The sequence below is a fragment of the Dendropsophus ebraccatus genome, chromosome 9, assembly GCF_027789765.1.
Source record: "Dendropsophus ebraccatus isolate aDenEbr1 chromosome 9, aDenEbr1.pat, whole genome shotgun sequence".
Lineage (NCBI taxonomy): Eukaryota > Metazoa > Chordata > Amphibia > Anura > Hylidae > Dendropsophus > Dendropsophus ebraccatus.
Window position 1 is genome coordinate 6,539,504 of NC_091462.1, and position 72,089 is coordinate 6,611,592.

Below are 72,089 nucleotides of genomic sequence, written 5' to 3' on the forward strand. Positions count from 1 at the left end.
TGCCCCATCACACTGTATGATACCCTGCCCCATCACACTGTATGATATACCCCGCCCCATCACACTGTATGATACCCCATCCCATCACACTGTATGATACCCCATCCCATCACACTGTATGATACCCCGCCCCATCACACTGTATGATATACCCCGCCCCATCACACTGTATGATACCCTGCCCCATCACACTGTATGATACCCCGCCCCATCACACTGTATGATATACCCCGCCCCATCACACTGTATGATACCCTGCCCCATCACACTGTATGATATACCCCGCCCCATCACACTATGATACCCTGCCCCATCACACTGTATGATATACCCCGCCCCATCACACTGTATGATATACCCCGCCCCATCACACTGTATGATATATACCCCGCCCCATCACACTGTATGATATACCCCATCCCATCACACTGTATGATATATACCCCGCCCCATCACACTGTATGATATATACCCTGCCCCATCACACTGTATGATATATACCCCGCCCCATCACACTGTATGATACCCCGCCCCATCACACTGTATGATATACCCCGCCCCATCACACTGTATGATCTCTGGGGGTCAGGGAAAATAAAGTACAATGTGCTGGAAAGTAAATGGGAACCTCAAAATACAGAAAAATACAAATACTGTGATAGCGAATGCACCAGAAGAGGAGACAAGTGACCACGGACCAAGAGAGGGAAAGTACAAGGGTCTCTGAGCCCACTGGTACCTCGTACTGACAATACTATGATATCATTTACCGATTATATAGAATATAACAATAATAACATACAATGTAACAACAATCCGATATCATGTAATAATAACATACAATGTAACAACAATCAGATATCCTGTAATAATAACATACAATGTAACAATCAGATATCATGTAATAATAACTTACAATGTAACAACAATCAGATATAATGTAATAATAACATACAATGTAACAACAATCAGATATCCTGTAATAATAACATACAATGTAACAACAATCAGATATCATGTAATAATAACATACAATGTAATCAGATATCATGTAATAATAACATACAATGTAACAATCAGATATAATGTAACAAAAAGTGTAACAAATAAAGTGTAACAATAACATACAATGTAACAACAATCAGATATAATGTAATAATAACATACAATGTAACAACAATCAGCCGTAAATCATGATCTAAATCTACACCTGCTGCATCTGCCTCTGAATTCGGCCGAAAAAAGGGGCTGAGCATTAATTTATGTTACCATGGTATGGGCACTGTATAGTACTGGTATATGGGCACTGTATGGTGGTGGTATATAGGCACTGTATGGTACTGGTATATGGGCACTGTATGGTGGTGGTATATGGGCACTGTATGGTGGTGGTATATGGGCACTGTATAGTACTGGTATATGGGCACTGTATGGTACTGGTATATGGGCACTGTATAGTACTGGTATATGGGCACTGTATGGTACTGGTATATGGGCACTGTATAGTACTGGTATATGGGCACTGTATGGTACTGGTATATGGGCACTGTATAGTACTGGTATATGGGCACTGTATAGTACTGGTATATGGGCACTGTATAGTACTGGTATATGGGCACTGTATAGTACTGGTATATGGGCACTGTATGGTAGTGGTATATAGGCACTGTATGGTGGGGGTATATGGGCACTGTATGGTAGTGGTATATGGGCACTGTATGGTGGTGGTATATGGGCACTGTATGGTAGTGGTATATGGGCACTGTATGGTGGGGGTATATAGGCACTGTATGGTGGTGGTATATGGGCACTGTATGGTAGTGGTATATGGGCACTGTATGGTGGTGGCATATGGGCACTGTATGGTGGTGGTATATGGGCACTGTATGGTGGTGGTATATGGGCACTGTATGGTGGTGGTATATGGGCACTGTATGGTAGGGGTATATGGGCACTGTATGGTGGTGGTATATGGGCACTGTATGGTAGTGGTATATGGGCACTGTATGGTGGTGGTATATGGGCACTGTATGGTACTGGTATATAGGCACTGTATGGTACTGGTATATGGGCACTGTATGGTGGTGGTATATGGGCACTGTATGGTGGTGGTATATGGGCACTGTATGGTAGTGGTATATGGGCACTGTATGGTGGTGGTATATAGGCACTGTATGGTACTGGTATATGGGCACTGTATGGTACTGGTATATAGGCACTGTATGGTACTGGTATATGGGCACTGTATGGTACTGGTATATGGGCACTGTATAGTACTGGTATATGGGCACTGTATGGTGTTGGTATGTGGGCACTGTATGGTGGTGGTATGTGGGCACTGTATAGTAGTGGGATATGGGCACTGTATAGTAGTGGTATATGGGCACTGTATAGTGGTGGTATATGGGCACTGTATAGTACTGGTATATGGGCACTGTATAGTACTGGTATATAGGCACTGTATAGTAGTGGTATATGGGCACTGTATAGTGGTGGTATATGGGCACTGTATGGTGGTGGTATATGGGCACTGTATGGTGGTGGTACATGGGCACTGTATAGTAGTGGTATATAGGTACTGTATGGTGGTGGTATATGGGCACTGTATGGTACTGGTATATGGGCACTGTATGGTACTGGTATATAGGCACTGTATGGTACTGGTATATGGGCACTGTATGGTACTGGTATATGGGCACTGTATGGTACTGGTATATGGGCACTGTATGGTACTGGTAGATGGGCACTGTATGGTACTGGTAGATGGGCACTGTATGGTGTTGGTATGTGGGCACTGTATAGTAGTGGTATATGGGCACTGTATAGTAGTGGTATATGGGCACTGTATGGTACTGGTATATTGGCACTGTATGGTACTGGTATATTGGCACTGTATGGTACTGGTATATGGGCACTGTATGGTACTGGTATATGGGCACTGTATGGTGGTGGTATATGGGCACTGTATGGTACTGGCATATGGGCACTGTATGGTACTGGCATATGGGCACTGTATGGTACTGGTATATGGGCACTGTATAGTAGTGGTATATGGGCACTGTATAGTAGTGGTATATGGGCACTGTATGGTACTGGTATATTGGCACTGTATGGTACTGGTATATTGGCACTGTATGGTACTGGTATATGGGCACTGTATGGTACTGGTATATGGGCACTGTATGGTGGTGGTATATGGGCACTGTATGGTACTGGCATATGGGCACTGTATGGTGGGGGTATATAGGCACTGTATGGTACTGGTATATGGGCACTGTATAGTACTGGTATATAGGCACTGTATGGTACTGGTATATAGGCACTGTATGGTACTGGTATATGGGCACTGTATGGTACTGGTATATAGGCACTGTATGGTACTGGTATATGGGCACTGTATGGTACTGGTATATGGGCACTGTATGGTGGGGGTATATGGGCACTGTATGGTACTGGTATATGGGCACTGTATGGTACTGGTATATGGGCACTGTATAGTACTGGTATATGGGCACTGTATGGTGGGGGTATATAGGCACTGTATGGTACTGGTATATGGGCACTGTATAGTACTGGTATATAGGCACTGTATGGTACTGGTATATGGGCACTGTATGGTACTGGTATATGGGCACTGTATGGAACTGGTATATAGGCACTGTATGGTACTGGTATATGGGCACTGTATGGTGGGGGTATATGGGCACTGTATGGTACTGGTATATAGGCACTGTATGGTACTGGTATATGGGCACTGTATGGTACTGGTATATGGGCACTGTATGGTGGGGGTATATGGGCACTGTATGGTACTGGTATATGGGCACTGTATAGTACTGGTATATGGGCACTGTATAGTACTGGTATATGGGCACTGTATAGTACTGGTATATGGGCACTGTATAGTACTGGTATATGGGCACTGTATAGTACTGGTATATGGGCACTGTATGGTACTGGTATATGGGCACTGTATGGTGGTGGTATATGGGCACTGTATAGTACTGGTATATGGGCACTGTATGGTGGTGGTATATGGGCACTGTATGGTGGTGGTATATGGGCACTGTATAGTGGGGGTATATAGGCACTGTATGGTACTGGTATATGGGCACTGTATGGTACTGGTATATGGGCACTGTATGGTGGTGGTATATGGGCACTGTATGGTGGTGGTATATGGGCACTGTATGGTACTGGTATATGGGCACTGTATGGTACTGGTATATGGGCACTGTATGGTACTGGTATATGGGCACTGTATGGTGGTGGTATATGGGCACTGTATAGTGGGGGTATATAGGCACTGTATGGTACTGGTATATGGGCACTGTATGGTACTGGTATATGGGCACTGTATGGTGGTGGTATATGGGCACTGTATGGTACTGGTATATGGGCACTGTATGGTACTGGTATATGGGCACTGTATGGTGGTGGTATATGGGCACTGTATAGTGGGGGTATATAGGCACTGTATGGTACTGGTATATGGGCACTGTATGGTACTGGTATATGGGCACTGTATGGTGGTGGTATATGGGCATTGTATGGTGGGGGTATATGGGCACTGTATGGTGGTGGTATATGGGCACTGTATGGTACTGGTATATGGGCACTGTATGGTACTGGTATATGGGCACTGTATGGTACTGGTATATGGGCACTGTATGGTGGTGGTATATGGGCACTGTATGGTGGTGGTATATGGGCACTGTATGGTGGTGGTATATGGGCACTGTATAGTGGGGGTATATAGGCACTGTATGGTACTGGTATATGGGCACTGTATGGTGGTGGTATATGGGCACTGTATAGTACTGGTATATGGGCACTGTATAGTACTGGTATATGGGCACTGTATGGTACTGGTATATGGGCACTGTATGGTACTGGTATATGGGCACTGTATGGTACTGGTATATGGGCACTGTATGGTACTGGTATATGGGCACTGTATAGTGGGGGTATATAGGCACTGTATGGTACTGGTATATGGGCACTGTATGGTACTGGTATATTGGCACTGTATGGTGGTGGTATATGGGCACTGTATGGTACTGGTATATGGGCACTGTATGGTACTGGTATATGGGCACTGTATGGTGGGGTATGGTACTGGTATATGGGCATGGTACTGTGACATTATTGAGGATGTCGCACATATTGAGCAGATTTATCCGCTATAAACCATGACATGTTGCTGTAATCCTGGGGTCTCTGGGGGTCCGCGCACTGGTGATGCCCCGGGCCCTCTCTGCCATCAGGCGTCACCGCTTCTCCCATATTGTATATGTATTTTAACCTGCAGCAACCAGTCCCAATCACAGTGGTTACATGTAGTGATGACCGGTTCCTCCACATTACTGCACATCGGGTCTATTGTTGTCTGTTATGTAACATCCACAACCAGCGAGATCAAAGCCACAAATGTGGGAACTCCGATGAGAGGAGAGGGACATGGCGCCACCACTGACCGAGAGGTCTCATACATGTCCTATATGGAACAACCCTTTAAGGGCCCCCCGTCCTTTAACAAAACCTCTGACAAGTCACAGACGCCATCACTTGAGGCCAGTCTCCCACCAATTAGTAACATGAGCCGGGAGAAGCGCAGGGCCAGGTGCTTCACTCCACAGCTTGCTTCAATCTCTGTCCAGTTACAGCAGATGGGATAACGTGCACAGGCGTCCGCTTCAGTCTGATCATCCCAGAGGCCTCAGCACCAACCAGTCATCCAGGGACTTGTCAAAGGTTTCATCACATGACAGCCACATCTTAAAGGGGAAACGTAGGATTTCCACTTTTTAATTTATTTGGGGAGTGAAATTAAACTTCCCCAGTTTGGGGGGAGGGGGGGGGGGGGGCAAATGGGGGAGAGGGGGCGATGGGCGTCTGCTGTTCTAAATGAGGTGAGAATCGGACATGGGACACAGGACGGGCTCACCATTTATTTATCTTTTAAATCAGCTGGTCCCCGCAAGTGCCAGAGATGTCTGATTTACTTCTATTAAAAAATCTTCTGTCTTCCAGTACTTATCAGCTGCTGTATGTCCTGCAGGAAGTGGTGTATTCTTTCCAGTCTGACACAGTGCTCTCTGCTGCCACCTCTGTCCATGTCAGGAACTGTCCAGAGCAGCAGCAAATCCCCATAGAGAAGCTCTCCTGCTCTGGACAGTTCCTGACATGGACAGAGGTGGCAGCAGAGAGCACTGTGTCAGACTGGAGAGAATACACGACATACAGCAGCTGATACGTACTGGAAGACTGGAGATTTTTATATAGCAGTAAGGGTGGTGGATGGGACGCGAGGGCCGGGGGTGATGGGACGCGAGGGCCGGGGATGGGGAGAACCTTTGGACATCCAGCTGTTGCAAAACTACCTTTCCTGCTTTGGCCGTCCATGATGGGAGTTGTTGTTTTAAAACAGCTGAGAGGTTTCCCATCGCCCATAGGGGCTGTTCAGGGGCTACTTTTTTACTCACTCTACTACAATGGAGCTGAGCTGCAATACCAGACACAGCCAGGTGTGGCGCTGTTTATTAAAGATAGTAAACAGCAGAGAAGCTCCTGGATGACACCCCTGCGTCATTCATAAAACTGAAGAGCTCCTGGGCCCCCCTGTCTCCGAGGTCCCGGTATGGCGGTTATCACTGCCCCCCGTGGCTGCAGCTGGATAGCGAATTTCAAAAAAAAATGTTTAGTAATGATAAATGATAACATTACTGATGGTTTTCCATCACTACAACTCTCATCAGTGCAGGAAAAATCCGGAACACTGGGAACAGCGGCCATAATAAGTGCAGGAGGGACGGGGCCATTGGATGGTGCCCATAGAGGTGCCTAAGAGTCAGCGCACGTGTCCTGGGAATCCTGTGCGCTCACTATTCAGGGTGGGGGGGCGCTGCACTGAGCCCGGGGTGGGGGCCGCTGCACTGAGCCCGGGGTGGGGGCCGCTGCACTGAGCCCGGGGTGGGGGCCGCTGCACTGAGCCCGGGGTGGGGGGCGCTGCACTGAGCCCGGGGTGGGGGGCGCTGCACTGAGCCCGGGGTGGGGGCCGCTGCACTGAGCCCGGGGTGGGGGCCGCTGCACTGAGCCCGGGGTGGGGGGCGCTGCACTGAGCCCGGGGTGGGGGTGGGGGGGGCCGCTGCACTGAGCCCGGGGTGGGGGGCGCTGCACTGAGCCCGGGGTGGGGGCCGCTGCACTGAGCCCGGGGTGGGGGTGGGGGGGCGCTGCACTGAGCCCAGGGTGGGGGTGGGGGGGCGCTGCACTGAGCCCGGGGTGGGGGGCGCTGCACTGATCCCAGGGTGGGGGGGCGCTGCACTGAGCCCGGGGTGGGGGCGCTGCACTGAGCCCGGGGTGGGGGTGGGGGGCGCTGCACTGAGCCCGGGGTGGGGGTGGGGGGGCGCTGCACTGAGCCCGGGGTGGGGGGCGCTGCACTGAGCCCGGGGTGGGGGGGCGCTGCACTGAGCCCGGGGTGGGGGGGCGCTGCACTGAGCCCGGGGTGGGGGGGCGCTGCACTGAGCCCGGGGTGGGGGCGCTGCACTGAGCCCGGGGTGGGGGTGGGGGGGCGCTGCACTGAGCCCAGGGTGGGGGTGGGGGGGGCGCTGCACTGAGCCCGGGGTGGGGGGGCGCTGCACTGAGCCCGGGGTGGGGGGCGCTGCACTGAGCCCGGGGTGGGGGTGGGGGGGGGTGCTGCACTGAGCCCAGGGTGGGGGGCGCTGCACTGAGCCCGGGGTGGGGGGCGCTGCACTGAGCCCGGGGTGGGGGGGCGCTGCACTGAGCCCGGGGTGGGGGTGGGGGGGGGGTGCTGCACTGAGCCCAGGGTGGGGGGCGCTGCACTGAGCCCGGGGTGGGGGGCGCTGCACTGAGCCCGGGGTGGGGGGGCGCTGCACTGAGCCCGGGGTGGGGGTGGGGGGGCGCTGCACTGAGCCCGGGGTGGGGGGGTGCTGCACTGAGCCCAGGACCCCCTGTCTGCTGGCCCCCTACCCCCTTTTCAGTCATGCACTGGGAATCTGGCAATGCTTCTCCACCTTTTTTGCAGCTTTTCATGATGTCATCCTGGAGGTGACCTGTGTGACACTGTTTTCTGACAGGTCAGGCATGCCACAGGTGCTGCCCCAGGGGGAGGTGTTACTGTTACTGCCCCCTGCAGGCACCCCATGGTACCAGCACAGACAGATAACCAGCCCAGCACAAGGAGTGGTTTTCTTAAGGACGTCCATGTTCCCAGCCTCCCTTTCCTGCCCTCACATCCCCCAGACCCCACATCCCTCGTGTTCTCCCTTCATTCTCATTAATAATCGCCTCAGTGTCCCGGAATAGGATCTCCTTCCCTCAGAGAGTCTTCTATTCCTGCCCGAGTCCCGGACCACCTTAAGAGCAGCGTTCTGAGGGCACAGCTTGTGGAAGAGTCCATTGTGTCCAGAAGGGGGGGGGGGGAGAACTCTAGATTTTAATCTTTGAGTGTCTAAATCTATTGGACAAGTTTAAAAAAATCTTCATAATGAATTATAATGAAATGTAATATTATTTTATGCTAGAAGAGGGATAAATAATGGGGGGTATCGGGGCAGAGGGGGTCCCGGGGACAGCGCCTCCCCCCGGCACATGCTATTTTTAGCATCAGCTGTTGCAATATAAAGAATGGTTAGCCCGGGCTGTGAGCAGGAGGCAGCGGGGCAGGAGGCAGCCCGGAACCCGGGGCGGGCACAGCATGAAGTGAGGGCACCTGGTGAGTACCCCGGGGGAGGGGCGGGCACAGCAAGAACTGAGGGGCACCTGGTGAGTACCCCGGGGGAGGGGCGGGCACAGCAAGAACTGAGGGGCACCTGGTGAGTACCCCGGGGCAGGGGCGGGCACAGCATGAAGTGAGGGCACCTGGTGAGTACCCCGGGGGAGGGGCGGGCACAGCATGAAGTGAGGGGCACCTGGTGAGTACCCCAGGGGAGGGGCGGGCACAGCATGAAGTGAGGGGCACCTGGTGAGTACCCCCGGGGGAGGGGCGGGCACAGCATGAAGTGAGTGGCACCTGGTGAGTACCCCGGGGGAGGGGCGGGCACAGCATGAAGTGAGGGGCACCTGGTGAGTACCCCCGGGGGAGGGGCGGGCACACAGACCCCCTATCTATAATGATCTCCAGCAGCATTAACCCCATCAGCACAGGGGGGAAGGGGGGTATCTGGGGGTCTGCAGGGGAGTAGAAGGAGGAGAGGTGGCCAATGCTAAATAGTAAGAACTTCTCGGAGCTCAGGATGTGAGGGTTCCTCCTGTCCAGGCACGCAGGGGTTAACAGCATAGATCCCAAAGGGTTAAGAATTCTTGAATCTTGAAGTTTTTTCCTGTACATTTCACCTTCCAAAGGTGTCAGCAACTTGTATGAATGAACCGCAACGTGTCCTGCCGCCCGCACTACACCTCCCATCCTGCCGTCCGCACTACGCCTCCCATCCTGCCGTGCGCACTACACCTCCCAGCCTGCCGTCCGCACTACGCCTCCCAGCCTGCCGTCCGCACTACGCCTCCCATCCTGCCGCCCGCACTACGCCTCCCATCCTGCCGCCCGCACTACGCCTCCCATCCTGCCGCCCGCACTACGCCTCCCATCCTGCCGTCCGCACTACGCCTCCCATCCTGCCGTCCGCACTACGCCTCCCATCCTGCCGCCCGCACTACGCCTCCCATCCTGCCGCGCGCACTACGCCTCCCATCCTGCCGCGCGCACTACGCCTCCCATCCTGCCGCGCGCACTACGCCTCCCATCCTGCCGCGCGCACTACGCCTCCCATCCTGCCGCGAGCACTACGCCTCCCATCCTGCCGCGCGCACTACGCCTCCCATCCTGCCGCGCGCACTACGCCTCCCATCCTGCCGCTGCGCTCTACGCCTCCCATCCTGCCGCGCGCACTACGCCTCCCATCCTGCCGCGCGCACTACGCCTCCCATCCTGCCGCGCGCACTACGCCTCCCATCCTGCCGCGCGCACTACGCCTCCCATCCTGCCGCGCGCACTACGCCTCCCATCCTGCCGCGCGCACTACGCCTCCCATCCTGCCGCGCGCGCACTACGCCTCCCATCCTGCCGCGCGCACTACGCCTCCCATCCTGCCGCGCGCACTACGCCTCCCATCCTGCCGCGCGCACTACGCCTCCCATCCTGCCGCGCGCACTACGCCTCCCATCCTGCCGCGCGCACTACGCCTCCCATCCTGCCGCGCGCACTACGCCTCCCATCCTGCCGCGCGCACTACGCCTCCCATCCTGCCGCGCGCACTACGCCTCCCATCCTGCCGCGCGCACTACGCCTCCCATCCTGCCGCGCGCACTACGCCTCCCATCCTGCCGCGCGCACTACGCCTCCCATCCTGCCGCGCGCACTACGCCTCCCATCCTGCCGCGCGCACTACGCCTCCCATCCTGCCGGCGCGCACCTACGCCTCCCATCCTGCCGCGCGCACTACGCCTCCCATCCTGCCGCGCGCACTACGCCTCCCATCCTGCCGCGCGCACTACGCCTCCCATCCTGCCGCGCGCACTACGCCTCCCATCCTGCCTGCCTCGCGCACTACGCCTCCCATCCTGCCGCGCGCACTACGCCTCCCATCCTGCCGCGCGCACTACGCCTCCCATCCTGGCCGCGCGCACTACGCCTCCCATCCTGCCGCGCGCACTACGCCTCCCATCCTGCCGCGCGCACTACGCCTCCCATCCTGCCGCGCGCACTTACGCCTCCCATCCTGCCGCGCGCACTACGCCTCCCATCCTGCCGCGCGCACTACGCCTCCCATCCTGCCGCGCGCACTACTCCTCCCATCCTGCCGCGCGCCACTACGCCTCCCATCCTGCCGCGCGCACTACGCCTCCCATCCTGCCGCGCGCACTACGCCTCCCATCCTGCCGCGCGCACTACGCCTCCCATCCTGCCGCGCGCACTACGCCTCCCATCCTGCCGTCGCGCACTACGCCTCCCATCCTGCCGCGCGCACTACGCCTCCCATCCTGCCGCGCGCACTACGCCTCCCATCCTGCCGCGCGCACTACGCCTCCCATCCTGCCGCGCGCACTACGCCTCCCATCCTGCCGCGCGCACTACGCCTCCCATCCTGCCGCGCGCACTACGCCTCCCATCCTGCCGCGCGCACTACGCCTCCCATCCTGCCGCGCGCACTACGCCTCCCATCCTGCCGCGCGCACTACGCCTCCCATCCTGCCGCGCGCACTACGCCTCCCATCCTGCCGCGCGCACTACGCCTCCCATCCTGCCGCCCGCACTACGCCTCCCATCCTGCCGCGCGCACTACGCCTCCCATCCTGCCGCGCGCACTACGCCTCCCATCCTGCCGCGCGCACTACGCCTCCCATCCTGCGGCGCGCACTACGCCTCCCATCCTGCCGCGCGCACTACGCCTCCCATCCTGCCGCGCGCACTACGCCTCCCATCCTGCCGCGCGCACTACGCCTCCCATCCTGCCGCGCGCACTACGCCTCCCATCCTGCCGCGCGCACTACGCCTCCCATCCTGCCGCCCGCACTACGCCTCCCATCCTGCCGCCCGCACTACGCCTCCCATCCTGCCGGCCGCACTTACGCCTCCCATCCTGCGCGCGCACTACGCCTCCCATCCTGCCGCCGCACTACGCCTCCCATCCTGCCGCCCGCACTACGCCTCCCATCCTGCCGCCCGTCACTACGCCTCCCATCCTGCCCGCCGCACTACGCTCCCATCCTGCCGCCGCACTACGCCTCCCATCCTGCCGCCCGCACTACGCCTCCCATCCTGCCGCCCGCACTACGCCTCCCATCCTGCCGCCCGCACAACGCCTCCCATCCTGCCGCGCGCACTACGCCTCCCATCCTGCCGCGCGCACTACCGCCTCCCATCCTGCCGCCCGCACTACGCCTCCCATCCTGCCGCCCGCACTACGCCTCCCATCCTGCCGCCCGCACTACGCCTCCCATCCTGCCGCCCGCACTACGCCTCCCATCCTGCCGCCCGCACTACGCCTCCCATCCTGCCGCGCGCACTACGCCTCCCATCCTGCCGCGCGCACTACGCCTCCCATCCTGCCGCGCGCACTACGCCTCCCATCCTGCCGCGCGCACTACGCCTCCCATCCTGCCGCGCGCACTACGCCTCCCATCCTGCCGCGCGCACTACGCCTCCCATCCTGCCGCGCGCACTACGCCTCCCATCCTGCCGCGCGCACTACGCCTCCCATCCTGCCGCGCGCACTACGCCTCCCATCCTGCCCGCGCGCACTCCGCCTCCCATCCTGCCGCGCGCACTACGCCTCCCATCCTGCCGCGCGCACTACGCCTCCCATCCTGCCGCGCGCACTACGCCTCCCATCCTGCCGCGCGCACTACGCCTCCCATCCTGCCGCGCGCACTACGCCTCCCATCCTGCCGCGCGCACTACGCCTCCCATCCTGCCGCGCGCACTACGCCTCCCATCCTGCCGCGCGCACTACGCCTCCCATCCTGCCGCCCGCACTACGCCTCCCATCCTGCCGCCCGCACTACGCCTCCCATCCTGCCGCCCGCACTACGCCTCCCATCCTGCCGCCCGCACTACGCCTCCCATCCTGCCGCCCGCACTACGCCTCCCATCCTGCCGCCCGCACTACGCCTCCCATCCTGCCGCGCGCACTACGCCTCCCATCCTGCCGCCCGCACTACGCCTCCCATCCTGCCGCCCGCACTACGCCTCCCATCCTGCCGCGCCGCACTACGCCTCCCATCCTGCCGCCCGCACTACGCCTCCCATCCTGCCGCCCGCACTACGCCTCCCATCCTGCCGCCCGCACTACGCCTCCCATCCTGCCGCCCGCACTACGCCTCCCATCCTGCCGCCCGCACTACGCCTCCCATCCTGCCGCCCGCACTACGCCTCCCATCCTGCCGCCCGCACTACGCCTCCCATCCTGCCGCCCGCACTACGCCTCCCATCCTGCCGCCCGCACTACGCCTCCCATCCTGCCGCCCGCACTACGCCTCCCATCCTGCCGCCCGCACTACGCCTCCCATCCTGCCGCCCGCACTACGCCTCCCATCCTGCCGCCCGCACTACGCCTCCCATCCTGCGGCCGCACTACGCCTCCCATCCTGCGCCCCGCACTACGCTCCCCATCCTGCCGCCCGCACTAACGCCTCCCATCCTGCGTCCCGCACTACGCCTCCCATCCTGCCGCCCGCACTACGCCTCCCATCCTGCCGCCCGCACTACGCCTCCCATCCTGCCTTCCCGCACTAACGCCTCCCATCCTGCCGCCCGCACTACGCCTCCAATCCTGCCGCCCGCACTACGCCTCCCATCCTGCCGCCCGCACTACGCCTCCCATCCTGCCGCCCGCACTACGCCTCCCATCCTGCCGCCCGCACTACGCCTCCCATCCTGCCGCCTCCGCACTACGCCTCCCATCCTGCCGCCCGCACTACGCCTCCCATCCTGCCGCCCGCACTACGCCTCCCATCCTGCCGCCCGCACTACGCCTCCCATCCTGCCGCCCCAACAACGCCTCCCATCCTGCCGCCCCGCACTACGCCTCCCATCCTGCCGCCCGCACCACGCCTCCCATCCTGCCGCCCGCACTACGCCTCCCATCCTGCCGCCCGCACTACGCCTCCCATCCTGCCGCCCGCACTACGCCTCCCATCCTGCCGCCCGCACTACGCCTCCCATCCTGCCGCCCGCACTACGCCTCCCATCCTGCCGCCCGCACTACGCCTCCCATCCTGCCGCCCGCACTACGCCTCCCATCCTGCCGCCCGCACTACGCCTCCCATCCTGCCGCCCGCACTACGCCTCCCATCCTGCCGCCCGCACTACGCCTCCCATCCTGCCGCCCGCACTACGCCTCCCATCCTGCCGCCCGCACTACGCCTCCCATCCTGCCGCCCGCACTACGCCTCCCATCCTGCCGCCCGCACTACGCCTCCCATCCTGCCGCCCGCACTACGCCTCCCATCCTGCCGCCCGCACTACGCCTCCCATCCTGCCGCCCGCACTACGCCTCCCATCCTGCCGCCCGCACTACGCCTCCCATCCTGCCGCCCGCACTACGCCTCCCATCCTGCCGCCCGCACTACGCCTCCCATCCTGCCGCCCGCACTACGCCTCCCATCCTGCCGCCCGCACTACGCCTCCCATCCTGCCGCCCGCACTACGCCTCCCAGCCTGCCGCCCGCACTACGCCTCCCATCCTGCCGCCCGCACTACGCCTCCCATCCTGCCGCCCGCACTACGCCTCCCATCCTGCCGCCCGCACTACGCCTCCCATCCTGCCGCCCGCACTACGCCTCCCATCCTGCCGCCCGCACTACGCCTCCCATCCTGCCGCCCGCACTACGCCTCCCATCCTGCCGCCCGCACTACGCCTCCCATCCTGCCGCCCGCACTACGCCTCCCATCCTGCCGCCCGCACTACGCCTCCCATCCTGCCGCCCGCACTACGCCTCCCATCCTGCCGCCCGCACTACGCCTCCCATCCTGCCGCCCGCACTACGCCTCCCATCCTGCCGCCCGCACTACGCCTCCCATCCTGCCGCCCGCACTACGCCTCCCATCCTGCCGCCCGCACTACGCCTCCCATCCTGCCGCCCGCACTACGCCTCCCATCCTGCCGCCCGCACTACGCCTCCCATCCTGCCGCCCGCACTACGCCTCCCATCCTGCCGCCCGCACTACGCCTCCCATCCTGCCGCCCGCACTACGCCTCCCATCCTGCCGCCCGCACTACGCCTCCCATCCTGCCGCCCGCACTACGCCTCCCATCCTGCCGCCCGCACTACGCCTCCCATCCTGCCGCCCGCACTACGCCTCCCATCCTGCCGCCCGCACTACGCCTCCCATCCTGCCGCCCGCACTACGCCTCCCATCCTGCCGCCCGCACTACGCCTCCCATCCTGCCGCCCCGCACTACGCCTCCCATCCTGCCGCCCGCACTACGCCTCCCATCCTGCCGCCCGCACTACGCCTCCCATCCTGCCGCCCGCACTACGCCTCCCATCCTGCCGCCCGCACTACGCCTCCCATCCTGCCGCCCGCACTACGCCTCCCATCCTGCCGCCCGCACTACGCCTCCCATCCTGCCGCCCGCACTACGCCTCCCATCCTGCCGCCCGCACTACGCCTCCCATCCTGCCGCCCGCACTACGCCTCCCATCCTGCCGCCCGCACTACGCCTCCCATCCTGCCGCCCGCACTACGCCTCCCATCCTGCAGCCCGCACTACGCCTCCCATCCTGCCGCCCGCACTACGCCTCCCATCCTGCCGCCCGCACTACGCCTCCCATCCTGCCGCCCGCACTACGCCTCCCATCCTGCCGCCCGCACTACGCCTCCCATCCTGCCGCCCGCACTACGCCTCCCATCCTGCCGCCCGCACTACGCCTCCCATCCTGCCGCCCGCACTACGCCTCCCATCCTGCCGCCCGCACTACGCCTCCCATCCTGCCGCCCGCACTACGCCTCCCATCCTGCCGCCCGCACTACGCCTCCCATCCTGCCGCCCGCACTACGCCTCCCATCCTGCCGCCCGCACTACGCCTCCCATCCTGCCGCCCGCACTACGCCTCCCATCCTGCCGCCCGCACTACGCCTCCCATCCTGCCGCCCGCACTACGCCTCCCATCCTGCCGCCCGCACTACGCCCTCCCATCCTGCCGCCCGCACTACGCCTCCCATCCTGCCGCCCGCACTACGCCTCCCATCCTGCCGCCCGCACTACGCCTCCCATCCTGCCGCCCGCACTACGCCTCCCATCCTGCCGCCCGCACTACGCCTCCCATCCTGCCGCCCGCACTACGCCTCCCATCCTGCCGCCCGCACTACGCCTCCCATCCTGCCGCCCGCACTACGCCTCCCATCCTGCCGCCCGCACTACGCCTCCCATCCTGCCGCCCGCACTACGCCTCCCATCCTGCCGCCCGCACTACGCCTCCCATCCTGCCGCCCGCACTACGCCTCCCATCCTGCCGCCCGCACTACGCCTCCCATCCTGCCGCCCGCACTACGCCTCCCATCCTGCCGCCCGCACTACGCCTCCCATCCTGCCGCCCGCACTACGCCTCCCATCCTGCCGCCCGCACTACGCCTCCCATCCTGCCGCCCGCACTACGCCTCCCATCCTGCCGCCCGCACTACGCCTCCCATCCTGCCGCCCGCACTACGCCTCCCATCCTGCCGCCCGCACTACGCCTCCCATCCTGCCGCCCGCACTACGCCTCCCATCCTGCCGCCCGCACTACGCCTCCCATCCTGCCGCCCGCACTACGCCTCCCATCCTGCCGCCCGCACTACGCCTCCCATCCTGCCGCCCGCACTACGCCTCCCATCCTGCCGCCCGCACTACGCCTCCCATCCTGCCGCCCGCACTACGCCTCCCATCCTGCCGCCCGCACTACGCCTCCCATCCTGCCGCCCGCACTACGCCTCCCATCCTGCCGCCCGCACTACGCCTCCCATCCTGCCGCCCGCACTACGCCTCCCATCCTGCCGCCCGCACTACGCCTCCCATCCTGCCGCCCGCACTACGCCTCCCATCCTGCCGCCCGCACTACGCCTCCATCCTGCCGCCCGCACTACGCCTCCCATCCTGCCGCCCGCACTACGCCTCCCATCCTGCCGCCCGCACTACGCCTCCCATCCTGCCGCCCGCACTACGCCTCCCATCCTGCCGCCCGCACTACGCCTCCCATCCTGCCGCCCGCACTACGCCTCCCATCCTGCCGCCCGCACTACGCCTCCCATCCTGCCGCCCGCACTACGCCTCCCATCCTCGCGCCCGCACTACGCCTCCCATCCTGCCGCCCGCACTACGCCTCCCATCCTGCCGCCCGCACTACGCCTCCCATCCTGCCGCCCGCACTACGCCTCCCATCCTGCCGCCCGCACTACGCCTCCCATCCTGCCGCCCGCACTACGCCTCCCATCCTGCCGCCCGCACTACGCCTCCCATCCTGCCGCCCGCACTACGCCTCCCATCCTGCCGCCCGCACTACGCCCTCCCATCCTGCCGCCCGCACTACGCCTCCCATCCTGCCGCCCGCACTACGCCTCCCATCCTGCCGCCCGCACTACGCCTCCCATCCTGCCGCCCGCACTACGCCTCCCATCCTGCCGCCCGCACTACGCCTCCCATCCTGCCGCCCGCACTACGCCTCCCATCCTGCCGCCCGCACTACGCCTCCCATCCTGCCGCCCGCACTACGCCTCCCATCCTGCCGCCCGCACTACGCCTCCCATCCTGCCGCCCGCACTACGCCTCCCATCCTGCCGCCCGCACTACGCCTCCCATCCTGCCGCCCGCACTACGCCTCCCATCCTGCCGCCCGCACTACGCCTCCCATCCTGCCGCCCGCACTACGCCTCCCATCCTGCCGCCCGCACTACGCCTCCCATCCTGCCGCCCGCACTACGCCTCCCATCCTGCCGCCCGCACTACGCCTCCCATCCTGCCGCCCGCACTACGCCTCCCATCCTGCCGCCCGCACTACGCCTCCCATCCTGCCGCCCGCACTACGCCTCCCATCCTGCCGCCCGCACTACGCCTCCCATCCTGCCGCCCGCACTACGCCTCCCATCCTGCCGCCCGCACTACGCCTCCCATCCTGCCGCCCGCACTACGCCTCCCATCCTGCCGCCCGCACTACGCCTCCCATCCTGCCGCCCGCACTACGCCTCCCATCCTGCCGCCCGCACTACGCCTCCCATCCTGCCGCCCGCACTACGCCTCCCATCCTGCCGCCCGCACTACGCCTCCCATCCTGCCGCCCGCACTACGCCTCCCATCCTGCCGCACGCACTACGCCTCCCATCCTGCCGCCCGCACTACGCCTCCCATCCTGCCGCCCGCACTACGCCTCCCATCCTGCCGCCCGCACTACGCCTCCCATCCTGCCGCCCGCACTACGCCTCCCATCCTGCCGCCCGCACTACGCCTCCCATCCTGCCGCCCGCACTACGCCTCCCATCCTGCCGCCCGCACTACGCCTCCCATCCTGCCGCCCGCACTACGCACTACGCCTCCCATCCTGCCGCCCGCACTACGCCTCCCATCCTGCCGCCCGCACTACGCCTCCCATCCTGCCGCCCGCACTACGCCTCCCATCCTGCCGCCCGCACTACGCCTCCCATCCTGCCGCCCGCACTACGCCTCCCATCCTGCCGCCCGCACTACGCCTCCCATCCTGCCGCCCGCACTACGCCCTCCCATCCTGCCGCCCGCACTACGCCTCCCATCCTGCCGCCCGCACTACGCCTCCCATCCTGCCGCCCGCACTACGCCTCCCATCCTGCCGCCCGCACTACGCCTCCCATCCTGCCGCCCGCACTACGCCTCCCATCCTGCCGCCCGCACTACGCCTCCCATCCTGCCGCCCGCACTACGCCTCCCATCCTGCCGCCCGCACTACGCCTCCCATCCTGCCGCCCGCACTACGCCTCCCATCCTGCCGCCCGCACGACGCCTCCCATCCTGCCGCCCGCACTACGCCTCCCATCCTGCCGCCCGCACTACGCCTCCCATCCTGCCGCCCGCACTACGCCTCCCATCCTGCCGCCCGCACTACGCCTCCCATCCTGCCGCCCGCACTACGCCTCCCATCCTGCCGCCCGCACTACGCCTCCCATCCTGCCGCCCGCACTACGCCTCCCATCCTGCCGCCCGCACTACGCCTCCCATCCTGCCGCCCGCACTACGCCTCCCATCCTGCCGCCCGCACTACGCCTCCCATCCTGCCGCCCGCACTACGCCTCCCATCCTGCCGCCCGCACTACGCCTCCCATCCTGCCGCCCGCACTACGCCTCCCATCCTGCCGCCCGCACTACGCCTCCCATCCTGCCGCCCGCACTACGCCTCCCATCCTGCCGCCCGCACTACGCCTCCCATCCTGCCGCCCGCACTACGCCTCCCATCCTGCCGCCCGCACTACGCCTCCCATCCTGCCGCCCGCACTACGCCTCCCATCCTGCCGCCCGCACTACGCCTCCCATCCTGCCGCCCGCACTACGCCTCCCATCCTGCCGCCCGCACTACGCCTCCCATCCTGCCGCCCGCACTACGCCTCCCATCCTGCCGCCCGCACTACGCCTCCCATCCTGCCGCCCGCACTACGCCTCCCATCCTGCCGCCCGCACTACGCCTCCCATCCTGCCGCCCGCACTACGCCTCCCATCCTGCCGCCCGCACTACGCCTCCCATCCTGCCGCCCGCACTACGCCTCCCATCCTGCCGCCCGCACTACGCCTCCCATCCTGCCGCCCGCACTACGCCTCCCATCCTGCCGCCCGCACTACGCCTCCCATCCTGCCGCCCGCACTACGCCTCCCATCCTGCCGCCCGCACTACGCCTCCCATCCTGCCGCCCGCACTACGCCTCCCATCCTGCCGCCCGCACTACGCCTCCCATCCTGCCGCCCGCACTACGCCTCCCATCCTGCCGCCCGCACGACGCCTCCCATCCTGCCGCCCGCACTACGCCTCCCATCCTGCCGCCCGCACTACGCCTCCCATCCTGCCGCCCGCACTACGCCTCCCATCCTGCCGCCCGCACTACGCCTCCCATCCTGCCGCCCGCACTACGCCTCCCATCCTGCCGCCCGCACTACGCCTCCCATCCTGCCGCCCGCACTACGCCTCCCATCCTGCCGCCCGCACTACGCCTCCCATCCTGCCGCCCGCACTACGCCTCCCATCCTGCCGCCCGCACTACGCCTCCCATCCTGCCGCCCGCACTACGCCTCCCATCCTGCCGCCCGCACTACGCCTCCCATCCTGCCGCCCGCACTACGCCTCCCATCCTGCCGCCCGCACTACGCCTCCCATCCTGCCGCCCGCACTACGCCTCCCATCCTGCCGCCCGCACTACGCCTCCCATCCTGCCGCCCGCACTACGCCTCCCATCCTGCCGCCCGCACTACGCCTCCCATCCTGCCGCCCGCACTACGCCTCCCATCCTGCCGCCCGCACTACGCCTCCCATCCTGCCGCCCGCACTACGCCTCCCATCCTGCCGCCCGCACTACGCCTCCCATCCTGCCGCCCGCACTACGCCTCCCATCCTGCCGCCCGCACCACGCCTCCCATCCTGCCGCCCGCACCACGCCTCCCATCCTGCCGCCCGCACCACGCCTCCCATCCTGCCGCCCGCACCACGCCTCCCATCCTGCCGCCCGCACCACGCCTCCCATCCTGCCGCCCGCACCACGCCTCCCATCCTGCCGCCCGCACGACCCCTCCCATCCTGCCGCCCGCACCACGCCTCCCATCCTGCCGCCCGCACCACGCCTCCCATCCTGCCGCCCGCACCACGCCTCCCATCCTGCCGCCCGCACCACGCCTCCCATCCTGCCGCCCGCACCACGCCTCCCATCCTGCCGCCCGCACCACGCCTCCCATCCTGCCGCCCGCACCACGCCTCCCATCCTGCCGCCCGCACCACGCCTCCCATCCTGCCGCCCGCACCACGCCTCCCATCCTGCCGCCCGCACCACGCCTCCCATCCTGCCGCCCGCACCACGCCTCCCATCCTGCCGCCCGCACCACGCCTCCCATCCTGCCGCCCGCACCACGCCTCCCATCCTGCCGCCCGCACCACGCCTCCCCTCCTGCCGCCCGCACCACGCCTCCCATCCTGCCGCCCGCACCACGCCTCCCATCCTGCCGCCCGCACCACGCCTCCCATCCTGCCGCCCGCACAACGCCTCCCATCCTGCCGCCCGCACCACGCCTCCCATCCTGCCGCCCGCACCACGCCTCCCATCCTGCCGCCCGCACCACGCCTCCCATCCTGCCGCCCGCACCACGCCTCCCATCCTGCCGCCCGCACCACGCCTCCCATCCTGCCGCCCGCACCACGCCTCCCATCCTGCCGCCCGCACGACGCCTCCCATCCTGCCGCCCGCACGACGCCTCCCATCCTGCCGCCCGCACCACGCCTCCCATCCTGCCGCCCGCACCACGCCTCCCATCCTGCCGCCCGCACCACGCCTCCCATCCTGCCGCCCGCACCACGCCTCCCATCCTGCCGCCCGCACCACGCCTCCCATCCTGCCGCCCGCACCACGCCTCCCATCCTGCCGCCCGCACTACGCCTCCCATCCTGCCGCCCGCACCACGCCTCCCATCCTGCCGCCCGCACCACGCCTCCCATCCTGCCGCCCGCACCACGCCTCCCATCCTGCCGCCCGCACCACGCCTCCCATCCTGCCGCCCGCACCACGCCTCCCATCCTGCCGCCCGCACCACGCCTCCCATCCTGCCGCCCGCACCACGCCTCCCATCCTGCCGCCCGCACCACGCCTCCCATCCTGCCGCCCGCACCACGCCTCCCATCCTGCCGCCCGCACCACGCCTCCCATCCTGCCGCCCGCACCACGCCTCCCATCCTGCCGCCCGCACCACGCCTCCCATCCTGCCGCCCGCACCACGCCTCCCATCCTGCCGCCCGCACCACGCCTCCCATCCTGCCGCCCGCACCACGCCTCCCATCCTGCCGCCCGCACCACGCCTCCCATCCTGCCGCCCGCACCACGCCTCCCATCCTGCCGCCCGCACCACGCCTCCCATCCTGCCGCCCGCACCACGCCTCCCATCCTGCCGCCCGCACCACGCCTCCCATCCTGCCGCCCGCACCACGCCTCCCATCCTGCCGCCCGCACCACGCCTCCCATCCTGCCGCCCGCACCACGCCTCCCATCCTGCCGCCCGCACCACGCCTCCCATCCTGCCGCCCGCACCACGCCTCCCATCCTGCCGCCCGCACCACGCCTCCCATCCTGCCGCCCGCACCACGCCTCCCATCCTGCCGCCCGCACCACGCCTCCCATCCTGCCGCCCGCACCACGCCTCCCATCCTGCCGCCCGCACCACGCCTCCCATCCTGCCGCCCGCACCACGCCTCCCATCCTGCCGCCCGCACCACGCCTCCCATCCTGCCGCCCGCACCACGCCTCCCATCCTGCCGCCCGCACCACGCCTCCCATCCTGCCGCCCGCACCACGCCTCCCATCCTGCCGCCCGCACCACGCCTCCCATCCTGCCGCCCGCACCACGCCTCCCATCCTGCCGCCCGCACCACGCCTCCCATCCTGCCGCCCGCACCACGCCTCCCATCCTGCCGCCCGCACCACGCCTCCCATCCTGCCGCCCGCACCACGCCTCCCATCCTGCCGCCCGCACCACGCCTCCCATCCTGCCGCCCGCACCACGCCTCCCATCCTGCCGCCCGCACCACGCCTCCCATCCTGCCGCCCGCACCACGCCTCCCATCCTGCCGCCCGCACCACGCCTCCCATCCTGCCGCCCGCACCACGCCTCCCATCCTGCCGCCCGCACCACGCCTCCCATCCTGCCGCCCGCACCACGCCTCCCATCCTGCCGCCCGCACCACGCCTCCCATCCTGCCGCCCGCACCACGCCTCCCATCCTGCCGCCCGCACCACGCCTCCCATCCTGCCGCCCGCACCACGCCTCCCATCCTGCCGCCCGCACCACGCCCTCCCATCCTGCCGCCCGCACCACGCCTCCCATCCTGCCGCCCGCACCACGCCTCCCATCCTGCCGCCCGCACCACGCCTCCCATCCTGCCGCCCGCACCACGCCTCCCATCCTGCCGCCCGCACCACGCCTCCCATCCTGCCGCCCGCACCACGCCTCCCATCCTGCCGCCCGCACCACGCCTCCCATCCTGCCGCCCGCACCACGCCTCCCATCCTGCCGCCCGCACCACGCCTCCCATCCTGCCGCCCGCACCACGCCTCCCATCCTGCCGCCCGCACCACGCCTCCCATCCTGCCGCCCGCACCACGCCTCCCATCCTGCCGCCCGCACCACGCCTCCCATCCTGCCGCCCGCACCACGCCTCCCATCCTGCCGCCCGCACCACGCCTCCCATCCTGCCGCCCGCACCCACGCCTCCCATCCTGCCGCCCGCACCACGCCTCCCATCCTGCCGCCCGCACCACGCCTCCCATCCTGCCGCCCGCACCACGCCTCCCATCCTGCCGCCCGCACCACGCCTCCCATCCTGCCGCCCGCACCACGCCTCCCATCCTGCCGCCCGCACCACGCCTCCCATCCTGCCGCCCGCACCACGCCTCCCATCCTGCCGCCCGCACCACGCCTCCCATCCTGCCGCCCGCACCACGCCTCCCATCCTGCCGCCCGCACCACGCCTCCCATCCTGCCGCCCGCACCACGCCTCCCATCCTGCCGCCCGCACCACGCCTCCCATCCTGCCGCCCGCACCACGCCTCCCATCCTGCCGCCCGCACTACGCCTCCATCCTGCCGCCCGCACCACGCCTCCCATCCTGCCGCCCGCACCACGCCTCCCATCCTGCCGCCCGCACCACGCCTCCCTCCTGCCGCCCGCACCACGCCTCCCATCCTGCCGCCCGCACCACGGGCTCCCATCCTGCCGCCCGCACCACGCCTCCCATCCTGCCGCCCGCACCACGCCTCCCATCCTGCCGCCCAACAGCCACGCCTCCCATCCAGCGCCCGCACCACGCCTCCCATCCTGCCGCCCGCACCACGCCTCCCATCCTGCCGCCCGCACCACGCCTCCCATCCTGCCGCCCGCACCACGCCTCCCATCCTGCCGCCCGCACCACGCCTCCCATCCTGCCGCCCGCACCACGCCTCCCATCCTGCCGCCCGCACCACGCCTCCCATCCTGCCGCCCGCACCACGCCTCCCATCCTGCCGCCCGCACCACGCCTCCCATCCTGCCGCCCGCACCACGCCTCCCATCCTGCCGCCCGCACCACGCCTCCCATCCTGCCGCCCGCACCACGCCTCCCATCCTGCCGCCCGCACCACGCCTCCCATCCTGCCGCCCGCACCACGCCTCCCATCCTGCCGCCCGCACCACGCCTCCCATCCTGCCGCCCGCACCACGCCTCCCATCCTGCCGCCCGCACCACGCCTCCCATCCTGCCGCCCGCACCACGCCTCCCATCCTGCCGCCCGCACCACGCCTCCCATCCTGCCGCCCGCACCACGCCTCCCCATCCTGCCGCCCGCACCACGCCTCCCATCCTGCCGCCCGCACCACGCCTCCCATCCTGCCGCCCGCACCACGCCTCCCATCCTGCCGCCCGCACCACGCCTCCCATCCTGCCGCCCGCACCACGCCTCCCATCCTGCCGCCCGCACCACGCCTCCCATCCTGCCGCCCGCACCACGCCTCCCATCCTGCCGCCCGCACCACGCCTCCCATCCTGCCGCCCGCACCACGCCTCCCATCCTGCCGCCCGCACCACGCCTCCCATCCTGCCGCCCGCACCACGCCTCCCATCCTGCCGCCCGCACCACGCCTCCCATCCTGCCGCCCGCACCACGCCTCCCATCCTGCCGCCCGCACCACGCCTCCCATCCTGCCGCCCGCACCACGCCTCCCATCCTGCCGCCCGCACCACGCCTCCCATCCTGCCGCCCGCACCACGCCTCCCATCCTGCCGCCCGCACCACGCCTCCCATCCTGCCGCCCGCACCACGCCTCCCATCCTGCCGCCCGCACCACGCCTCCCATCCTGCCGCCCCGCACCACGCCTCCCATCCTGCCGCCCGCACCACGCCTCCCATCCTGCCGCCCGCACCACGCCTCCCATCCTGCCGCCCGCACCACGCCTCCCATCCTGCCGCCCGCACCACGCCTCCCATCCTGCCGCCCGCACCACGCCTCCCATCCTGCCGCCCGCACCACGCCTCCCATCCTGCCGCCCGCACCACGCCTCCCATCCTGCCGCCCGCACGACGCCTCCCATCCTGCCGCCCGCACCACGCCTCCCATCCTGCCGCCCGCACCACGCCTCCCATCCTGCCGCCCGCACAACGCCTCCCATCCTGCCGCCCGCACAACGCCTCCCATCCTGCCGCCCGCACCACGCCTCCCATCCTGCCGCCCGCACCACGCCTCCCATCCTGCCGCCCGCACCACGCCTCCCATCCTGCCGCCCGCACCACGCCTCCCATCCTGCCGCCCGCACCACGCCTCCCATCCTGCCGCCCGCACCACGCCTCCCATCCTGCCGCCCGCACCACGCCTCCCATCCTGCCGCCCGCACCACGCCTCCCATCCTGCCGCCCCGCACCACGCCTCCCATCCTGCCGCCCGCACCACGCCTCCCATCCTGCCGCCCGCACCACGCCTCCCATCCTGCCGCCCGCACTACGCCTCCCATCCTGCCGCCCGCACTACGCCTCCCATCCTGCCGCCCGCACTACGCCTCCCATCCTGCCGCCCGCACCACGCCTCCCATCCTGCCGCCCGCACCACGCCTCCCATCCTGCCGCCCGCACCACGCCTCCCATCCTGCCGCCCGCACCACGCCTCCCATCCTGCCGCCCGCCCCCCGCCTCCCATCCTGCCGCCCGCACCACGCCTCCCATCCTGCCGCCCGCACCACGCCTCCCATCCTGCCGCCCGCACCACGCCTCCCATCCTGCCGCCCGCACTACGCCTCCCATCCTGCCGCCCGCACCACGCCTCCCATCCTGCCGCCCGCACCACGCCTCCCATCCTGCCGCCCGCACCACGCCTCCCATCCTGCCGCCCGCACCACGCCTCCCATCCTGCCGCCCGCACCACGCCTCCCATCCTGCCGCCCGCACCACGCCTCCCATCCTGCCGCCCGCACTACGCCTCCCATCCTGCCGCCCGCACCACGCCTCCATCCTGCCGCCCGCACCACGCCTCCCATCCTGCCGCCCGCACCACGCCTCCCATCCTGCCGCCCGCACCACGCCTCCCATCCTGCCGCCCGCACCACGCCTCCCATCCTGCCGCCCGCACTACGCCTCCCATCCTGCCGCCCGCACCACGCCTCCCATCCTGCCGCCCGCACCACGCCTCCCATCCTGCCGCCCGCACCACGCCTCCCATCCTGCCGCCCGCACCACGCCTCCCATCCTGCCGCCCGCACCACGCCTCCCATCCTGCCGCCCGCACCACGCCTCCCATCCTGCCGCCCGCACTACGCCTCCCATCCTGCCGCCCGCACTACGCCTCCCATCCTGCCGCCCGCACTACGCCTCCCATCCTGCCGCCCGAACTACGCCTCCCATCCTGCCGCCCGCACCACGCCTCCCATCCTGCCGCCCGCACCACGCCTCCCATCCTGCGCCCGCACCTACGCCTCCCATCCTGCCGCCCGCACCTACGCCTCCCATCCTGCCGCCCGCACCTACGCCTCCCATCCTGCCGCCCGCACCTACGCCTCCCATCCTGCCGCCCGCACTACGCCTCCCATCCTGCCGCCCGCACTACGCCTCCCATCCTGCCGCCCGCACTACGCCTCCCATCCTGCCGCCCGCACTACGCCTCCCATCCTGCCGCCCGCACTACGCCTCCCATCCTGCCGCCCGCACTACGCCTCCCATCCTGCCGCCCGCACTACGCCTCCCATCCTGCCGCCCGCACTACGCCTCCCATCCTGCCGCCCGCACTACGCCTCCCATCCTGCCGCCCGCACTACGCCTCCCATCCTGCCGCCCGCACTACGCCTCCCATCCTGCCGCCCGCACTACGCCTCCCATCCTGCCGCCCGCACTACGCCTCCCATCCTGCCGCCCGCACTACGCCTCCCATCCTGCCGCCCGCACTACGCCTCCCATCCTGCCGCCCGCACTACGCCTCCCATCCTGCCGCCCGCACTACGCCTCCCATCCTGCCGCCCGCACTACGCCTCCCATCCTGCCGCCCGCACTACGCCTCCCATCCTGCCGCCCGCACTACGCCTCCCATCCTGCCGCCCGCACTACGCCTCCCATCCTGCCGCCCGCACTACGCCTCCCATCCTGCCGCCCGCACTACGCCTCCCATCCTGCCGCCCGCACTACGCCTCCCATCCTGCCGCCCGCACTACGCCTCCCATCCTGCCGCCCGCACTACGCCTCCCATCCTGCCGCCCGCACTACGCCTCCCATCCTGCCGCCCGCACTACGCCTCCCATCCTGCCGCCCGCACTACGCCTCCCATCCTGCCGCCCGCACTACGCCTCCCATCCTGCCGCCCGCACTACGCCTCCCATCCTGCCGCCCGCACTACGCCTCCCATCCTGCCGCCCGCACTACGCCTCCCATCCTGCCGCCCGCACTACGCCTCCCATCCTGCCGCCCGCACTACGCCTCCCATCCTGCCGCCCGCACTACGCCTCCCATCCTGCCGCCCGCACTACGCCTCCCATCCTGCCGCCCGCACTACGCCTCCCATCCTGCCGCCCGCACTACGCCTCCCATCCTGCCGCCCGCACTACGCCTCCCATCCTGCCGCCCGCACTACGCCTCCCATCCTGCCGCCCGCACTACGCCTCCCATCCTGCCGCCCGCACTACGCCTCCCATCCTGCCGCCCGCACTACGCCTCCCATCCTGCCGCCCGCACTACGCCTCCCATCCTGCCGCCCGCACTACGCCTCCCATCCTGCCGCCCGCACTACGCCTCCCATCCTGCCGCCCGCACTACGCCTCCCATCCTGCCGCCCGCACTACGCCTCCCATCCTGCCGCCCGCACTACGCCTCCCATCCTGCCGCCCGCACTACGCCTCCCATCCTGCCGCCCGCACTACGCCTCCCATCCTGCCGCCCGCACTACGCCTCCCATCCTGCCGCCCGCACTACGCCTCCCATCCTGCCGCCCGCACTACGCCTCCCATCCTGCCGCCCGCACTACGCCTCCCATCCTGCCGCCCGCACTACGCCTCCCATCCTGCCGCCCGCACTACGCCTCCCATCCTGCCGCCCGCACTACGCCTCCCATCCTGCCGCCCGCACTACGCCTCCCATCCTGCCGCCCGCACTACGCCTCCCATCCTGCCGCCCGCACTACGCCTCCCATCCTGCCGCCCGCACTACGCCTCCCATCCTGCCGCCCCGCACTACGCCTCCCATCCTGCCGCCCGCACTACGCCTCCCATCCTGCCGCCCGCACTACGCCTCCCATCCTGCCGCCCGCACTACGCCTCCCATCCTGCCGCCCGCACTACGCCTCCCATCCTGCCGCCCGCACTACGCCTCCCATCCTGCCGCCCGCACTACGCCTCCCATCCTGCCGCCCGCACTACGCCTCCCATCCTGCCGCCCGCACTACGCCTCCCATCCTGCCGCCCGCACTACGCCTCCCATCCTGCCGCCCGCACTACGCCTCCCATCCTGCCGCCCGCACTACGCCTCCCATCCTGCCGCCCGCACTACGCCTCCCATCCTGCCGCCCGCACTACGCCTCCCATCCTGCCGCCCGCACTACGCCTCCCATCCTGCCGCCCGCACTACGCCTCCCATCCTGCCGCCCGCACTACGCCTCCCCTCCTGCCGCCCCGCACTACGCCTCCCATCCTGCCGCCCGCACTACGCCTCCCATCCTGCCGCCCGCACTACGCCTCCCATCCTGCCGCCCGCACTACGCCTCCCATCCTGCCGCCCGCACTACGCCTCCCATCCTGCCGCCCGCACTACGCCTCCCATCCTGCCGCCCGCACTACGCCTCCCAACCTGCCGCCCGCACTACGCCTCCCATCCTGCCGCCCGCACTACGCCTCCCATCCTGCCGCCCGCACTACGCCTCCCATCCTGCCGCCCGCACTACGCCTCCCATCCTGCCGCCCGCACTACGCCTCCCATCCTGCGCCCCGCACTACGCCTCCCATCCTGCCGCCCGCACTACGCCTCCCATCCTGCCGCCCGCACTACGCCTCCCATCCTGCCGCCCGCACTACGCCTCCCATCCTGCCGCCCGCACTACGCCTCCCATCCTGCCGCCCGCACTACGCCTCCCATCCTGCCGCCCGCACTACGCCTCCCATCCTGCCGCCCGCACTACGCCTCCCATCCTGCCGCCCGCACTACGCCTCCCATCCTGCCGCCCGCACTACGCCTCCCATCCTGCCGCCCGCACTACGCCTCCCATCCTGCCGCCCGCACTACGCCTCCCATCCTGCCGCCCGCACTACGCCTCCCATCCTGCCGCCCGCACTACGCCTCCCATCCTGCCGCCCGCACTACGCCTCCCATCCTGCCGCCCGCACAACGCCTCCCATCCTGCCGCCCGCACAACGCCTCCCATCCTGCCGCCCGCACTACGCCTCCCATCCTGCCGCCCGCACTACGCCTCCCATCCTGCCGCCCGCACTACGCCTCCCATCCTGCCGCCCGCACTACGCCTCCCATCCTGCCGCCCGCACTACGCCTCCCATCCTGCCGCCCGCACTACGCCTCCCATCCTGCCGCCCGCACTACGCCTCCCATCCTGCCGCCCGCACTACGCCTCCCATCCTGCCGCCCGCACTACGCCTCCCATCCTGCCGCCCGCACTACGCCTCCCATCCTGCCGCCCGCACTACGCCTCCCATCCTGCCGCCCGCACTCCGCCTCCCATCCTGCCGCCCGCACTACGCCTCCCATCCTGCCGCCCGCACTACGCCTCCCATCCTGCCGCCCGCACTACGCCTCCCATCCTGCCGCCCGCACTACGCCTCCCATCCTGCCGCCCGCACTACGCCTCCCATCCTGCCGCCCGCACTACGCCTCCCATCCTGCCGCCCGCACTACGCCTCCCATCCTGCCGCCCGCACTACGCCTCCCATCCTGCCGCCCGCACTACGCCTCCCATCCTGCCGCCCGCACTACGCCTCCCATCCTGCCTGCCCGCACTAACGCCTCCATCCTGGCCGCCCAGCCACTACGCCTCCCAGCCTGCCGCCCGCACTAACGCCTCCCATCCTGCCGCCCGCACTACGCCTCCCATCCTGCGCCCGCACTACGCCTCCATCCTGCCGCCCGCATCTAGACCTCCCATCCTGCGCCCTGCACTACGCCTCCCATCCTGCCGCCCGCACTACGCCTCCCATCCTGCCGCCCGCACTACGCCTCCCATCCTGCCGCCCGCACTACGCCTCCCATCCTGCCGCCCGATCTACCTGCTCTCCCATCTGCCGCCCGCTACTACGCCTCCCAATCCATCCGCCCCGCACTACGCCTCCCATCCTGCCGCCCCACTACGCCTCCCATCCTGCCGCCCGCACTACGCCTCCCATCCTGCCGCCCGCACTAGCGCCTCCCATCCTGCCGCCCGCACTATACGCCTCCCATCCTGCCGCCCGCACTACGCCTCCCATCCTGCCGCCCGCACTACGCCTCCCATCCTGCCGCCCGCACTACGCCTCCCATCCTGCCGCCCGCACTACGCCTCCCATCCTGCCGCCCGCACTACGCCTCCCATCCTGCCGCCCGCACTACGCCTCCCATCCTGGCGGCCCGCGCGACTACGCCTCCCATCCTGCCGCCCGCACTACGCCTCCCATCCTGCCGCCCGCACTACGCCTCCCATCCTGCCGCCCGCACTACGCCTCCCATCCTGCCGCCCGCACTACGCCTCCCATCCTGCCGCCCGCACTACGCCTCCCATCCTGCCGCCCGCACTACGCCTCCCATCCTGCCGCCCGCACTCTCCGCCTACCATCCTGCCGCCCCGCCACTACGCCTCCCCATTCCTGCCGCCCTCGCACTACGCCCTCCCATCCTGCGCCCCGCACTACGCCTCCCATCCTGCCGCCCCGCACTACGCCTCCCCATCCTGCCCGCCCGCACTACGCCTCCCATCCTGCCGCCCGCACTACGCCTCCCATCCTGCCGCCCCGCACTACGCCTCCCATCCTGCCGCCCCGCACTACGCCCTCCCATCCTGCCGCCCGCACTACGCCTCCCATCCTGCCGCCCCGCACTACGCCTCCCATCCTGCCGCCCGCATTACGCCTCCCATCCTGCCGCCCGCACTACGCCTCCCATCCTGCGCCCGCACTACGCCTCCATCTGCCGCCCGCACTACGCCTCCCATCCTGCCGCCCGCACTACGCCTCCCATCCTGGCCGCCCCGCACTACGCCTCCCATCCTGCCGCCCGCACTACGCCTCCCATCCTGCCTGCCCGCACTACGCCCTCCCATCCTGCCGCCCGCACTACGCCTCCCATCCTGCCGCTCCGCACTACGCCTCCCATCCTGCCGCCCGCACTACGCCTCCCATCCTGCCGCCCGCACTACGCCTCCCATCCTGCCGCCCGCACTACGCCTCCCATCCTGCCGCCCGCACTACGCCTCCCATCCTGCCGCCCCGCACTACGCCTCCCCTCCTGCCGCCCGCACTACGCCTCCCATCCTGCCGCCCGCACTACGCCTCCCATCCTGCCGCCCGCACTACGCCTCCCATCCTGCCGCCCGCACTACGCCTCCCATCCTGCCGCCCGCACTACGCCTCCCATCCTGCCGCCCGCACTACGCCTCCCATCCTGCCGCCCGCACTACGCCTCCCATCCTGCCGCCCGCACTACGCCTCCCATCCTGCCGCCCGCACTACGCCTCCCATCCTGCCGCCCGCACTACGCCTCCCATCCTGCCGCCCGCACTACGCCTCCCATCCTGCCGCCCGCACTACGCCTCCCATCCTGCCGCCCGCACTACGCCTCCCATCCTGCCGCCCGCACTACGCCTCCCATCCTGCCGCCCGCACTACGCCTCCCATCCTGCCGCCCGCACTACGCCTCCCATCCTGCCGCCCGCACTACGCCTCCCATCCTGCCGCCCGCACTACGCCTCCCATCCTGCCGCCCGCACTACGCCTCCCATCCTGCCGCCCGCACTACGCCTCCCATCCTGCCGCCCGCACTACGCCTCCCATCCTGCCGCCCGCACTACGCCTCCCATCCTGCCGCCCGCACTACGCCTCCCATCCTGCCGCCCGCACTACGCCTCCCATCCTGCCGCCCGCACTACGCCTCCCATCCTGCCGCCCGCACTACGCCTCCCATCCTGCCGCCCGCACTACGCCTCCCATCCTGCCGCCCGCACTACGCCTCCCATCCTGCCGCCCGCACTACGCCTCCCATCCTGCCGCCCGCACTACGCCTCCCATCCTGCCGCGCCGCACTACGCCTCCCATCCTGCCGCCCGCACTACGCCTCCCATCCTGCCGCCCGCACTACGCCTCCCATCCTGCCGCCCGCACTACGCCTCCCATCCTGCCGCCCGCACTACGCCTCCCATCCTGCCGCCCGCACTACGCCTCCCATCCTGCCGCCCGCACTACGCCTCCCATCCTGCCGCCCGCACTACGCCTCCCATCCTGCCGCCCGCACTACGCCTCCCATCCTGCCGCCCGCACTACGCCTCCCATCCTGCCGCCCGCACTACGCCTCCCATCCTGCGCCCGCACTACGCCTCCCATCCTGCCGCCCGCACTACGCCTCCCATCCTGCCGCCCGCACTACGCCTCCCATCCTGCCGCCCGCACAACGCCTCCCATCTGCCGCCCGCACTACGCCTCCCATCCTGCCGCCCGCACTACGCCTCCCATCCTGCCGCCCGCACTACGCCTCCCATCCTGCCGCCCGCACTACGCCTCCCATCCTGCCGCCCGCACTACGCCTCCCATCCTGCCGCCCGCACTACGCCTCCCATCCTGCCGCCCGCACTACGCCTCCCATCCTGCCGCCCGCACTACGCCTCCCATCCTGCCGCCCGCACCACGCCTCCCATCCTGCCGCCCGCACTACGCCTCCCATCCTGCCGCCCGCACTACGCCTCCCATCCTGCCGCCCGCACTACGCCTCCCATCCTGCCGCCCGCACTACGCCTCCCATCCTGCCGCCCGCACTACGCCTCCCATCCTGCCGCCCGCACTACGCCTCCCATCCTGCCGCCCGCACTACGCCTCCCATCCTGCCGCCCGCACTACGCCTCTCCATCCTGCCGCCCGCACTACGCCTCCCATCCTGCCGCCCGCACTACGCCTCCCATCCTGCCGCCCGCACTACGCCTCCCATCCTGCCGCCCGCACTACGCCTCCCATCCTGCCGCCCGCACTACGCCTCCCATCCTGCCGCCCGCACTACGCCTCCCATCCTCGCCGCCCGCACTACGCCTCCCATCCTGCCGCCCGCACTACGCCTCCCATCCTGCCGCCCGCACTACGCCTCCCATCCTGCCGCCCGCACTACGCCTCCCATCCTGCCGCCGCACTACGCCTCCCATCATGCCGCCCGCACTACGCCTCCCATCCTGCCGCCCGCACTACGCCTCCCATCCTGCCGCCCGCACTACGCCTCCCCATCCTGCCGCCCGCACTACGCCTCCCATCCTGCCGCCCGCACTACGCCTCCCATCCTGCCGCCCGCACTACGCCTCCCATCCTGCCGCCCGCACTACGCCTCCCATCCTGCCGCCCGCACTACGCCTCCCATCCTGCCGCCCGCACTACGCCTCCCATCCTGCCGCCCGCACTACGCCTCCCATCCTGCCGCCCGCACTACGCCTCCCATCCTGCCGCCCGCACTACGCCTCCCATCCTGCCGCCCCGCACTACGCCTCCCATCCTGCCGCCCGCACTACGCCTCCCATCCTGCCGCCCGCACTACGCCTCCCATCCTGCCGCCCGCACTACGCCTCCCATCCTGCCGCCCGCACTACGCCTCCCATCCTGCCGCCCGCACTACGCCTCCCATCCTGCCGCCCTCCATACGCCTCCCATCCTGCCGCCCGCACTACGCCTCCCATCCTGCCGCCCGCACTACGCCTCCCATCCTGCCGCCCGCACTACGCCTCCCATCCTGCCGCCCGCACTACGCCTCCCATCCTGCCGCCCGCACTACGCCTCCCATCCTGCCGCCCGCACTACGCCTCCCATCCTGCCGCCCGCACTACGCCTCCCATCCTGCCGCCCGCACTACGCCTCCCATCCTGCCGCCCGCACTACGCCTCCCATCCTGCCGCCCGCACTACGCCTCCCATCCTGCCGCCCGCACTACGCCTCCCATCCTGCCGCCCGCACTACGCCTCCCATCCTGCCGCCCGCACTACGCCTCCCATCCTGCCGCCCGCACTACGCCTCCCATCCTGCCGCCCGCACTACGCCTCCCATCCTGCCGCCCGCACTACGCCTCCCATCCTGCCGCCCGCACTACGCCTCCCATCCTGCCGCCCGCACTACGCCTCCCATCCTGCCGCCCGCACTACGCCTCCCATCCTGCCGCCCGCACTACGCCTCCCATCCTGCCGCCCGCACTACGCCTCCCATCCTGCCGCCCGCACTAACGCCTCCCATCCTGCCGCCCGCACTACGCCTCCCATCCTGCCGCCCGCACTACGCCTCCCATCCTGCCGCCCGCACTACGCCTCCCATCCTGCCGCCCGCACTACGCCCCCACAGGCCGCCCGCACTACGCCTCCCATCCTGCCGCCCGCCACTACGCCTCCCATCCTGCCCGCCCGCACTACGCCTCCCATCCTGCCGCCCGCACTACGCCTCCCATCCTGCCGCCCGGTACTACGCCTCCCATCCTGCCGCCCGCACTACGCCTCCCATCCCGGCCGCCCGCACTACGCCTCCCATCCTGCCGCCCGCACTACGCCTCCCCATCCTGCCGCCCGCACTACGCCTCCCATCCTGCCGCCCGCACTACGCCTCCCATCCTGCCGCCCGCACTACGCCTCCCATCCTGCCGCCCGCACTACGCCTCCCATCCTGCCGCCCGCACTACGCCTCCCATCCTGCCGCCCGCACTACGCCTCCCCACCTGCCGCCCGCACTACGCCTCCCATCCTGCCGCCCGCACTCCGCCTCCCATCCTGCCGCCCGCACTACGCCTCCCATCCTGCCGCCCGCACTACGGCCTCCCATCCTGCCGCCCGCACTACGCCTCCCATCCTGCCGCCCGCACTACGCCTCCCATCCTGCCGCCCGCACGACGCCTCCCATCCTGCCGCCCGCACTACGCCTCCCATCCTGCCGCCCGCACTACGCCTCCCAGCCTGCCGCCCGCACTACGCCTCCCAGCCTGCCGCCCGCACTACGCCTCCCAGCCTGCCGGCCGCACTAGGCCTCCCAGCCCCCCTCCAGGGCAGAGTTATCCCATTTGTGGCTGTAACACTACAACTCCCAGCAGCACAGGGATCTAAAGCAATAGTCTACAAGCCATTGCTTTCCAGAAGGTTTAGAGCATGCTGGGAGTTGTAGTTGTATGACAGTTGCACGGCCACAGATGGGAGAACACTACTGTAATTTACATGGGACTGACAGTGCAGACGGGTTATAACATTATCCTGAATGCCTGATATCGCTCTCTGTGTGAGCAGGATGGGAGTTGTAGTGCCCCTGGTTGGTAGGATATAACACACCACTTATCCTGAATGCCTGATATCGCTCTGTGTGTGAGCAGGATGGGAGTTGTAGTGCCCCTGGTTGGTAGGATATAACACACCACTTATCCTGAATGCCTGATGTCGCTCTGTGTGTGAGCAGGATGGGAGTTGTAGTGCCCTCATTCAGCAGGTTACAGTGAGCGCTGGGCCCTTGATGTGAGGTTCAGTCACTGTGATGTTGTATCTCGGAGCAGCGCTCGCCCAAGCAGTTACTGACGGGACAATCCTCTCCGGGTCAGCTTTCAGTGCTACTACAAGCTCAATCGTCCACAACTATATATATATCACCAAAACTGTGTGTATATATCGCCCCCGGTCTCCGTCTGTGAAGGAATATTTGTTGATTCAGGGGAAGGTGCTGGTGTGTGTGGAGGGAGCAGTCGGTTCCTGCTTCACTTTCAGTCCGGCCGTGTTGACTGTTTCCCGTCTATTATATGAATATAATGTAAAAACCGCAACAACCAATCCACAACGGCAGTCTATGTCCAAACCCCCCTCCCGTCTTTATACCTGTCGCACTGCAGCTGTTGCAGAACTACAATCCCCATCATGTCTAGACAGCCAAAGCTTTAGCAGGAGGGCTGAAGGACCCCCATCCCCGGCTTAGAGGGCTCTCCAGGAATGTGGCTGACCTATCCTTATTATAGGCCATCAGTGGATGATCCTGGGGGGTCTCATGAGGAATAGGACCCCAAATATATATCAATGGATGATCCTGGGGGTCTCATGAGGGATAGGACCCCAAATATATATCAATGGATGAACCTGGGGGGTCTCATGAGGGATAGGACCCCAAATATATATCAATGGATGATCCTGGGGGGTCTCATGAGGGATAGGACCCCAAATATATATATCAATGGATGATTCTGGGGGGTCTCATGAGGGATAGGACCCAAAATATATATCAATGGATGATCCTGGGGGTCTCATGAGGGATAGGACCCCAAATATATATCAATGGATGATCCTGGGGGGTCTCATGAGGGATAGGACCCCAAATATATATATCAATGGATGATTCTGGGGGGTCTCATGAGGAATAGGACCCCAAATATATAGGGATAGGACCCCAACTATATATCAATGGATGATCCTGGGGGTTCGGTGAGTGATAAGACCCCTATAATATCACAGTGGGGGGAGCCATCCTGTGATGTCACATAGAAGTGGCTACAATGTTGCAGAGCATTTATATAACTCCCATCATGCCCTGAGCGGTGTCGGCCTTTGGTTCTGAGGCTCCTAAAGCTTTTGCAGTGACTATGTTGGGGGATGATGAGAGTTGTAATTTTGCACAGGTCGCAGGTTGGGAGAATCCTGACCCAGAGGCTGATTCCTGGAAGACCCTCATAGAGGAAACATGGAGACTGTAACTGCAATTATACAGAAATCCATCAGCACAATAACATCCGGCACACAACAGGTTAAGTTGCCATCAAGGGTTAATTGTAAAATCTTCTTTTTAATTTTGGCGCTTATCCCTTTAAGGCAATAATCCGCGAAAAATCTTTTCCGGAATCTAGAAATTCACTTGTGCTAAAATGTTGTATAAACAGAAATTATGTAACGAGAACTCGAGATTACAAAACACCTTGTGTAAAGAAAAGCTTAATCATGTGACCCTCAGGGGAGCGGAACGCGGGGCTGGAGGAGGGGCCATATAGCTGGAGGAGGGGCCATATGGCTGGAGGAGGAGCCACACTGCTAGAGGAGGGGCTGGAGGGGGGGCCACACCCTAAGACCCAGAGCTAATCCGGGAGAAGGGTCCATGATAGAGACTTATCTAATGTATTCTCCAACCAAACTACCAAAGCGTCTGAATCCTACTTCAGCACATTTTTCAACAGCAAAGAAATCAGCAACTGAGGTCCCAACCTTATAATTTATACATAAAGGGGGAGATGTATGAAAGGGTATTATATGCCCACAGCAGCCAATCACAGCTCCTCTTATATTCTACCAGAGCTGAAAGCTGAGCTGTGATTGGCTGCTGTGAGCACTTTACACCAGGTGTATATTTACACCCTTTCATAAATTTTCCCCATAATGCACCTGCATAAATTATAACACATTACCTGACCTGTATTAAACTCCAGAGCTGCACTCACTATTCTGCTGGTGGGGTCACTGTGTACATACATTACATTACTGATCCTGAGTTACATCCTGTATTATACCTCAGAGCTGTAATCACTATTCTGCTGGTGGGGTCACTGTGTACATACATTACATTACTGATCCTGAGTTACATCCTGTATTATACTCCAGAGCTGCACTCACTATTCTGCTGGTGAGGTCACTGTGTACACACATTACATTACTGATCCTGTACTGATCCTGAGTTACATCCTGTATTATACTCCAGAGCTGCACTCACTATTCTGCTGGTGGGGTCACTGTGTACATACATTACTGATCCTGAGATAAATCCTGTATTATACTCTAGAGCTGCACTCACTATTCTGCTGGTGGGGTCACTGTGTACATACATTACATTACTGATCCTGAGTTACATCCTGTATTATACCCCAGAGCAGCGATCACTATTCTGCTGGCAGTTGCAGTACTCTCCAGAAGATTACATTGGTGGATGTCTATGGGGTGGGATCTCAGTAATCGGCCATCTGTGAGAGATGTTTCTGATTGATCTGTGTATTAGTGGTGGCAGCAGGCGTGTTGTAATATATGATGTGTGATATAGTGTGATATATATGTGATATTGGAGCCTCCTGTAGCCGCTGTCACTTATGACTGCAGTTTTCACACAAAGAAAATGTTTGTTGCCATTGATTTTCTAAGGGATTTTACTGTATCTTTATATGCACCCTGCTTGCTGTCAGTGAATGGGCGCATACATGGTTGACCCTGTCCTGATCTAGAGCAGGGCTGATGGTTTGGCACAGTGAATCCGTTGCTGTATCTGTCTCTGTATCTGATGGTACAGTGTATCCGTCGCTGTATCTCGCGCTGTATCTAATGTTGTATCCATCGCTGTATCTCCCGCTCTCTGTATCTGTTGGTACAGTGTATCCGTCGCTGTATCTGTCTCTGTATCTGATGGTACAGTGTATCCGTCGCTGTATCTCACGGTGTATCTGTTGCTGTATCTGATGCGGTCTCTGTATCTGATGGTACAGTGTATCCGTCGCTGTATCTGTCGGTACAGTGTATCCATCGCTGTATCTCACGCTCTCTGTATCTGTTGGTACAGTGTATCCGTTGCTGTATCTGTCGGTACAGTGTATCCGTCGCTGTATCTTGCGCTGTATCTGTCGGTACAGTGTATCAGTGCAGGGCAGTCTCAGGCTCTGGTCACATTTCCTTTCCACTAGATTTCTCTACCAGATCCCCTAATGACCCCATTCATGTTCTGGGGGGCCCAGGTTTGGTTGTGTCATGTGTCCCTCACTATTATCTGTTCCCTCTGATGCTGTGAGGACCGGCGGGGGGTCGGCATCCTCTTCCCATCCCGCACCGGCTCCTCTACATCTCCGTGTAGCTGTTTGTCACAGTAAATGTTCAGTGAGATCCGGATGCAGGAGCGGCGATCAGCGTCTCCATGGTGACATCATCATCAGCGGCAGCACTAGAGGGGATTCCTGGTCTTTTCCCTCCTCCGAGATGATGAAGTGCGAGACTGAGGTGTCCACATCCCATATCCGAGCTATTCCCTGCATGATCAATATATTGTATAATACAAGAGTCCTCATCCTATAATAGTACTGGAGCGTTATAAGAGGAGCGGCTGACATCAGTCACATAGGATGTAATAGGAGGTTATATAAGTGCTGCAGCGTTATAAGGAGCGGCTGATATCAGTCACATATGATGTAATAGGAGGATATATCAGTACTGGAGCATTATAAGAGGAGCGGCTGATATCAGTCACATATAATGTAATAGGAGGTTATATCAGTACTGGAGCGTTATAAGAGGAGCGGCTGATATCAGTCACACAGGATGTATTGTCTGGAGGTTATATCAGTACTGGAGCGTTATAAGAGGAGCGGCTGATATCAGTCACATATGATGTAATAGGTTATATCAGTACTGGAGCGTTATAAGAGGAGCGGCTGATATCAGTCACATATGATGTAATAGGAGGTTATATCAGTACTGGAGCGTTATAAGAGGAGCGGCTGATATCAGTCACATATGATGTCATAGGAGGTTATATCAGTGCTGGAGCGTTATAAGGGGAGCGGCTGATATCAGTCACATAGGATGTAATAGGAGGTTATATCAGTGCTGGAGCGTTATAAGAGGAGCGGCTGATATCAGTCACATATAATGTAATAGGAGGTTATATCAGTGCTGGAGCGTTATAAGAGGAGGGGCTGATATCAGTCACATATGATGTAATAGGAGGTTATATCAGTGCTGGAGCGTTATAAGAGAAGCGGCTGATATCAGTCACATATGATGTAATAGGAGGTTATATCAGTACTGGAGCGTTATAAGAGGAGCGGCTGATATCAGTCACATATGATGTAATAGGAGGTTATATCAGTGCTGGAGCGTTATAAGAGGAGCGGCTGATATCAGTCACATATGATGTAATAGGAGGTTATATCAGTACTGGAGCGTTATAAGAGGAGCGGCTGATATCAGTCACATATGATGTAATAGGAGGTTATATCAGTACTGGAGCGTTATAAGAGGAGCGGCTGATATCAGTCACATATGATGTAATGTCTGGAGATTATATCAGTGCTGGAGCGTTATAAGAGGAGCGGCTGATATCAGTCACATGAGTCTCTAACATAAAATAGCCGGTAATATGGACAAATTGCAATTGACGTAAGGGTGCTTGTCCCTTTAAGACGACTCTCGTGTTACTCAATCATTGTATTTTCTTTTAGATTATGGAACACATTCTGTATGAGTCATATGACACCTGTGACATCACTGCTCTGATGACTAATGCTGCGTTTACATGAAGCGATAATTCGCCCAATCAACCGTTCAACGATTTTGAAGCAACAAATTTTTATAACGATCAATGTGTATACGAATACATCGTTAGAAAATTTGTAAGAAAAATTGTTATTGCGATCATTTTTAAGATCGCTTAAGCCCATCTTTCACATAGCGTGAATCTTTAAGACTGTTTACACGAAGCGATCTGCAAATTTTTAGCGAGCCTTCCCTCCTTACCACTGCGAACAACAAACGACGATTTGAGAACATGTTGAAAGATTAAATTAAACGACTTCTCGCTTGTTGCTTGATAGTTTGTTGTCTTCACACAGAACGATTATCGCTCAAATGCGATCAATGGTGCGAAAATTCGAACAATAATCGTGCCCCTAACCATGTAAACCGTGTAAACGCAGCATTAGGCTAAGCTATGATGTCATCACTGCACCCCGCAGACGTTATACGTTACATGGCAGTTCAGTTCGCCCTCACAGATGGCGCTGCCAGGCAGAGCCTCCCCATCCCTGTCACAGCAGCTTTACACCCGGACACAGTGAGGTAATGCTGGGGATAGCCTCCGAGTACGGGACCCATCACCCCTCCGCGTACAGGACATGCTTCCCCCCCCCCCCCCCCCCTCCTCATCACAGTGAGCTTCCCCCCCCCCCCCCCCCTCACCACCTGTGGCGCCATCTGAGCTGGCAGTACATATGTGGCAGCGCCCGCAGGTCTCAGTGAATCTGCAGGGTGAGTCGGTCGGGTGCAGACAGGGAGCAGATGGCTCTGGACATGTCCGTTCTGAGCAGAGATACCGCAGCACCGACACCGTCACACAGCAGATTTACTTAATTATCATCTGCGGTGACTGGCGCGGTACTGGCATGTGCCAATTATGGCGTCTGTATAGATGAGTGTATACGGCTGTACAGTCCTCCATATAGATGAGTGTATACGGCTATACAGTCCTCCACCATATAGATGAGTGTATACGGCTATACAGTCCTCCACCATATAGATGAGTGTATACGGCTGTACAGTCCTCCACCATATGGCTAGGTTCACACACAGTATATTTCATGCAGTATTTGGTCCTTATGTCAGGTCCTCATAGCAACCAAAACCAGGAGTGGATTAAACACACAGAAAGGCTCTGTTCACACAATGTTGAAATTGAGTGGATGGCCGCCATATAACAGTAAATAACGGCCATTATTTCAATACAACGGCCGTTGTTTTAAAATAACAGCAAATATTTGCCATTAAATGACGGCCATCCACTTAATTACAACATTATGTGGACATAGCCTTTCTGTGTTTTCAATCCACTCCTGGTTTTGGTTGCCATGAGGACCTGACATGAGGACCAAATACTGCATGAAATATACTGTGTGTGAACCCAGCCTATAGATGAGTGTATACGGCTGTACAGTCCACCATATAGATGAGCGTATACGGCTGTACAGTCCACCATATAGATGAGTGTATACGGCTGTACAGTCCTCCACCATATAGATGAGTGTATACGGCTGTACAGTCCTCCACCATATAGATGAGTGTATACGGTTGTACAGTCCTCCACCATATAGATGAGTGTATACGGCTGTACAGTCCTCCACCATATAGATGAGTGTATACGGCTATACAGTCCTCCACCATATAGATGAGTGTATACGGCTGTACAGTCCACCATATAGATGAGTGTATACGGCTGTACAATCCTCCATATAGATGAGTGTATACGGCTGTACAGTCCTCCACCATATAGATGAGTGTATACGGCTGTACAATCCTCCACCATATAGATGAGTGTATACGGCTGTACAGTCCTCCACCATATAGATGAGTGTATACGGCTGTACAGTCCTCCACCATATAGATGAGTGTATACGGCTGTACAGTCCACCATATAGATGAGTGTATACGGCTGTACAATCCTCCATATAGATGAGTGTATACGGCTGTACAGTCCACCATATAGATGAGTGTATACGGCTGTACAATCCTCCATATAGATGAGTGTATACGGCTGTACAGTCCTCCACCATATAGATGAGTGTATACGGCTGTACAATCCTCCACCATATAGATGAGTGTATACGGCTGTACAGTCCTCCACCATATAGATGAGTGTATACGGCTGTACAATCCTCCACCATATAGATGAGTGTATACGGCTGTACAGTCCACCATATAGATGAGTGTATACGGCTGTACAATCCTCCATATAGATGAGTGTATACGGCTGTACAGTCCTCCACCATATAGATGAGTGTATACGGCTGTACAATCCTCCACCATATAGATGAGTGTATACGGCTGTACAGTCCTCCACCATATAGATGAGTGTATACGGCTATACAGTCCTCCACCATATAGATGAGTGTATACGGCTGTACAGTCCTCCACCATATAGATGAGTGTATACGGCTGTACAATCCTCCACCATATAGATGAGTGTATACGGCTGTACAGTCCTCCACCATATAGATGAGTGTATACGGCTATACAGTCGCCCTCATGTTTCGCACGGTCCGCGTAACACGGGTCCATACAGTAACGTTCTTCGAGGTGATGGATTATCAGACATTATACGGGATTTGATAATCCGGCACAGACACTTATACTTTTCTATGGCCTTCTGATAATCCAGAATCCTCTGCGTTCCTGGGTGGATCGATCTGGGGTTTGATTTGTCGGGGGGATGAGTATACAGCATAATGTGACTGCCCTACAAGACATTATATCTTCTACTCTAGTCACCCCACAAGCTGCAGGAGGCTAATGTTCCTAGGAAGCATTGTGTCCAGACTGTGAAGCAGCAGGGGCTGCGTCTGCCCGTGAAGTCCTGCCGCCATACTGCTAATACTACACAGCAACTTTCTCTTGCAGCTCTGGATGTGACCGAAGTAAACACATGATATATAGAGGACGATGCGATTCTTTGTAGATTTCGTGTCTGATCATGTGATCCTCGCAGGAGGCTGTCATGTACAGTGACATCGGGGGAATGTGTGTCGCCAGCTGGCGGAGAGGCGGCAGGGCCATGTGGCCGCCTCTAAACCTCCGCACTCATTCTGTAGAGCGCAGGAGAGGGTTAACATTCTGCATCGCGGCAAACAGCAATTAGCGCCATTCTCCTCCATCATCCGTCAGAACATCCAGCGCTCCGCGATCTCATTAACATTCGTGCCGGTTGATTGTTGAAAGGATCTGAGGCGGCTTGGAAGAAATGCTCAGATTTTTGCCACGTTGCTGCGAAGCAGAATATCTGGATTCAGAGCGTATCGAGGCCGCGAGGAGCCAGGATTTATAGAGAGGGAGATAATGGATTACAAGGCGGAAATGAGAAGGAACAAAGGCTTAAAGGGGAACTCCACTCACTGGGGATATTCATAGAAAGATGCAGAAATCATAAGGATGGGTGACACTACACTAAACACATTTATGGTTACAATACTGTCTCTTATGTGCAAAAATATAACTACTATAATACTGCTCCTATATACAGGGATATAACTACTATAATACTCCTATATACAGGAATATAACTGCTATAATACTGCTCCTATATACAGGAATATAACTACTATAATACTGCTCCTATATACAGGGATATAACTACTATAATACTGCTCCTATAAACAAGAATATACTACTATAATACTGCTCCTATATACAGGAATATAACTACTATAATACTGCTCCTATATACAGGAATATAACTGCTATAATACTGCTCCTATATACAGGGATATAACTGCTATAATACTGCTCCGATATACAGGAATATAACTACTATAATACTGCTCCGATATACAGGAATATAACTACTATAATACTGCTCCTATATACAGGAATATAACTACTATAATACTGCTCCTATATACAGGAATATAACTGCTATAATACTGCTCCTATATACAGGAATATAACTGCTATAATACTGCTCCTATATACAGGAATATAACTACTATAATACTGTCTCCTATATACAGGAATATAACTACTATAATACTGCTCCTATATACAGGAATATAACTACTATATACAGGAATATAACTACTATAATATGCACAAGCCAAAAAGACAGAAATGGCTGCACATCGCACCCATGGCTGACACGAAAGCTTATTCAGCTACATTTAAAACCAACATCAGAAGTTAGTATATAATTTGGCCAAACCATATTGCCTCATGTACCACGTGCAGGTCTTCTGATACACATGAGTCCCTAACCAAAAAACATCACTGTGCCGGTCAGCAACCACAATCCCCGCAAAACATGCGCAAGCAGAGAAGGGGGGCCACGGAATGGCCCCCGTTCCCTGACTGTGCGTGCCTGCGGGGTTGGTGGCCACTGACTGGCACGGTGTGGACTTAGTGTAGGGACCCATGTGTATCAGATACCGGCACGATGATACATGGGGCAGTATGGCTTGATCAAATCATACACAAAATTCTGATGTGTTTTTTATTTAGCCAAGCGGCACTAGTATCAGCCATAGGTGTGAGGTGCAGCACTCTGTTTCTTCCCTGAACCGCATTTTGTTTCTCTCTTTTCTCCGTGTTTTGCACTCCACCTGGTGAGACCCACATGACCGCAATTAGCAGGAGACACCTGAGTGCACATGGTTTTAATCCCTCCTGTTTTTTCCCATTCTGTCTGCAGCAGCTATGGTGAGCGCAATACCTCATCCAGACTTGTGCTGTTTGGGGGCGACCTTCTCCGCCGGCGGTGCTGGCCGGGTTCTGGTGTGGTGTTTTTGGGTCTGGTCCTGTGGCATGGGGGTCGCAGGGCCGTCCCATGGCCCCCGTTCCCTGGCTGTGCACGCCTGCGGGGTTGGTGGCCACTGACTGGCACGGTGTGGACTTAGTGTAGGGACCCATGTGTATCAGATACCTGCACGAGGTACATGGGGCAGTATGGCTTGATCAATTCATACACAAAATTCTGATGTGTTTTTTATTTAGCCTAGCGGCACTAGTATCGGCCATAGGTGTGAGGTGCAGCACTCTGTTTCTTCCCTGAACCGCATATAACTACTATAATACTGCCCCTATATACAGGAATATAACTAATATAATACTGCTCCTATATACAGGGATATAACTACTATAATACTGCCCCTATATACAGGAATATAACTACTATAGTACTGCCCCTATATATAGGAATATAACTACTATAATACTGCTCCTATATACAAGAATATAACTACTATAATACTGCTCCTATATACAGGAATATACTACTATAATACTGCTCCCTATATACAGGAATATAACTACTATAATACTGCCCCCTATATACAGGAATATAACTACTATAATACTGCTCCTATATACAGGAATATAACTACTATAATACTGCTCCTATATACAGGAATATAACTACTATAATACTGCTCCTATATACAGGAATATAACTACTATAATACTGCTCCTATATACAGGAATATAATTACTACTATAATACTCCTATATACAGGAATATAATTACTACTATAATACTGCTCCTATATACAGGAATATAACTACTATAATACTGCTCCTATATACAGGACTATAACTACTATAATACTGCTCCTATATACAGGAATATAACTACTATAATACTGCTCCCTATATACAGGAATATAACTACTATAATACTGCCCCCTATATACAGGAATATAACTACTATAATACTGCTCCTATATACAGGGATATAACTACTATAATACTGCTCCTATATACAGGGATATAACTACTATAATACTGCTCCTATATAGAAGGTGATGGGGGGAGGGGTGTATATACAGTTTATTACCACTCCTCCGTTATATATATAGTCACACATACCCCCCCCCCCCCCCCCAGCTCTCACACTCTTGGACTTTCCGCTATTACTTAGAAGTGATTTGCACAATTTCACGCTGCAGCCGCTGAGCGGTATAATACTCCACTCTGGTGCAAAGAATAGAAGCTGGCACCATAGAAAGTGATAGAAAGGAGGAGGAATCTGTTATCGAAGAAACTGTAGGAATATTCTGAACAATTCCTGGGAGGGGGGGGGGGTCGTGTTTAACCCATTCACACCCTAAGCAGATCCTGTGGGCTCACCTGTAATAATATATATAATGTATATATGGGCCAGTATAATAGCGCCCCCTATGTATGGTGCAGAGGCTGCGACTGTTGTGCTGATATATAGGTGAGGTCAGGGGTCGTGGGTATACATGTGCAGTCACTGGTTAGGGTTGTGGCGGTTACGTTCCGGCTGACCCGCTGTGTCCACCTGTAGTATGGCTGGTATATGTAGTGTGCGGTCTTCTTTACCTGCACGGAGGTTGCGGTATTTGTTCTTCTCTCAGTGCTGGCAGCTTCTCGGGGAGACGCTCACATATCGGGGAAGGGGAGGGTTAAGGCTCGGCAGCTATAATTTGCCTTTTGTGGGGGGTGTAATGGGATTAGACAATTTAGACATCACACGTTGCCACAGATACCAGAACTGCTTCTCTGGAAATGTGAATCTGAAGGATTTCTGATGTCTCTGTGGAATCCGGTGCCGCATGCTCCGCCATGGCGCATTAACCCTTGTGCACCTGGTGGTGGTCGTCGGCCGATCCATACCTGACTGTAGATGGATGACCCTGCACCCCACTGTGTATGGAGGTGTCATCACATCCCACTATTATATATAAGGAGAGGGGGTATGGGGCACCTGTAGAGTCATCCTGTACCATCCCTATAATATACCACCTCCGTATCATCCCTATATCATACCATCCCCCATATCATCCTGTACCATCCCCATATTATACCACCTCTGTACCATCCCCATATTATACCATCCCCATATTATACCATCCCCATCTTGTTCCATCCCCATATTATACCATCCCCATCTTGTTCCATCCCTATATTATACCATCCCCCATATCATCCTGTACCATCCCCATATTATACCACCTCTGTACCATCCCCATATTATACCACCTCTGTATCATCCCCATATTATACCATCCCCCATATCATCTCGTACCCTCCCCATATTATACCACCTCCGTATCATCCCCATATTATACCATCCCCATCTTGTACCATCCCCATATTATACCATCCCCCATATCATCCTGTACCATCCCCATATTATACCACCTCTGTATCATCCCCATATTATACCATCCCCATCTTGTTCCATCCCCATATCATCCTGTACCATCCCCATATTGTACCATGCCCATATTATACCACCTCTGTATCATCCCTATATCATACCATCCCCATATTATACCATCCCTATATCATCCTGTACCATCCCCATATTATACCGTACTGATATTTGTCGGATTAGTTAAGGTTCTTATAATGGCGGGTAGCCTCCATCTCCCCCCTTAGCTTGTAATAGTTTTATCCCTGTGGTCTGTTCTCGCCATTAGAACCTTATCCAGATGATGGTGGATCCGCAGATCTGTGATCCCTCTGCTGATCCCCTGTCAGTCCCTCATAGTCATCGGTCACAGTGATGGCGGATTCACACATTGCGGTTTATACTTTTGATCTTTGTGGAAATTGATGAAAAAAAGTCACAATTGGACTGTGCAGTGTGACCGCGTCCTGCTTATCCCTGACGGGGGTGGGGGTGGGAGGGGGGGGTACCATCGGAGAGGTGGCCGGGGCTGGTGCCGCCTGGTTCTGGAGCATCAGATGCCGGATTAGAGGACTTCCTCAGTGTTGTAGGTTGTGTTGTCACCGCGGGATGGTTCCCTCTCGCCGATTCCTCGTTGCTGAGTTGTGTAACTTTCCTTTAACCCTTTCCGTCCTCTGCATCCGGCTTCTTACTCTGACTAATCTTCTCTATCTCTGCAGGAACTGTAGGACAAGATGGCCACCAGCGCCGTCCTGAGCGACAACCTGCCCACGTACAAGCTGGTGGTGGTGGGCGACGGGGGCGTGGGGAAGAGCGCGCTCACCATCCAGTTCTTCCAGAAGATATTTGTGCCGGATTATGACCCCACCATCGAGGACTCCTACCTGAAGCACACAGAGATCGACGGCCAGTGGGCCATCCTGGACGGTGAGAGAACAATGCCGCATTGTCTGCTCTGTCACCTAGCTTTCTCACAGCCCTGAATAGATGGGAGAGTCTTTGCCTGTTATAGGGGGGACGTGGCCCACGCTGCCAGGTTCTCATCCCTCTCATCCCCAGAATGGCTTACATGGCAGAAGCGCAGTATGTCATTCACAGCCAAAGCTTCAGGCCCAGTGTGATCGGACACCAGCCGCCCGCACCATCACTCCTATACACCCCGCATTACTGATCATTTACTTTACAGATTTTGTGCTGATTTCCTCCAGAGCTGCACTCACTATTCTGTTCCATCATGTCTTATCCTCCAGAGCTGCCCTAACTATTCTGCTATTACATCATGTCGTCTTCTCCAGAGCTGCACTCACTATTCTGCCGTTACATCAGGTCTTATCCTCCAGAGCTGCCCTAACTATTCTGCTATTACATCATGTCGTCTTCTCCAGAGCTGCACTCACTATTCTGCCGTTACATCAGGTCTTCTATTCCAGAGTTGCACTCACTATTCTGCCGTTACATCATGTCTTCTTCAGAGCTGCACTCACTATTCTGCCGTTACATCAGGTCTTCTATCCCAGAGCTGCACTCACTATTCTGCCATTACATCATGTCTTCTCCTTCGGAGCTGCACTCACTATTCTGCAGTTACATCAGGTCTTTCAGTCACCTCCAGAGCTGCCCTCCCTATGGGTAAGATCCTGGATAAGACCTTTAACCACAAGTCATGCCAGAAGCACAGGATCTCACGTGAGATGAGAAGGCGGTGAGCAGCAGCTGCCCTGCGGGGTTCCCAGCTCGGGTGTGCAGCCCTGAAGGGGTTAATCCATTATAAGCCGACCCTGCCAAGATCCCGTCAGTCTCACATTTGCAGTTTCTCTTTTTTTATCGCGGCCGCTCCTTAATACGTCATGGCGAGTCCAGCCACACCCACCCAGCAGCAATGACCTGTGCAGGCAAGTAAGAGCTGCCACTGCTGCCCGTTGCTGCTGCTGCTGCCACTGATGTGCAATATCCTGATCCATCTGCAGCGTACGGGACAGTGCAGGGTCCCAGATCACTGGCTCCCCCTGGTGGTTATATTAGAGCACTGACTGTCTCCTCCCAGACACTGAGTGCTCTTGTAGTAGCTCCTCCTCCTTGTCAAGGCTCCACCACATATGCAGCAATTTTTTCTGGTTATATCCCTTAAAGGGGTTCTCCTGCACTACAAAAACATGGCTGCTCTTGTCTCTAGTTTGGGTGCAAGTTTTGTAACTCAATTCTATTAAAGTGAATGGAGCTTAATTACAAACAGCACCTGATCAGGAGACAAAAGTTGTACTGTCTTTACAAGAAAGCGGCCATGTTTTTGTAGCACTAGATAACCCCTTTTATTTAGTTCCTTACCGTAATAAAAATCATCTCCTTGTGCAGTGAAATGTGCTTGGGCGTATACACAGCAGCCAATCTGAACAAGCCGAGCTGCAGTGTAAAGCATGGAGGAGGAGGTATAGAGCTGCAGTGTAAAGCATGGAGGAGGAGGAGTAGAGCTGCAGTGTAAAGCATGGAGGAGGAGGTGCAGAGTTGCAGTGTAAAGCATGGAGGAGGAGGTATAGAGCTGCAGTGTAAAGCAGGGAGGAGGAGGTATAGAGCTGCAGTGTAAAGCATGGAGGAGGAGCAGAGCTGCAGTGTAAAGCATGGAGGAGGAGGTGCAGAGTTGCAGTGTAAAGCATGGAGGAGGAGGTGCAGAGCTGCAGTGTAAAGCATGGAGGGGGAGCAGAGCTGCAGTGTAAAGCATGGAGGGGGAGCAGAGCTGCAGTGTAAAGCATGGAGGGGGAGCAGAGCTGCAGTGTAAAGCATGGAGGAGGTGGCAGAGTTGCAGGGTAAAGCATGGAGGAGGTGGCAGAGTTGCAGAGTAAAGCATGGAGGAGGTGGCAGAGTTGCAGGGTAAAGCATAGAGGAGGTACAGAGCTGCAGTGTAAAGCATGGAGGAGGGGGCAGAGCTGCAGTGTAAAGCATGGAGAAGGAGCATAGCTGCAGTGTAAAGCATGGAGGAGGGGGCAGAGCTGCAGTGTAAAGCATGGAGGAGGAGCAGAGTTGCAGGGAAAAGCATGGAGGAGGAGCAGAGCTTCAGGGTTAAGCATGGAGGAGGGGGCAGAGCTGCAGGGTAAAGCATGGAGGAGGAGCAGAGCTTCAGGGTAAAGCATGGAGGAGGAGGCAGAGCTGCAGGGTAAAGCATGGAGGAGGAGCAGAGCTTCAGGGTAAAGCATGGAGGAGGGGGCAGAGCTGCAGGGTAAAGCATGGAGAAGGAGCATAGCTGCAGTGTAAAGCATGGAGGAGGGGGCAGAGCTGCAGTGTAAAGCATGGAGGAGGAGCAGAGTTGCAGGGTAAAGCATGGAGGAGGAGCAGAGCTTCAGGGTTAAGCATGGAGGAGGGGGCAGAGCTGCAGGGTAAAGCATGGAGGAGGAGCAGAGCTTCAGGGTAAAGCATGGAGGAGGGGGCAGAGCTGCAGGGTAAAGCATGGAGGAGGAGCAGAGCTGCAGGGTAAAGCATGGAGGAGGAGCAGAGCTGCAGGGTAAAGCATGGAGGAGGGGTGCACTATATTCTTTTATGGACGCCGCATTGTCCGCCAAACTCCATTGTCTTTTCTGCCTCTATAATAATCATAATATTTGGGGAAATATAATAAACAGAAAAGCTTTGTGTCAGAGATGTGACGGAGGATGATGTGATGGCGGATGATGATGTAACGGTGGACGATGATGATGTGACGGTGGATGATGATGTGATAACGGATGATGATGTAACTGTGGACGATGATGATGATGATGTAACGGTGGATGACGATGATGATGATGTGATAACGGATGATGATGATGTAACGGTGGATGATGATGATGATGTAACTGTGGATGATGTGCTTCCTCCTCCAGTGCTGGACACGGCGGGGCAGGAGGAGTTCAGCGCTATGCGGGAGCAGTACATGCGCACCGGTGATGGATTCCTCATCGTCTACTCCGTCACAGACAAGGCGAGCTTCGAACACGTCGATCGATTTCATCAACTCATCCTCAGGGTCAAAGACCGGTGAGAGCAGGGGCCACGGGGGCCTCACACTGGGGGGGCAGTGATATATACATCCTTATCACATATATTATCTGTATCCATAAGCTGCAGCTCTCACATTAAAGGAATAGCACTGCCCTTAGGGGGCGCGCCTGCTTAAAGGGGTAGTTCACCCCAAGAAGTTTTCTTTCAGATCAACTGGTCCCAGCAAGTGGCAGAGATTTGTAATTTACTTTTATAAAAAAAAATCTCCAGGCTTCCAGTACTTATCAGCTGCTGTATATCCTGCAGAAAGCGGTGTATTCTCTCCAATCTGACACAGTGCTCTCTGCTGCCACCTCTGTCCATGTCAGGAACTGTCCAGAGCAGCAGCAATTCACCATTGAAAACCTCTGCTGCTCTGGACAGTTCCTGACATGGACAGAGGTGGCAGCAGAGAGCACTGTGTCAGACTTGAGAGAATACGCCACTTCCTGCAGGACATGCAGCAGCTGATGAGTACTGGAGATTTTTTCAATAGAAGTAAATTACAAATCTCTGCCACTTGCTGGGAACAGTTGATTTGAAAGAAAAAAAAGTTTTTGTGACCTACCCTTTTAAAGGAATAGCACTGCCCCTAGGGGGCGCTCCAGCTTCAGGGAGAATACATAGATACATATACATAGATACATATACATATATATATACATAGACCCTGGACGTGATCTGTTTTTCCCGTTTTAGAGACTCCTTCCCGATGATTTTGGTCGCGAACAAAGTTGATCTGATGCACTTAAGAAAAATATCAAGTGAACAGGGGAAAGAGATGGCGGTAAAACACAACGTAAGTGCAGGGGCAGATGGGAAGGGACTCAATGCTCCTCGCGGTCTGGTGGACAGAAGGGAGGAGGGGGAGACAGCAGAAAGCAGAAGCTGAGAACTGGGGGAAGGAGACTGAATAGATAATAACAAGTATGGAAGGAATTGTTACTGTCATCATGGGTAGCAACATATCAAAAGTTATGTTTATATGGAATTCCCCTTTAAAGGAGAAGTCCGGTGAAAATTGTTATTAGAGTATTGTATTGCCCCCCAAAAGTTATACAAATCCCCAGTATACACTTATTACGGGAAATGCTTATAAAGTGCTTTTTTTCCCTGCACTTACTACTGCATCAAGGCTTCACTTCCTGGGTAACGTGGTGATGTCACTTCCTGGGTAACGTGGTGATGTCACTTCCTGGGTAACGTGGTGATGTCACTTCCTGGGTAACGTGGTGATGTCACTTTCTGGGTAACGTGGTGACGTCACTCCGACTCCCGGAGCTGTGTGGGCTGTGGCTGCTGGAGAGGATGATGGCAGAGGGACAATGAGGGACACTGAGCATCCCTCTGCCATCATCCTCTCCAGCAGCCACAGCCCGCACAGCTCTGGGAGTCAGGGCGTGACATCACCAGGTTATTCAGGAAGTGACATCGCCAGGTTATCCAGGAAGTGACATCACCAGGTTATCCAGGAAGTGACATCACCAGGTTATCCAGGAAGTGAAGCCTTGATGCAGTAGTAAGTGCAGGGAAAAAAGCCCTTTATAAGCATTTCCCATAATAAGTCTATATTGGGGATTTGTATAACTTTTGGGGGGCAACACAATACTTAAAGGAGAAGCCTGGCAATCATTTTTTTTAAGTCTTGTACTGTTACTGTTGTTTGACTACTTCAATAGTCTGTTGTTGGACTCTGCCTGTAGAAACAGACAGAACAGGACAAAACCGTAGGGTGTGGGGGTGCAGGATAAGGCGAGAGAGCCTGCACTTATAATCTGAAAGGTAAATCAAGGCTTTCCTCTCATATCAGCAGAAGCTTCAGTACTCAGTGTAACCCTGTCCTTGCTGCGCTGCTGTTATTTCTGTCACTTCTGGTCACATAGCACTTTGGTAAGCCAGTGCATCAGTAACCCCTTCTGCCCCCACACACCACAGCACAGTGCCATAGCAGAGAGGAGTGTGTGCTGTGCCAGGTCCAGGTGGTAGTGCAACCTGCGAATATCTGTGCACCATGGAAGGGGGTCTCAGGAGGGTCAGCACTATCCTCACCTGTTACCACTCTAAAGGGTTAATCTAAAATGACACATAAGCTTTAAAGGGATATTTCACCCCAAAAAAATATTTCAAATCAACTGGTGCTAGAAAGTACCAGAGATCTGTAATCTATTTCCATTAAAAAAAAAAATCTCCAGCCTTCCAGTACTTATCAGCTGCTGTATGTCCTGCAGGAAGTGGTGTATTCTCTCCAGTCTGACACAGTGCTCTCTGCTGCCACCTCTGTCCATGCCAGGAACTGTCCAGAGCAGCAGCAAATCCCCATAGAAAACCTCTCCTGCTCTGGACAGTTCCTGACATGGACAGAGGTGGCAGCAGAGAGCACTGTGTCTGGAGAGAATACAATACTGAGGCTCTGCAGCTGTTCCCCGTCACTGGGCATGCTGGTAGTTGTAGTTTCACAGTCTTATAACCTTATGACTATGTTCCTGACTAAGAAACTTCTCTTTGGATTTCAGATTCCCTACATAGAAACAAGCGCCAAGGATCCCCCCCAGAACGTGGACAAAGCCTTCCACGACCTCGTACGGGTGATCAGGTGAGACGGCCGTTGTATACACCGGACAGTGCCTGCTCCATGCAGTATACAGCCACACAGTAGCATCTCCTGTATAACATCTCTGCTTTGTTACATTGTGTCACCGCAGGCAGCAGGTTCCAGAGAAGAATCAGAAGCGGAAGAGGAACACCAAGTGGCGCGGTGACCGCGGGACGGGGATCCACAGGCCGTTCTGCGCCGTTTTGTGACATTGGGGCATTGACTGAACTGCTGAGCACGACCACTGCCTGTCCTGTACCCGGGGCTGCCTCCTCCGATACTTGACGCTGGGCCGGACCCGCCACGTCAGTGCAGGTTTACCACGTTCAGCCATACGGTGGGCATCGTTGCCAGGGCCCACCCACAAGATGGCGGAGATGACTGGCCCCTCCCCCTGTGGGCGGGCGGATGTATTTTTTCCTGTATAATGTGGTACTTTTTTCTATTCCGTTTTTGTGGCAGGAATGAAATGTTTCAGGTTTTGGAAGAAGGAAGAGATCGGACCCTCGGCTGGTCGGTGTTAACCACTTAGGAGCCAGGGAGCGCGGCTGCTCTTAAAGGGCCAGAACGCAGACACCTGGATTGATGTTGCACTTTTGTATTTGGTACTCCGCATCACTAACATGGAGGCCCCCACAACTCAGACTTCAGTATTACAGGGTGGGGGGGGGAACGACCCCCACACTGCGGATCCCCCTGCCGGTGCTACGATACAGGATTACTGGACTCTTCTCTTCAGAGGGTCCGGACCCCTGACCCATTAGTTTTGTATGTTTTTTTAGCTGTATCTTGCTTCCCGGTGCCCCCCTCTGGTGCTGCCCCTATCCCCTGCGAACCACAGGCCGGCGCCTCGAGGGTTAACCAGCCCATCTGAAATGAATAAGAGTTTGGGGAAGGAGAATACATTCCAGTTGGCGGGGACCCCAGACAATGTGTCAAACCCTGGACGGGGGCCAAGCAGGGGGCCGCAGCCATGAGAAAGGCCCTTTTCTTCCCCGACTATTTTGCTTTGTGTGACGACTTGTCAAGTAGCGTTTTAGTGAGACAAGAAACCCGTCGGGACTTACCAGACGGTGGGAAAAGCCGCCGCCGCTCTAATCCCACCCTGTTGTGGTTTTTTTGTTTTTTTTTTCCTTGTGAATGTATTAACTTATTTTTAGGGGAATAAAACAGTAGGAACGTCAGCTCCGGAGGAAGTGTCTGCTGCTTATTCCGTATTTAGTAGGAACGTCAGCTCAGGAAGTGTCTGCTGCTTATTCCGTATTTAGTAGGAACGTCAGCTCAGGAAGTGTCTGCTACTTATTCCGTATCCAGGAGGTCAAATGGGATCTTATATTTATAGGATGAATGTGCTGATCAATCCAGGAGGAATCCGGAGCGAGGGGAAGAATCTGCAACATTCGGCATCTCCAATACTGAGGACAACTCTATATACTGATATATACATGTCTATAGGGGGCAGTATTATAGTAGTTATATTCCTGTATATAGGAGCAGTATTATAGTAGTTATATCCCTGTATATAGGAGCAGTATTATAGTAGTTATATTCCTGTATATAGGAGCAGTATTATAGTAGTTATATTCCTGTATATAGGGGGCAGTATTATAGTAGTATATTCCTGTATATAGGAGCAGTATTATAGTAGTTATATCCCTGTATATAGGAGCAGTATTATAGTAGTTATATTCCTGTATATAGGGAGCAGTATTATAGTAGTTATATTCCTGTATATAGGGAGCAGTATTATAGTAGTTATATTCCTGTATATAGGAGCAGTATTATAGTAGTTATATTCCTGTATATAGGAGCAGTATTAAAGTAGGTATATTCCTGTATATAGGAGCAGTATTATAGTAGGTATATTCCTGTATATAGGAGCAGTATTATAGTAGTTATATTCCTGTATATAGGAGCAGTATTATAGTAGGTATATTCCTGTATATAGGAGCAGTATTATAGTAGTTATATTCTTGTATATAGGAGCAGTATTATAGTAGTTATATTCCTGTATATAGGAGCAGTATTATAGTAGTATATTCCTGTATATAGGAGCAGTATTATAGTAGTTATATTCCTGTATATAGGAGCAGTATTATAGTAGTTATATTCCTGTATATAGGAGCAGTATTATAGTAGTATATTCCTGTATATAGGAGCAGTATTATAGTAGTTATATTCCTGTATATAGGAGCAGTATTATAGTAGTTATATCCCTGTATATAGGAGCAGTATTATAGTAGTTATATTCCTGTATATAGGAGCAGTATTATAGTAGTTATATCCCTGTATATAGGAGCAGTATTATAGTAGTATATATTCCTGTATATAGGGGGCAGTATTATAGTAGTTATATTCTTGTATATAGGAGCAGTATTATAGTAGTTATATTCCTATATATAGGAGCAGTATTATAGTAGTTATATTCCTATATATAGGAGCAGTATTATAGTAGTATATATTCCTGTATATAGGGGGCAGTATTATAGTAGTTATATCCCTGTATATAGGGGGCAGTATTATAGTAGTTATATCCCTGTATATAGGAGCAGTATTATAGTAGTTATATTCCTATATATAGGGGGCAGTATTATAGTAGTTATATTCCTATATATAGGAGCAGTATTATAGTAGTTATATTCCTATATATAGGAGCAGTATTATAGTAGTTATATTTCTGTATATAGGAGCAGTATTATAGTAGTTATATCCCTGTATATAGGAGCAGTATTATAGTAGTATATCCCTGTATATAGGAGCAGTATTATAGTAGTTATATTCCTGTATATAGGAGCAGTAGTATATTCCTGTATATAGGAGCAGTATTATAGTAGTTATATCCCTGTATATAGGAGCAGTATTATAGTAGTTATATCCCTGTATATAGGAGCAGTATTATAGTAGTTATATTCCTGTATATAGGAGCAGTATTATAGTAGTTATATCCTTGTATATAGGAGCAGTATTATAGTAGTTATATCCCTGTATATAGGAGAAGTATTATAGTAGTTATATTCCTGTATATAGGAGCAGTATTATAGTAGTTATATTCCTGTATATAGGGGCAGTATTATAGTTGTATATATTCCTGTATATAGGAGCAGTATTATAGTTGTATATATTCCTGTATATAGGAGCAGTATTATAGTAGTATATTCCTGTATATAGGAGTAGTATTATAGTAGTTATATTCCTGTATATAGGAGCAGTATTATAGTAGTTATATTCCTGTATATAGGGGGCAGTATTATAGTAGTTACTAGTAAGTATAGTAGAAGGAAATCCTAGTATATAAAGTTGCTGTACCTCCTCAGGGTTTTTCAGCTTCTTCCTCACACTCTGTGGTCTCGGTTACACTATGACTGCTCTGTAGTCCCTGTTACGCTGCGGTTATATACGTTACATGTGTCTGGGTGGGGTTGATGTACAGGAAGTTTGGGGTATTTGAGGCTTTTGGGTTGTATTGAGTTTTCTATCAGTCTCTGAGGTGATAAATAATAATGCAGAGGATGCAGGACGATCACTGGCATCCATTGGTAATGTTATTCCGAGCCCTCAGGGGAGCGGTTCTGTCGGCCGAGCTCCACATGGAGGATTCTCACTGTCTCTGTCAACCTGATCCTGTTACAAATCAATGCGGTGACTGCTGCTTAACCTGATGTCCTGAAACACAGGAGCCCCAGAGGCAGCATCACATGGGAGGGTTAGATACACAGCTCAGCAAACGGTATCACACATGAGAGGTTAGATACATAGCTCAGCTAATGTATCACATATGGAAGGGTTAGATACACAGCTCAGCTAATGTATCACACATGGGAGCGTTAGATACACAGCTCAGTTAATGTATCACACGGGAGGGTTAGATACACAGCTCAACTAATGTATCACACATAGGAGTGTTAGATACCCGGCTCAGCAAATGGTATCACACATGAAATGATTAGATACACAGCTCAGTAAATGGTATCACACATGGGAGGGTTAGATACACAGCTCAGCAAATGGTATCACACATGAAATGATTAGATACACAGCTCAGTAAATGGTATCACACATGGGAGGGTTAGATACACAGCTCAGCAAATGGTATCACACATGGGAGGGTTAGATACACAGCTCAGTAAATGGTATCACACATGGGAGGGTTAGATACACAGCTCAGCAAATGGTAACACATGGGAGGGTTAGATACACAGCTCAGTAAATGGTATCACACATGGGAGGGTTAGATACACAGCTCAGCAAATGGTAACACATGGGAGGGTTAGATACACAGCTCAGTAAATGGTATCACACATGGGAGGGTTAGATACACAGCTCAGCAAATGGTAACACATGGGAGGGTTAGATACACAGCTCAGTAAATGGTATCACACATGGGAGGGTTAGATACACAGCTCTGCTAATGGTGAGAGATGAGCGACCCTGGAGCAGCTGGAGTCCATCCGAACCCGAACTTTCAGCATTTGATTAGCGGTGGCTGCTGAAGTTGGATAAAGCCCTAAGGCTATGTGGAAAGCATGGATATAGTCATCGGCTGTATCCATGTTTTCCAGACAACCTTAGAGCTTTATCCAAGTTCAGCAGCCACCGCTAATCACATGCCGAACGCTCGGGTTCGCTTATCTCTACTAATGGTATGACATGGTAGGATTAGATAGACAGGATAGCCAATCACATGAGATACACAGTTTAGCAGACAGCATCACACTGTAGGATTAGATACAAAGCTCAGCAAACAGTATGACATGGTAGGATTGGATACGGCAGATACGTAGACAGTATCACATGTACTAGGATTAGATACAATGGCTTAGCACACAATATTACACAGAGGGTAATTAGGTACAATGGCTTAGCACACAGTATCACACATTACAGGCTTAGATACTAGCAGCCCTAAAGCTCAGCTCACTCTTGTTGTGTATGAAGAATAAAAGCTGGTGCAATGTCAGTGCGATCCATTCGTGGTTATGGGACCAGGTGGTCGGTGGGATCCAATCTCCAGCAGGCCCATCAGGATCGATCATTGTCAGGATCAGTCATTGCCGGGATCTGTTGAGATCGATCATCCCGGGATCAGTTATCAGAGGATTGGCTGATGATGGGGCTGGTCCTTCATTTCAGATAGACATAACTAGTACAGAATAGTACACACAGCACAGTACAATGCACACAGTATAGTACACAGCACAGTACAATGCACACAGTATAGTACACAGCACAGTACAGTGCACACAGTATAGTACACAGCACAGTACAATGCACACAGTATAGTACACAGCACAGTACAATGCACACAGTATAGTACACAGCACAGTACAGTGCACGCAGTATAGTACACAGCACAGTACAGTGCACGCAGTATAGTACACAGCACAGTACAATGCACACAGTATAGTACACAGCACAGTACAGTGCACGCAGTATAGTACACAGCACAGTACAGTGCACACAGTATAGTACACAGCACAGTACAGTGCACGCAGTATAGTACACAGCACAGTACAGTGCACACAGTATAGTACACAGCACAGTACAGTGCACGCAGTATAGTACACAGCACAGTACAGTGCACGCAGTATAGTACACAGCACAGTACAGTGCACACAGTATAGTACACAGCACAGTACAGTGCACGCAGTATAGTACACAGCACAGTACAGTGCACACAGTATAGTACACAGCACAGTACAATGCACACAGTATAGTACACAGCACAGTACAGTGCACGCAGTATAGTACACAGCACAGTACAATGCACACAGTATAGTACACAGCACAGTACAGTGCACGCAGTATAGTACACAGCACAGTACAGTGCACACAGTATAGTACACAGCACAGTACAGTGCACGCAGTATAGTACACAGCACAGTACAGTGCACGCAGTATAGTACACAGCACAGTACAGTGCACGCAGTATAGTACACAGCACAGTACAGTGCACGCAGTATAGTACACAGCACAGTACAGTGCACGCAGTATTGTACACAGCACAGTACAGTGCACGCAGTATAGTACACAGCACAGTACAGTGCACACAGTATAGTACACAGTACAGTGCACACAGTATAGTACACAGCACAGTACAGTGCACGCAGTATAGTACACAGCACAGTACAGTGCACGCAGTATAGTGCACAGTACAGTGCACACAGTATAGTACACAGTACAGTGCACACAGTATAGTACACAGCACAGTACAGTGCACGCAGTATAGTACACAGCACAGTACAGTGCACACAGTATAGTGCACAGTACAGTGCACACAGTATAGTACACAGTACAGTGCACGCAGTATAGTACACAGCACAGTACAGTGCACGCAGTATAGTACACAGCACAGTACAGTGCACGCATCATAGTACACAGCACAGTACAGTGCACACAGTATAGTACACAGCACAGTACAGTGCACACAGTATAGTACACAGCACAGTACAGTGCACGCAGTATAGTACACAGCACAGTACAGTGCACACAGTATAGTACACAGCACAGTACAGTGCACACAGTATAGTACACAGTACAGTGCACACAGTATAGTACACAGCACAGTACAGTGCACGCAGTATAGTACACAGCACAGTACAGTGCACACAGTATAGTACACAGCACAGTACAGTGCACACAATATAGTACACAGCACAGTACAGTGCACACAGTATAGTACACAGCACAGTACAGTGCACACAGTATAGTACACAGTACAGTGCACACAGTATAGTACACAGCACAGTACAGTGCACGCAGTATAGTACACAGCACAGTACAGTGCACGCAGTATAGTACACAGCACAGTACAGTGTACACAGTACAGTGCACGCAGTATAGTACACAGCACAGTACAGTGCACGCAGTATAGTACACAGCACAGTACAGTGTACACAGTACAGTGCACGCAGTATAGTACACAGCACAGTACAGTGCACGCAGTATAGTACACAGCACAGTACAGTGCACACAGTATAGTACACAGCACAGTACAGTGCACGCAGTATAGTGCACAGTACAGTGCACACAGTATAGTACACAGTACAGTGCACACAGTATAGTACACAGCACAGTACAGTGCACGCAGTATAGTACACAGCACAGTACAGTGCACGCAGTATAGTACACAGCACAGTACAGTGCACGCAGTATAGTACACAGCACAGTACAGTGCACACAGTATAGTACACAGCACAGTACAGTGCACACAGTATAGTACACAGCACAGTACAGTGCACGCAGTATAGTACACAGCACAGTACAGTGCACGCAGTATTGTACACAGCACAGTACAGTGCACGCAGTATAGTACACAGCACAGTACAGTGCACACAGTATAGTACACAGTACAGTGCACACAGTATAGTACACAGCACAGTACAGTGCACGCAGTATAGTACACAGCACAGTACAGTGCACGCAGTATAGTACACAGCACAGTACAGTGCACGCAGTATAGTGCACAGCACAGTACAGTGCACACAGTATAGTACACAGTACAGTGCACACAGTATAGTACACAGCACAGTACAGTGCACGCAGTATAGTACACAGCACAGTACAGTGCACACAGTATAGTACACAGCACAGTACAGTGCACACAATATAGTACACAGCACAGTACAGTGCACACAGTATAGTACACAGCACAGTACAGTGCACGCAGTATAGTACACAGCACAGTACAGTGCACACAGTATAGTACACAGTACAGTGCACACAGTATAGTACACAGCACAGTACAGTGCACGCAGTATAGTACACAGCACAGTACAGTGCACGCAGTATAGTACACAGCACAGTACAGTGCACACAGTATAGTACACAGTACAGTGCACACAGTATAGTACACAGCACAGTACAGTGCACGCAGTATAGTACACAGCACAGTACAGTGCACGCAGTATAGTACACAGCACAGTACAGTGCACACAGTATAGTACACAGTACAGTGCACACAGTATAGTACACAGCACAGTACAGTGCACGCAGTATAGTACACAGCACAGTACAGTGCACGCAGTATAGTACACAGCACAGTACAGTGTACACAGTACAGTGCACGCAGTATAGTACACAGCACAGTACAGTGCACGCAGTACAGTGCACGCAGTATAGTACACAGCACAGTACAGTGCACGCAGTATAGTACACAGCACAGTACAGTGTACACAGTACAGTGCACGCAGTATAGTACACAGCACAGTACAGTGCACGCAGTATAGTACACAGCACAGTACAGTGCACGCAGTATAGTACACAGCACAGTACAGTGCACGCAGTATAGTACACAGCACAGTACCGTGCACGCAGTACAGTGCACACAGTATAGTACACAGCACAGTACAGTGCACGCAGTATAGTACACAGCACAGTACAGTGCACACAGAATAGTACACAGCACAGTACAGTGCACGCAGTATAGTACACAGAGCACATAACAGTGCACGCAGTATAGAACACAGACACTATTGTGCACAGAACACAGTACAGTACACACTGCACAGTACACAGTATAGTACGTACAGTATAGTGCACACAGTATAGTACACACACACTATAGTGCACAGAACACAGTACAGTACACACTGCACAGTACACAGAGCACAGTATAGTACACACACACTATAGTGCACAGAACACAGTACAGTACACAGAGCACAGTACAATGCACACAGTATAGTACACCCAGCACAGTACAGTGCACGCAGTATAGTACACACAGTACAGTGCACGCAGTATAGTACACTCAGCACAGTACAGACACACTATATTGCACAGAACACAGTACAGTACACACTGCACAGTACACAGTATAGTACGTACAGTATAGTGCACACAGTATAGTACACACACACTATAGTGCACAGAACACAGTACAGTACACACTGCACAGTACACAGAGCACAGTATAGTACACACACACTATAGTGCACAGAACACAGTACAGTACACAGAGCACAGTACAATGCACACAGTATAGTACACCCAGCACAGTACAGTGCACGCAGTATAGTACACACAGTACAGTGCACGCAGTATAGTACACTCAGCACAGTACAGACACACTATATTGCACAGAACACAGTACAGTAAACAGAGCACAGTACAGTCTAGTACACAGAACACATTACATTACACACAGCACAATATAGTACGTACAGTACACACAGTATAGTACACAGCACAGTAAAGACACACTATAGTGCACAGAACACAGTACAGTACACACAGCACAGTATAGTACACAGTACAGCACAATACAGTGCACACAGCACAGTATAGTAGGTACAGTATAGTACACAGCACAGACACTATAGTGCACAATACACAGTACAGTACACACAACACAGTATAGTACATAGAGTACACACAACACAGTATAGTAGGTACAGCACAGTACAGTCTAGTGCACAATACACAGTACACACAGCACAGTACACATAATATAGTACAGAACACAGTACAGTGCACACAGTATAGTACACACAGCACATTACACACAATAGTACACACAACACAGTATAGTACACACAGCACTGTACACAGTATAGTACATAGAATACACACAGCACTGTACACAGTATAGTGCATAGAGTACACACAACACAGTATAGTACACACAGCACTGTACACAGTATAGTACATAGAATACACACAGCACTGTACACAGTATAGTGCATAGAGTACACACAACACAGTATAGTACACACAGCACTGTACACAGTATAGTGCATAGAGTACACACAACACAGTATAGTGCATAGAGTACACATAACACAGTATAGTGCATAGAGTACACACAACACAGTATAGTGCATAGAGTACACATAACACAGTATAGTGCATAGAGTACACACAACACAGTACACAGTATAGTACATAGAGTACACACAACACAGTAAAGTACACACAGCACTGTACACAGTATAGTGCATAGAGTACACATAACACAGTATAGTACAAACAGCACTGTACACAGTATAGTGCATAGAGTACACATAACACAGTATAGTACAAACAGCACTGTACACAGTATAGTGCATAGAGTACACATAACACAGTATAGTACACACAGCACAGAAGATGGGATGATAGTGATTGACTCCTATATCTGTATTCAACATAAGGCAATGATCGCCCTCTGCTGGTCATACAGAGGTAATACACCATCTGATGTACAATAATCAGAATGCAGCTGATACGGCTTAGATACAATTGGATTTTCCTACCTCTATAATGAAGGCGGCAGCCATAAACTGCAGAAAACTGCATAGGACAAGGCTCACTGGAAGCTGATGGATCCCAAGAGACCCCATTGACTTTAAAGGGGTTATTATCCAGCGAAAATCTTTTTCTTTCAAATCAACTGGTTTCAAAACAGTTATATAGATTTGTAATTTACTTCTATTTAAAAATATGCTAGTACTTATCAGCTGCTGTATGCCCTGCAGGAAGCGGTGTATTCTCTCCAGTCTGACACAGTGCTCTCTGCTGCCAACTTTGTCCATGTCAGGAACTGTCCAGAGCTGGAGAGGTTTTCTATGGGGATTTGCTGCTGCTCTGGACAGTTCCTGACATGGACAGAGGTGGCAGCAGAGAGCACTGTGTCAGACTGGAGAGAATACACCACTGCCTGCAGGACATACAGCAGCTGATAAGTACTGGAAGACTGGAGATTTTTAAATAGAAGTAAATTACAGATCTATATAACTTTCTGAAACCAGTTGATTTGAACAATTTTCGCTGGAGTTCCCCTTTAATGGGCGTCTGTCAGATTTCCGTCCGGTGTCCGTTTTTCAGCAGTTTATTGTCCATCCGGATTCTACAAAATAAATATAATCTGTGACAGAATAAACACACGGAGAATCAGAACAAGTGTGAACAGGGGTGTGCAGCCTTTCACATAAATGTATATTTATCTCCATATTACAGCCATGAGTCCTGATCTGACTGCGGATCCGGTGGCCTGAAAGAATCATAGGCATAACAGGGATCTATTATAGGGAACGATTATAGGGATCTATTATAGAGATCTATTATAAGAATCATAGGGGTCTATCATCGGGATAACAGGGATCTATTATAGGGAACGATTATAGGGATCTATTATAGAGATCTATTATAAGAATCATAGGCATCAATCATAGGGGTCTATCATAGGGATAATAGGGATCAATCATAGGGGTCTATCATAGGGATAATAGGGATCAATCATAGGGGGTCTATTACTGAGATCTATCATAGGGATAACGGGGATCTATTATAGGGAACGATTATAGAGATCTATTATAGAGATCTATTATAAGAATCATAGGCATCAATCATAGGGGTCTATCATAGGGATAATAGGGATCAATAATAGGGGGTCTATTACTGAGATGTATCATAGGGATAATAGGGATCTATTGTAGAGATCTAACATAGGGATCTATCTTAAAGATCATAGGGATCGGTTATAGGGATCTATCATGGGGATCCTAACAGATCTATGGGGCTTTATAATGCTGTTGGTTGATGTCTGTACACAAGCGGTGAGGGCAAGGACTTGCGGCCATATTACATGTGTGTAATAGAGACTGAACTGCTTCACTATGAAAGGATGAGACTGACCCTGATACCCCGGGGGTGTCAGTCATGTGATCACGGCCGGCAAAGTTAGACCCTATAGATCTCACAGCTAACGGGATCAATACTGTGGTCCCAATAAGCTAGGGTCCGGGTGTGTATGACAGATATGGGGATATGATGGATATGAGACATATGATGGATATTGTGTATGACACATATGGGGATATAACAGTAGTAACAAATTCCTCCAATTCCAACAAACCCCGGGAAAAAACGGCCGCAGGTCCAAGTAGGCAGAAGATAAAATGTAGAATATGTTTATTAAAAAAAAACACAACACGTTTCAAAGTCGAGCCAACTTCTTTATCAAGTATCTAATACCTAGACGTTTGTATTTATGGTGATATAACAGATATGGATATGATGGATGTGGTGGATATGATATATAGGGAGGATATGACGGATGTGGTGGATATGACGGATGTGGTGGATATGACGGATATGGTGGATATGACGGATATGGTGATATGATATATAGGGAGGATATGACGGATATGGTGGATATGACGGATATGGTGATATGACGGATATGGTGATATGATATGTAGGAGGGTTATGACGGATGTGGTGTATATAATGTGGTGATATGACGGATATGGTGATATGACGGATGTGGTGGATATGACGGATGTGGTGGATATGACGGATGTGGTGTATATAATGTGGTGATATGACGGATATGGTGATATGACGGATGTGGTGTATATGACGGATGTGGTGGATATGACGGATGTGGTGTATATAATGTGGTGATATGACGGATATGGAGATATGACGGATGTGGTGGATATGACGGATGTGGTGGATATGACGGATTTGGTGGATATGACAGATTTGGTGGATATGACAGATGTGGTGGATATGACGGATATGGTGATATGACGAATGTGGTAATATGACGAATATGGTGATATGACGGATATGGTGATATGATATATAGGAGGGTTATGACGGGTGTGGTGTATATGACGGATGTGGTGTATATAATGTGGTGATATGACGGATATGGTGGATATGATGGATGTGGTGGATTTGGTGGATATGACGGATATGGTGATATAACAAATGTGGTGATATGACGAATATGGTGATATGATATATAGGAGGGTTATGACGGATGTGGTGATATGACAGATGTCATGTATATGACGGATGTGGTGGATATGACGGATGTGGTGTATATAATGTGGTGATGTGACGGATATGGTGATATGATGGATGTGGTGGATATGACGGATGTGGTGGATATGACGGATATTGTGATATGACGAATGTGGTGGATATGACGGATGTGGTGGATATGACGGATGTGGTGTATATAATGTGGTGATGTGACGGATATGGTGATATGACGGATGTGGTGGATATGACGGATATTGTGATATGACGAATGTGGTGTATATGACGGATGTGGTGGATATGACGGATATGGTGATATGACGGATATGGTGATATGATATATAGGAGGGTTATTACGGATGTGGTGTATATGACGGATGTGGTGTATATAATGTGGTGATATGACGGATGTAGTGGATATGACGGATGTGGTGTATATAATGTGGTGATATGACGGATATGGTGGATATGACGGATATGGTGACATGATGGATGTGGTGATATGACGGATGTGGTGGATATGACGGATGTGACGTATATGACGGATTTGGTGGATATGACGGATGTAGTGGATATGACGGATATGGTGATATGACGGATATGGTGATATGATGGATATGGTGACATGATGGATGTGGTGATATGACGGATGTATTGAATATGACGGATATGGTGATATGACGGATATGGTGATATGATGGATATGGTGACATGATGGATGTGGTGATATGACGGATGTATTGAATATGACGGATATGGTGATATGACGGATATGGTGACATGATGGATGTGGTGATATGACGGATGTGGTGTATATGGCAGATGTGGTGATATCACGGATTTGGTGGATATGATGGATGTGGTGGATATGACGAACATGGGGGGGGAGATTTATCAAACATGGTGTAAAGTGGCACTGGCCCAGTCGCCCCTAGCAACCAATCAGATTCCACCTTTCATTTTCCAAAGAGTCTGTGAGGAATGTAAGGTGGAATCTGATTGGTTGCTAGGGGCGACTGGGCCAGTGTCACTTTACACCCTGTTTGATAAATCTCCCCCATAGTGTGTAGGGTCTGACAGCTTTCTTTATGGGTTTCTGTTGTTTTTGGTTTAATTAAAAATAAAATTAAAAAAAGAATAAGCAGACGCCCCATGTGAGCAGCGCAGGTTATTACCGCTCCGGTATCGCACAGCACGGATAAGGAAGCTGTACATGTTAGAAGGTGATGTCACTTCATTCCAGATCCCTCTGATATCATATTCCCTGAATATGACGTCACGTGACATGAACCCGAACTGCAGCCGCCGATACAATGATTCCACCGCGTGACGTCACCGGCGTGCTGCGTCACTGGAACGCAACGTTCTCTTAACGACTTCTCCCGGCGGCACTTTACGGCTGCAGTGACAGCACACGCGTTGGAGGTCAGTGCCGGTCAGGGGAAGCTGCTGTGGCGGCGGGGGGTATATATGGTGCTAGAGACTTATAGAGATGTAATAACGTGTATATATATTTATATATAGACAGGACTGTGAGGGGAGGCATCGGGCATACCTCCTAACCTGCAGAACTAGAACCCCCAGCATGCACTGACCACGTGTGAGGCTGTCCGGGAATGCTGGGAGTTGTTGTTTTGCTGCAGATTGTATGGAGATCTGCATTCTGTGTCACTGTTCACACAGCGCAGATATACAAACTGGTGGGGATCAGTGTCCGGTCTGCGACACGTAACAAAGTATCAGAGTGCAGATCTGCCGCCATGACTGTGGGGGTCTCCAGACATCTCCGCTGTCACTAGGTGAGACCCCCGCCCAGCTCCGTCCCTGTAATGTGGGGGTCCCCAGAGTCATAGACATCTCCGCTGTCACTAGGTGAGACCCCCGCCCAGCTCCGTCCCTGTAATGTGGGGGTCCCCAGAGTCATAGACATCTCCGCTGTCACTAGGTGAGACCCCTGCCCAGCTCCGAATTATCCCCCCCCCATACCTGTCTGAGTATTATCCCCCCCTATACCCATCTATAAGGATTATCCCCCCCCTATACCCATCTATAAGGATTACCCCCCCTCTATACCCATCTATAAGGATTATCCCCCCTGTACCCATCTATAAGGATTATCTCCCCCCCCCATACCCATCTATAAGGATTACCCCCCCTCTATACCCATCTATAAGGATTACCCCCCCCCCTATACCCATCGATAAGGATTATCCCCCCCCTATACCCATCTATAAGGATTATCCCCCCCCCCTATACCCATCTATAAGGATTACCCCCCCCTATACCCATCTATAAGGATTACCCCCCCCCATACCCATCTATAAGGATTACCCCCCCCTATACCCATCTATAAGGATTATCCCCCCCCTATACCCATCTATAAGGATTATCCCCCCCCTATACCCATCTATAAGGATTATCCCCCCCCCTATACCCATCTATAAGGATTATCCCCCCCTATACCCATCTATAAGGATTATCCCCCCCCTATACCCATCTATAAGGATTATCCCCCCCCTATACCCATCTATAAGGATTATCCCCCCCTATACCCATCTATAAGGATTATCCCCCCCTATACCCATCTATAAGGATCATCCCCCCCTATACCCATCTATAAGGATTATCCCCCCCTATACCCATCTATAAGGATTATCCCCCCCTATACCCATCTATAAGGATTACCCCCCCCTATACCCATCTATAAGGATTACCCCCCCCTATACCCATCTATAAGGATTATCCCCCCCCCCTATACCCATCTATAAGCATTATCCCCCCCCTATACCCATCTATAAGGATTATCCCCCCCCCCTATACCCATCTATAAGGATTATCCCCCCCCTATACCCATCTATAAGGATTATCCCCCCCCTATACCCATCTATAAGGATTATCCCCCCCTATACCCATCTATAAGGATTATCCCCCCCTATACCCATCTATAAGGATTATCCCCCCCCCTATACCCATCTATAAGGATTATCCCCCCCCCTATACCTGTCTATAAGGATTATCCCCCCCCTATACCCATCTATAAGGATTATCCCCCCCTATACCCATCTATAAGGATTATCCCCCCTATACCCATCTATAAGGATTATCCCCCCCCCTATACCCATCTATAAGGATTATCCCCCCCTATACCCATCTATAAGGACTACCCCCCCTATACCCATCTATAAGGATTATCCCCCCTATACCCATCTATAAGGATTATCCCCCCTATACCCATCTATAAGGACTACCCCCCCCCCATACCCATCTATAAGGACTACCCCCCCCCTATACCCATCTATAAGGATTATTCCCCCCCTATACCCATCTATAAGGATTATCCCCCCCCCTATACCCATCTATAAGCATTATCCCCCCCCTATACCCATCTATAAGGACTACCCCCCCCTATACCCATCTATAAGGATTATCCCCCCCCTATACCCATCTATAAGGATTATCCCCCCCCTATACCCATCTATAAGGATTATCTCTCCCCCCCCCCATACCCATCTATAAGGATTATCCCCCCCCTATACCCATCTATAAGGATTATCCCCCCCTCCCATACCCATCTATAAGGATTACCCCCCCCTATACCCATCTATAAGGATTATCTCCCCCTATACCCATCTATAAGGATTACCCCCCCCCCTATACCCATCTATAAGGATTATCCCCCCCCCTATACCCATCTATAAGGATTATCACCCCCTATACCTGTCTATAAGGATTATCCCCCCCCTATACCCATCTATAAGGATTATCTCTCCCCCCCCCCCCCCCTCATACCTGTCTATAAGGATTATCCTGCAGTGATATATGTGTATATGTAACCTTCCCGTCCCTGGTTGTCAGGTGGTCGGAGCATGGCGTTCCCCCTCTTCCTGAAGTTCTGCGTCTTCACTCGGCAGCACCGGGGGAAGCTCCTGGCAGCCTCTTCTCTTGGCCTTTTTGCGGTGAATGTTTCCTACCACGCGTTTCCGGATCAGACGTTCAGGAGGGTATATCAGGGCTGGTGGAAGGGAGAGCCGGCCGCGCTCACCGACAGACTGCAGACCGTGTTCCATGGCGTCCTGGATGAGACCGGCCTGGCCCCCTCAGGGTTCACTCCCTTTGCTGCCTATGGCTTCCAGCCGCTCAGTGCCGGGGTTCCTTGGCTTCCCGCCGGCTGCTTGATTGGAATTCCTGCTAATTATAACGGCAGCGAGCAGGACGGATCGGGGGTCACTGACCGCGTGCTGGTGATCGATGGACAAGAGGTGGACTGGGCCAGCGACCCCGGGATCAGCCTACGAGACTCTCTGACTTTATCCGAAAATGCCCAAAAGTTCTCGTTAGCCCGGGAAGCCGTCCGTGGCCAGAGTGGCGGCCCCGTCCTGCAGGCGTGTGTGGCCCCGCTCTGTCTCACCGCCAGCTGCGTCTCTAGCGTGGGCATCAAGCAGCTGCTAGGCCTCTATGCCGGGCCTGTGTTACTGAGAGGGGTCTTCAACGTCCTGGCCGTTCTCCTGGGCCTTACGGGCTACTACTTGTGCTATGACGCTGTCAGTCAGTGGTTGGATTACAGGTGTGACAGGAAGGCAGCCGCCATCTCTGAGGCCTATGCCCAGGGGGGGCTGGAGTTCTATGAGAAGATTCTGGCACGCAATAGGCTGCTGCGGGGGCTGATGGGTAAGCAGGGGGAGGCCATGTACGCTCCCAGCGGGAACCTCTTCCCTAAGCAGAAATTCCGTCTGAAGCACGCCCCGTACACGGCCCGGAGGGATCGCATCCTGCACACCCTGCAGAGGCAGCAGCAATCATAGAGGACCCAGCGGGTGGACAGGTAGATAGGTCCCTGTATCAACTACTGCTTTACGGGGGAACTCAGGGTACAGACCGACGGATGGAGCTCTGCCGCCCCCTAAAGCTCCTGTCCTGGAGGGGCACCTGGGGCAGGATATAGCGGTGGCACCTGCCCTTCCTGTGGGGTCCCATCACTCCGACTCCATTTACAGGAGGTTTCTATTAGATTTGGGTCATGAGATTAATCATTCTATCTCCTGCTGCTGAGCACCAGGCCTCACTCCATTAGTCCTGTTACAATGTAGCCGTCATTAAAGGGGAACTCCGGGGAACATTTGCTTTCTTTCAAATCAACTGATGCCATAAAATTATACAGATTTATCATTTACTTCCTACAGGACATACAGCAGCTGATAAGTACTGGAAGTCTGGAGGTTTTTATATAGAAGTAATTTACATATCTGTATAACTTCCTGACACCAGTACCGCAGTTTCCCTTTAAAGGGGTTGTCCAGCAAAAAACTTTTTCTTACAAATCAACTGATATCAGAAAGTTATACAGATTTGTAATTTATTTCTATTAAAAAAATCTTAAATCTTCCCATACTTATTAGCTGCTGTATGTCCTGCAGGAAATGTTGTATTTTCAGCCTGACACAGTGCTCTCTGCTGCCACCTCTGGCCAAGGCAGGAACTCTGTCTTGGTTTT

At 56.4% G+C, this 72,089-nt stretch overlaps 2 protein-coding genes across 3 annotated transcripts; both read left to right on the forward strand.

Moving 5' to 3' along the window:
* Window positions 1-8,653: 8,653 nt before the first annotated feature.
* On the forward strand, window positions 8,654-55,032 carry MRAS (muscle RAS oncogene homolog). Of its 2 annotated transcripts, none has more exons than XM_069984809.1 (6): window positions 8,654-8,734; window positions 47,967-48,174; window positions 51,099-51,252; window positions 51,955-52,054; window positions 53,769-53,848; window positions 53,958-55,032. In XM_069984809.1, the coding sequence occupies exons 2-6, from the start codon at window positions 47,982-47,984 to the stop codon at window positions 54,055-54,057; spliced, it is 627 nt and encodes a 208-aa protein (XP_069840910.1). In that variant the 5' UTR covers window positions 8,654-8,734; window positions 47,967-47,981; the 3' UTR covers window positions 54,058-55,032. The 2 variants fall into 2 exon arrangements, with proteins under 2 accessions (XP_069840910.1, XP_069840911.1); XM_069984810.1 differs by lacking the exon at window positions 8,654-8,734 and adding an exon at window positions 8,851-8,883.
* A 13,347-nt stretch (window positions 55,033-68,379) lies between these two features.
* TMEM177 (transmembrane protein 177) lies at window positions 68,380-71,994 on the forward strand. The gene is made up of 2 exons (XM_069984811.1): window positions 68,380-68,397; window positions 70,454-71,994. The coding sequence occupies exon 2, from the start codon at window positions 70,465-70,467 to the stop codon at window positions 71,398-71,400; it is 936 nt and encodes a 311-aa protein (XP_069840912.1). The 5' UTR covers window positions 68,380-68,397; window positions 70,454-70,464; the 3' UTR covers window positions 71,401-71,994.
* The last annotated feature ends 95 nt before the right edge of the window (window positions 71,995-72,089 follow it).

What these genes read in the sequence shown, in the direction of transcription:
- MRAS (XM_069984809.1), top strand. Translation starts at nt 47,982, where the DNA reads ATGGCCACCAGCGCCGTCCTGAGCGACAACCTGCCCACGTACAAGCTG. An exon ending in ATCCTCAGGGTCAAAGACCG is followed by an intron (nt 51,253 to 51,954) that starts GTGAGAGCAGGG and finishes TTCCCGTTTTAG; the next exon opens with AGACTCCTTCCCGATGATTT. An exon ending in AGATGGCGGTAAAACACAAC is followed by an intron (nt 52,055 to 53,768) that starts GTAAGTGCAGGG and finishes TTTGGATTTCAG; the next exon opens with ATTCCCTACATAGAAACAAG.
- TMEM177 (XM_069984811.1), top strand. Translation starts at nt 70,465, where the DNA reads ATGGCGTTCCCCCTCTTCCTGAAGTTCTGCGTCTTCACTCGGCAGCAC.